We start from the raw sequence: 72,089 nt of genomic DNA on the forward strand, positions 1-72,089 counted from the left end.
TTCCCCAGCTGTCGATATTGGTGACACGTGACGCCCCGAGGAAGCTCCCGCCGCCTCCCCGCGGGGCGCGGGCGCGAACCCGCCTCCTCGGCGGCCTCGCGGGCCCTCGCGGCGCCGCCACCCCGCCCCGCCGCAGCCTCGCGGCGCTCCTGGGCCGCGCGCGCGGGCGCGCTCGCCCGCCCGCCCTCGCGAGACTCCTTATTCTCGCGACAGCGGGCCGCCGCCATCTTACTTGTTCGCTCGCTCGGTTGCTCGCTCGCCGTGTCGCTCGCTGCGGCTAAAGGGAGCGGGGGGGCGGCGCGCTTCGGGGCCCGCCGCTCGCGCTCTCCGCCTGCGCTCCCCGCCGCCGCCCTCCGCCCAGGCCGCGGGGCGGCCGCGCCGCCGCGAAGGAGCGGGGCCCGCAGGGAGCAGCCGCCGCTCGGCTGGTTCCGCCCCCTTCGTGGCGCTGGGCCTGCGGCCCCTGCCTGGCGGCCGCTGCCGCACCGGCACCGGGAGGCGACCTCGGGCTCCGCCTCGGGCTCGGGCCCGGCCTCAGGAGGCGCGGCGAGGCGCCGCGGTGCCGGCCGGCGGGGCGGGACGGACCCCGCCGCCGCTGCCGTTGTTGCTGCTGCTGGGGAGGCGGGGGGCACGGGCCGCTCTGGATGGTGGTTAAAATGATCATAGAAAACTTCGAGGCGCTGAAATCCTGGCTCAGCAAAACCTTGGAGCCCATGTGAGTAGCCGCGACCGCCCTCCCCCCCCCCCCCCCAAAAAAAAAAAAAAAAAAAAAAAAAAAAAAAAAAACCCAGTCCCATCGCTTTGAAAAGACGGGCGGGGGGGGGGGGGGCGCCTTGGGGAGAGCCCCGTGAGCGGGCCGCCCCCTTTGCGGTGCGCCCCGCCTCCCCGCCCGTCCCTCTCGCCGGGGGTCCCCGCGGGCGGTGCGCCGTGCCCCCCTGCTGCCGGCGCAGCGCTCCGTGGGGAGGTAGCGCCGTCGTTTTCATAAGGATGCAGCTTCCCCCCCTAGCGACCGCGAGCGTCGGCAGCGCCTCTGCTCTCCGCCTTTGTAGCTTGGAGGAAGCGGGAGGCAGTGTGTCTGCGTGTGCAGCCCCGAAGCTGCCGGGCCCTGCCCTCGCTCCCCGCCTAGGCCAGGTGAATAGCTGCTGCCTGCCAGCATGTACTGCGACCGCCTCTGAGAGAGGCCGTGGGTATTTGGGCCATTTCCCAGGACAGGCTCTTTGTGTTCAGGGATGTTCTCTTTAACGTTTTTTGTAGGCTCATAGTACTTCATTCTTAGTCTTTTTGAGTATTTGATACTGATGCGTTTCCCTCCCCCTAAATAAGATTTGCATCAGTTGTGTGGAGCTCTTGGGAGTAAAAGCCCCGTGGAATAATTTACCTGTGTGTGAATACCTGCTTGGCCTCTGTGCATAATATTCTTGTGAGTAATTAGGACTCTTCTGCTCACAGTCTATGTAATTATACATGTCTGCCTTCTCTGGATAATATTTTGGTAGAATCAAGATATGAACTTGATTTTAAAGGTTTCATCTTCCAGAAGTACAGTGTCTGTATAGACGCCTTGAACTAAGGCATGTGCTTGACGTGTCACCCAGAAACACCATTTTAACGTGTGTATTAATTTACTGGGGCTTGATTTGAGTCAATAGAGCGAGATCTTATATAAACTAATTCTTTTGTTCACTTCTGTGATATTGGGTGCCATTGACTATTAACACTGCTGAATGGAATAGAAGACTGTTTTAATGCTTATTCTTAAATAGTGCATGTGTATATACATGTACGATTTGCGTGACATGTTGAGATAACTTGAATAAGGCTCAAGAACTGAAACTGGAAAATTTTTAGGGGAACTTCACTTATGATAGTTTTTGAGTTTGTTCTTTTTGTCTTGAGGGCCTAATCTGAGCTTCACTGAAGTAGATGAGTCCTGAACTTAATTTCAGTGGGCTTTCTGTCAGGCCTGCAGAAATGTGGTGACATTTTTTATTAGCAATAAAATATGCCTTTTTGGTGAACTTTAAAGATGTAGTTGTGTGAAGGTGAATTCATTTTCCTTTTGAGTAACTGTGGGGAAAGAAGTGGTATTACAATAACAAAGCACTTTCTGTTCTGTGGTAGTAGATCCAGCTAGTCCTCTGATGCAGAAGGCTCTCTGTTAGTCTCTGGATGCATTCTTGCATGTATGTTCTGTTAATGGAAATCAGCAGTTTGATATCAATATTTAACATGTACTGTTTCAGAGAGTTGGGGCAGGTAATTTTTAACTTTGGAAGAAGTTACAGTTTCCAAAATCCACATTGGTAATTTGAAGTAGTAAATCCTGCACACTTACTTAGTTTTTAGCTTATCAGTAGCTGGAGATTGATATTTACGAGTACTGTCAAATTACGAGAAATCTAAAACTGGGAGTCTGCCAGTGACATTTTCAGTATGGTTTCAGTAGGCTTCAAAATCCCTCATTTCATTGAGGAAATCTGTTAGGTTCTTTTGATTTTTACAGATCTGATGCACAGTAAGAAGAAATAGATATAGGAGCTTAAGTTTGGCTTTACCAGTGTATTATAAAACAATTTCATATTGACTATCTAAAAATTATCAAATGTTTGCCAGATACTATTAAGGCAGAGGTCAGGATGATTCCTCACTCTTTCTCTTCAACCTCATACATCGGTGATGTATAATAGTAACTTCTTATCCTGGTAACAAACATAGGTTGTTTAGTGTTCCTTGATCTGTTTGAGTGTTAGTCTGCGATCTGCTAGTGCTATTCAGCAACTGAAGGGTGAAATTGGGATTTTTAGCTTTTGGAAACAGGGCGGGTTTTTTTGCTTTGTGACACTAAAATGGCCAACCTGTTGTTCTTAAGTTACATGTAGTGTGTGAGCAGTTCAAGTGTGGTTCTCATGCTGGAAAAGTAGGTCATGTGGAAGGGAATTGTTGACCTGGAGGGTACTGTAATTCTCTGCTCTGGGAGGAGACGAACCACCAGGAACTGTTAAAAGTCAACATGGGCCTGCCATTCAGTTTTTTGCAGTACCTTCCTATGTACCTTCATTCCTCCAATAAATGTTGAAGTTAGTGGAGGAGTATTATCACTACTGTTATAACTAAGGGCAGAAGCAGTTCTCTGAAATGTGTCTTATGGGTCCTGACTATATGAAAATTTCAGTATGTAGCTTGTAAAGTAAAGAAGAATAACTGCTATTAGTGTAATATTAGTACAATGAGGATCTAAGTGCTTGTCATCTGGAGGTGTCACCATAGCCTGAAAATACTTTTGTGCTTATCTTCTTTTAAAGAAACAAAAATGTGCCTACTATTTCATTTTATTGCTCTTTTAGAAACTTTTAGCTGTAGGATAGACACGAGAATTTTTTTTCTAACTAGGTTCAGGAAGACGTATTGGATCAATGTATTTGGATACACATGGAAGTGTTGCTTTTGTAGTTGTAAGGAAGGAAATACATTTAAGAAGGTATGTAAATACATTCTATATACACTTGTGTATAGGTCTAGATTTATGTACTAGATACCAGACTAGATACTTGGAATATGCTTGCTTTTTCCAGTTGCCTGTTTTTCAAAGTAGCTGGCAATTCTTAATGGAGATCATGGCAATTATTAACCATGACTTGTTTCAAAGGCCATAACATAAACATGTGCTTAGACCTAGAAAAAGAGTATCCATAAAGCTAGTTTGAAAATAAAACTTAATGATGAAATTAATCAAGAATATTAACTTTTCAACATAATGGAAAAAATGGTCTGGACATATATTGTCATACAATTGTATGGTCTGGACATCAGTTGGTTATTAGACTCTTTCTCATGGTATTTCTGGGAAATTCTAAATCCTATTCATAGGCAAGAGTGTTCGGATGGTAGGGATGTTACAGGGTTATTATTTTTTGGTACAGCAGTACACTGGTACTTTGGTGCTGCCTTTGGCAAAACCTCAGTAATCCTCCACACAAACACCCCTCTCTTGGTCCTATTACAGTAAGGCAGGAACCGTACAAATGCTACCATGCCATTTCTGCATTCCAGCTCTGGTAGAGTGATAGTGGTTCTCCAGCAGCTTTCTACAGTTCTTCAAGAGAACTGCTTTTGATGTTTTGGAAATAATTCACTGAGCTGCTCTATTCAGTGCACAGAGAATTACAAAATATGCACACCAAACTATTAAAGTTATATGTATGTGAATACAGCACCAGTGTAAACAAGGTAACATTTTTTTTCCCTCTGTGGCTTTGTTGTATTTGAGTAGAACTGTCTTGTATGTATAATTCAAGCCAGCTTTGTAAAGAAGACACCTGTCTTCTTCATTGATTACAGACTGCGGTATACTTAGTTTCTAGTGCTAATCCGTCATGTATCACCTGTGAGCAAAGTATTTGGAAGTAACGTTAAAGTTGGAATAAAACTTTCATTTCTGTCACCTCTTATTTCTATACTAGCAAAGTCCTCTCTGTGCTGTATCTAATGCAATGGATTTTTTTTTCCTTTAAGTCCATTCCAGATTCTGTATAAATTTAGTGTTTAATGCTTGCCAGAACATCAGAATTTGGCTTGGCAAAGTGCCATGTAGGTATGTTGTTTCCATTTATTTTCTTTGTTTGAGCCTCTATGTGTAGCAAAGTCTACTCTTCTGTACAAATGCTGCACTCTACATTTTACCTCATAAGTAATTGTAATATTTACGTGAGACTTCTGTCCCTCTTGCCCCAATTCTTTATGGTGGACATATAACTTGTTTTTAATTATTCTGTGTAAAATAAATTTAATTAAAATCTGCTGGCCCACTGACTTTTACTTGATTAAGGTTCCTACATCTAATTTTTTTCCACTTGTTAAGTTTTTTTTGGTTTACTATATCAGACTTGCAGGGAAGATGAAAAGGAAATAAAAAAACAACCAAAGCAATATTCATGCACTATTAAAGCATACCTCATTAAAATGGAGAGGAATTTTTTGCCTCAGTTAATTCTGTAAATGATTATGGTATTGTAACTGCTTATCACAGAAGGAATAGAATCCAAATTGTTTAAAGAATATTCTGAATATATTTGCGTATCATTGGAATATTTATGTCAAAGGTAGTCAGAATGCTTTGGTATTCAGTTGTGCCTTCCTAGTATTATTCTTGTTTACCTTATTTTTCCAACGTTTCTTAGTAAAAGCTCGTTGTCTTTGGATTTGCTCAATTGTTAACAGGTTAGTTATCTTCCCCCAGTTACTTAAGAAACCTAGTGAACAAGAAGGGCTTAAAAATGGTGTAAGTAATACTGTAATAACTTGAGATATTGAAGGAATAGAAATAAATTTAAAAATGTGGGTGTTCCTTTCCACATACATGTTACACATCATACTGCCACTAACACTTACCAGCTACCAAGACATTTCATATTAGTTTCCAAAAGAAGTCTAAAAGCAATATATGTTTATCTTCGTTTAACTTATTCTATTAACATTTTACATTAAACTGTTTATAACTAGTATAAATAAAGCACAAATACACCGTATTATACCTTACTCTCTTTCAACACTGGCAGTTACTCTTCTTTGATGTTGCAAGTAACTTGATACTTGGTTCATCTGACTTGGAGAGCTGCTGTATTTGAGAATGGGAGATTCAGTACTGATTCTGTTAAGCTTATTCAAAAAGGTACCATGACAGAATTAAAATAGTGTTATTATAAAGAAGTAGTGGTTGAATGCAGAAAACAGAGGAGAAAATTATTCCTGTTGTAGTAAAATTTTCTTCTTACTCTGAGCAGCTTCAGCAAAAGAGGAACCCTTTGGCTGCATCTCAGATCATAGACACAAAATTGATGGATTTTGCTCTCTGCATTGAATGGTATGTTGGAAAACCAGCAAGCCAACAGCTGTTGTGCCTCATGAAAGCTGTCTGAGTCTAGAGGTAGCATTTAAAGCTGTTGGTTACTAGTTGTAGCTGTATGAACACGTCAAATCTGGGTACCATTATAATTTAATAACTTCTATAGCTTCATTGCAGGGTGTTAAGTTCCTCAGTGAATTTCTATAATTTATCTACTTTTTTTAAAGATTTATTGAAAGTGAGCACTGCAAGAGTAGTGCTTCCCATCTACAATAGTGGCTCCAGGTAACAGCCATATCTTGCTGAATGAGTCTGTCATTCATTTTACTTACTGAACACTGTAGCTTTTCCTGGATTTTTGAATATAGACTCTAAATGGTAGCAACACAACCAAATGCCACCATTGCCTACTTTAGACTAGCTGTTCAGCCCAGTATGTGAGGTACTCTTTTCTGTATGCACTCAACACTGCAGACATATCCATGTCCACTTTGTTTTATGTCAAGGATTGAACAGTATTCTAGAGGAGTATAAATATTAATCTTCAGGCAACAAAACTAGACTCTGAAATTTAGGTTGTAAATTCTGTGGACGAGAGTGAGAGAAATTACATGCACCTACATGTTATTTTCTTTGTAAAAATACCATTCACTGTCTTTAGGACTTCAGACATGCTTTTGCGGTTTCAATTTATTGTGGTGGTTAAGATTTGTCAAGAAACTAGTTTTAGGACTTGCAGTACATTTTTGTTTGTTAATTTTTTTTAATGAACATATAGACCAAAAAACAGGTGTAGATTCTTTTACCGGTTTAAAAAAGTGGTGTGTGTGCACTAGCTGCTTCCAAAGTGAATTGTAGGTTCAAGTTCTCGATGTCAGTTTGAAATAAAGGTGATGAAATACTTTTGAAACATAAAAAATATGTTTTGTTTACAAGGGGATTTGTTGGATGCTTTTTTTTTTTTTCTCTCTCCTCATTTCTCCCCTTCCTCCCAAGTATATATATTCTTTTTTCCCCAAGTAATAGTGTTCATTTTGTGAGAACCATCAGATTACAATTTGACAGGTTCAGCTTGGGAAATACATTTTTCAGGTAGTAAAAAGGCCAAATGTCTTGTAGTCAAACGCTGCTTCTGTATAGCTCCCTTCAGGAATTTGTATGCAAAGGCCAAGCATTGTGACCAGAGGGTAGATTTTGGAATACTAGATTTTTTTTTAATAGAAAAAATGTGAAGAAAAGTGTGAATTAAATTATATTGCCAAAAAGCTTAAAATAAAAATAATTTTCTTGGACTTGCTGTCCAACTACCATAAAATTTAAGCAGCAGTCAGTTTGCTTTGCCATGCTAGTGAGGTTTTCAGCAAAATTAAGGGTTTGCCTCATGTTAAACTGAATTCTCTAGCATCTGTTACAGCACCGTAGTACCACATCTCCAAATCATGTGAATACTACTTCTAAAATATTTACCAGAAATGATTATTTATATTATTTGTTTCAAGCACCACTTAAGACTGGTTACTTTCTTTATGAATTACTGACTTAATTGAGGAACAGTAGCATGAGGAATTCTATAGACCTAGAGATATGTAGGGTGTTTTGTTTTGTTCCTGAGAGGAGGAAATCTGGTGATGAGAAACTGAATTTAGGCATTTCAGTCCTTTCCTCATCCTAATTACTTAGTACTTTGAAAGGCTTTGGCTTGGTATTTGTGCAAGATACCTATAATTGTATCTTTGCTTGCTCTGTGCTTTCAAAATTGGAAAACATTGTTTGAGGAAGTCAGATTAGAGCAGCACAGGCAACATTAATAAGCTGCTTAAATATGTTTTTTTTTTTCCCCAGGTAAACTTTCATTAACTTCACAACCCTCTTGATCATTCTTAAGTCTGCTTTCCATTCCTTGCATGTATTCCTTCTCCCCTTACCCCACTCCAGCTGATACTAGTATTGTAAGAGGAGTCTTTGTGGTATTATATTTAGTATTTGTTTGGTGGAAAGTTCGGTGCCTTGTGGGAGACAGATTCCCAAAGTTCTCAATTCATGGTGGGCTACTTAGTCCAAAAGGGAATTTCAGATATATTTTCCCTTCTGATACCTTTTACGTAAAAATATTCAAGTAAAGAGCATGCTTTGTGCTTCATTTTTAATATTTTTTTTATATTGATGCTTAAAAACATTTATAGGCACTAACCTAGCAAAATACGGCTTCCGTGTACCGTGTGTGTAGTTTATTGTTTATTCTGTCTTAGAACTTTGAAGGTATTTACTGTATGCTTCTATTCAGTATCTTTTAAAGTGGTTCTTAGACAATATTTGTGAATACAAAGATATTTTACTGGTTTAGGGTCTTTTTCCTTGTTGAATTAGTTTTAGTTATTCTGGCAGTTTTCTTTAATCAGTATAAGCTGTACTGCTAGTAAGAGGTTTTATGGGTATAGATAGCTACACCGGTAAGAATTTTTTGCGAACAATGTGCAAGTGCATTCCATATCTGCTGAATTTGTAGATTAAGGCTGTTGCCAGTAATTGCATGGTATTTATAAAAATCAAAGTTCATTCTTGGAATGTATTTAATGTTTTATATTTTGAAATATGTAAATCTGAGCCAGAGACAGATAGGTTGAGTGGTTTGTATATTAAATTAGTTGATATTTTCAATTAAAAATGCCTTCATTGAGAACTGAATCTAATTCAGCCAAATTACTTTTCCATGCCCAAACATACATTATTTAAAAACAAAAACACTACTTATGGCTTGTGTCTACATCTTCATCTTTACTCTTCTGCTTTATTTTATTTGTTTGAAATAATAATTTGGTGTCAGCACTACAAAACCTGAAGGGATTGGAAACAGATTGTTTTGAAGAAAAAGAAGAATATTGAACTTCTCTGTGAATTTAGTTGCAATTGCAAAATCTTGATCCTACAAGCTGTTGCTTCTCTCTTTGAAGCTTTTCTTCAGTGGATAGCAGTAGGAAGTATTCAGATATTCTTTAAAGAGTATGTAGAGCTCTAGTAAGAGAATGCTTACATGCCTATACATTAAATAATCTTTTCATAAAGCAAGATTTCCAGAGCCACCTTTCTTGTTTAATATAGAGCAGATAGGTACTATGTATTATCTGATATAATACAGACTCTGCAAAAGTAAAACCTTTAATTAGGATCATATAATCAGGAAGTATTTGCAAGAAAATGTGCTTGCTGTTTAATTCTCACCAGCATCAGGATTTGCTTGCTACCGTGGAAATCAGTTTAGATTACTTCTGCCAACTGTTCTTTTGTTTGTTAAAGAAGATATCATAAAAGAAAACAAAGGAGGATAAATTTATGATTGCTGATACTTAGGGATTTCCACAGCACGTGCCTACAAAAGTTAATGGGATGTAGAAGTGTGAATCAAAGTTGAGAAATACAAAATTATTTAAAATATATAGCTATATATATTTTATACTGTAGCTGTGTGTGTGTGTGGCTACAGTAACTTTCAACTGTAAACAAATACCAGGAAGATCCCCCCAAAAGCTTAGCATTTTCCTAATTACATACTCTCTTAACATAAATAGGCCCAGTTCTATCTTTGTTAAATTTGGTTTTTCTTATTATAAATAAATGGACAACAAGCTGGACATCTGAGTACCATGCGAACTTCTAAGATGTATACAAAACAAATCCCAACTTTTTAAAGTGTTCTGGAGTGTAGTCCTCTGTTATATAAAGGACTCAGATTATAATAAGAATGTGAATTTTAATAAGAATCTTTGGTGAACCAATTCACTTAATAAACTAGGAAGATTTCTTCAGACTGGGGAACCTGCAGGTATTATTTTACACATTTGAATGCATGAAGGTATTTTTTACTTTAAAAAAGTTTTACCATAAAATGGAGTTAAAGCTAAATTTCTGTCATATTTCTAACGCATATTCCATGTATGCTCTAGTTTGTGATATCCTGCACCTTATTCAAATCAAACTAAGGGTTCAAACTTGTATCTAACAGAATTGAAAATGTTTTTCAATAATTATATGGTTCACTGAATGATATAAGTTAACTGACATTTCAAAATTCAAAATAAATTTCTGTCTGAAACATGCATAAGTGGTATTTTCATGGCAGACTGCTACCTGTTTTTCTAAATATTCAGTTAAGGACCTTTGCCACTCTATTGATCTTACAATCTGCAAGAAAATGCTATGATATGCTTCTGCAAGGCAAAGTCCTTGTGCTACATAGTACATTTTGCTGCTATCGATGTGGGTGCCTTTCCTGTTTTCTCTAAGGTGGTGTCAGGAGGAGACCAATGAATGAAGTATTGTCAATTATAAGAGCACAAAAAAACAAGCCAGAAAGGCTTAAAAAAACTAATAAATGTGTTTAAAAATCCGTATGTGCGTAGCAAAGATACTACAAGTATATGGCACACTATTCATGCATGAAGCATCTCTAAAAGCTATTGCCAAACTACAGAAGGAAAGAAACTTGTTGGCTATGGGCAAAACCTGAACCCCTAAAATCAAATACAGGAATTTGTAATTAAACTGAAGAAAGGTGGAGAATTTGTATGCATTTTTCGAGGAGTTCTTTCCAAATGAAAAAGTAGAAAGAGGTTTTATTTACTTATTTATTTTTTTCAAAGCAACCTGCCTCACTCCTCCCCTAAAATTCCTTAAAGAAAATATTCAGAACTCCAGGAGTTATAAAGAGCATAAATCATCAGCCCTTCTGTATTCACTGCTCTGTAAAGGTCTTCCCTCCCGCCCCCAATTGGTGAGACTGGTTATTCCACTTTAATACCGCTTCCTGTTGTTAACAATTTAATTTTTCCAACATCTTAAGAAAACAGCATTTTACAAGAACCTGGAAACCAAGAGAGATCAGACTATGCCCTTGTCAAATAAGATATTAAAAAAAATCTATCTAAAATACTAGTTAGAGAAAGAAGCATTATCTTCAGCAGTGTGGAGAAAATAAATCAGCCAGGTTTTTGTTAGTTTTGAACAAGCTGCATAGGGGACTTCTGTTTCAAGTCAGTACTTCAAGAAGGAATTCAGCCTTTGCCTCCATGAAGATGATTTGGCATTTAGTTTTAAAAAGTGAAAAGAAATCACCTAAAATTATGCTCTCAGTTTGCAAAGGCATTTTTCTGTCTTGCTGTACAACAGAATACGTTATATCTAATACCGTTTAATAAGCATCAGTTTGAAGTAATTCTCCTGTGCTTATATCTTAAAAAAATAGTGTTTGTTGAATATCCAAAATAAATATATGTTCCTAACTTGAAAGCCTGTAAGCTCTTACTTTTCTGTGCACTGGAGCTTCTACAGTTACATGTTGAAGAATAATAGCTGAGTAAAATAACCTTTTCATTGTTCATATGTGACAGTATAGTGTATAGAATGATACATGCAAAGGCAGTGCCACAGGAGAAAGTGATTCGGTGTTCAAAAATTTAAAGTATGTTTGTATACCTTTTTATTATACTTATTTTCATTAGAGTACTTTGGGAGTTGACTGGATATTATGAAATTTGGAGGTGATTGTGGAATGGGCAATATTGCTAAAATTGGATATTTTTTTAAAAAAAATCAAGCTTTCCAAAATCATCAGTAGAAAAAAAAAAAGCACTAATGATTGTTTTTAAAAAGCATATGCTTTTTCTTATCTTTGACTTTGGAGTCTAAGTGATTTTCCGGACAAGACTTCCTGTTTTCTACTCTGCTTATGTGAGAGGAATTGCTTTAAACTGAATATCTGTAGTCACTACTGTAGGATTTGGAGAATTAAATAAAAAGAATTACAGTAGCTGGCAGCAAATTTTTTTTTTTTTTTTTTAAAAAAAAAAACTTTTAGTCTAACCATTTTAGACACGTGTGCAAGCATGTGTCATTCAGTGATGCTCAGCTTATCAGATGAAAACTGAATTTGTGAAGTCAAAATAAAAAATTCAGTCTCTAATGTTCTGTCTGATTTTTGAGGATAATAAAAATAGGCATTGTCTTGTGGAAAGATTCCTCTTCCAATTCTGCCCCCCCCGACTATTGATAATTTGGAAATAATAACATTAATTTTCTGAGGTATGATTCAGCTTGAAACTCTGAAGGGAGAGGAATGAAAATCTTCTGTAGCAACACTGAAGTTGTATTAAGGAACAATAATAATAATAAAAAAGCTTAGCAATTTCAAGCGTTCAGAAGTTAAGGAAGATTAGAATTAAAACCTCTTGGAGGCTGTGCTGAATGAGAACCTCACTGCAGCCTATGAAGAACAATCTGTTCGACATTTGGCTTCCAAATAATCTAGTTAGATGATGTGCTGAGGTGTCAAAACTCTGCAAGAGACCATGCGCTTTGACCTCTCTGTTACTGTACCAGCTTTGTGCTGTGTTCCTGTTTTGAGGATGACTTAGAATTTTCTTCTAGATAAAGAATTATTAAATCTGAACAGAGGCAAAATATATGTGGTAGTTGGAAGAAGACATTTTTGAAGGATTTTCAGCAACTGTATGGTCTCCTTTTTTGATTAACAGTATTTACATTTTGTCAGCTTCATTAGTATGGGTTCTTCTGGAGCTCAGACTGATCACGAACTCCTATCTCCTAAATCTATGAGCAATGCAAACTAATACAGAAAATTGTGGTATGTCTCCCTGGCATCTCAGATTGCTTTTACAGCATGATTTTTTTGCTGTTGCCTGCTTTCTAGAGGATGCTGAATTATGTTTTAAGTTTTGATCTTTAACTTCAGAGCACGGTGTATCCAGAGGAACTCTGCTAAAGGTGCGCAGATCTGCTTTCTTTGCTTGGTGGATCCCAGTGTACTGGGGATGAAATTTGCTGTGCAGGAGATGGTTTCTTTTGGGAAAGGAACAGGGTAGAGATGTATTGTGAAGGAATCGCTTCCTTCTGCCCGCAGTCTAAAAGTACATGCCAGTTATCAAGATTCAGACTTACAAGTAATCTTCAGTGTTAAAATTTCATTTGCCTTAAAATGTGGAAGAAATTGGTAACCCCTATTTAGTTGTTGTGACTAGTGGATTAGTACTGGCATTGAATGTTCACTGGAACAGTATTTGTATAATATTCGTATTCAGGGCTATTCCCTGATCACATTTATTTTTTTTTTTTTTAATTTCTCTGTTACCTTTGTTAGAGAGAATGTACAGTTAGGATGTATCAGTGCAGTGTTTTCCTCTTTAGTTTTTTAAAAGAACACTTAACTTTGATTATTGTCTGAACAAGGTAGTTTTCCTTGTGTGGCCTGTGTGTGTATTTAATCTTCCTTGGTTTGAGGGCCTGTGTCTTCCTTTGGCTTATGGTGAATAATGGGAAAAAATTGGTTAATAAAAATGTTGTTGTTCTGCCTAATAAACTAGTGCCTTGCAGTTTAGTTTAGTTACTAGATTGGAATTACAAAACAAGTAATGGTTTTCTACAGTATTCTCTCTTGCTTTGGTAGGTTTTAGTCTGTAACTCCATTTAAGAATTCATTGTAGATTCCTATTTCTGAAAAATAATATCAGTTATATTTTGCTTAATATTAATGTATAGCTTACTTGATTCTAGTATTCTTTGTTATGGGCACATTTGTTTTCTGCTCAGGCTTCTAAGTCTGGGAGGATTGTCCACTGGAGCTGTGAGACTTAGATATTTTATGATTGAGAGTTTAGTCTTAATGCTTTGAGATCTATTGCCAGTACACAAAGCTATAGCCATCTTGCTGGCTTTTTAGTCATGATTTTCTCAAATTGCCCAACTAACTTTTTTTGCCAAGCTGGCTTAGTGACTATTATGAGACTTCAGCACTCTGTGCTGTTATTCTTTGAGGTCTCTGTGTGATGTTTTCAGGGTGTGTAGTTAGCCTCAGTATGCCAATACTTTAAAATCTTGCTCTGTAGAAATACTATAGCTAAGAGTTTCAGTGAAACTCCAGCAGTCATCTTATCTAAAGTGATTTCCAACAGATGCAGGTGCATTAAACTAGGACAGCTGAGTGACTCTTGTCCCAGCTGCCTGCTCTCTACTCTCATTGGCCTCCACGCCTGGAAGGGGAGGCTGAACATCTCGTGTATGGCTGGTGTGCCTACCGTTAGGCATGTTGAAGAGAATAGGGAATTGCTTCACTGTGATGAGCTGGGCTGTAAAATAAAATTCAAGAGTTGCTTCTTGGTCATATTGACTGTGCTTTTTACCTCCTTGAGAATAGAAGCTACCGAAAGAAGCTTGGGGCAGGCATCTAAGACCTTTAATTTCTTCCATTTATGCAACATTAAGCTTTCTTTTTTGTAGCTGACATGAGGTTGGAACCACATAGCTTGGTCTATGAGATTAGTATTTCTAGTTGTCTGCTCGAATCCCAGTATTGAACAGCTGAGTCACTAGCTGTTTAGCTGCAGCAGTTTGCAATATAGGTATTTAAAATTAACTTAAAATAAAATCAGTGATCATTTGTTTTTAGCGCACAGTTTTTGTTGCGGTAGCTCAGCAGCCAGTTCAGATAGCTCACCTGTGCACATGTGAACAGAGGAGGCAGTGTGTCAGTCAGACTTCTCTCACAATACCACCAGCTTCTACACTTAAGTGCTCTAAGCTTAATTTTGGATTGATTTAGATAGCTAAAATCAGTAATGAGCCTCTAAGTTTCCCTCTGTCTTATGAAGATTTCTCTGATAATGTTGCAAGAACACTTTTTTCTTTAGGCTTTTGAGAAAATTTTCAGTTAATCTGCTTTTTATTATATTTGTATATAGCTAGCGATAAAATTCCTTTAAAACATCTTTGAGTGAGGGTATTTTTTTTTAATAGCCTAGAATACTTTTGCATCCCTGTATTCATTTGTAATTACATGAACTGTCTTTTCCCCATTCAGAGACTCTGAATGTTACAGGAGTATCTTCACTGATTTAATCACTGGAAAATTAGGAAGTGTTTGTTGTATTTTCAGTAAAGATGACTAAGCAGTTGAAGCTCTTTCACTGTAAGCAGTCATTTCTTTGTAGTTGGTATGAAGTGCTCTGTAAAATACAGTGTGGAAATCTCACTTTTAGGGAACCATTTCTCCTCTGGAGAAAAAGTGATACTTTTTGATCATATCTATCCTGACTCTGTCTTAAAAAAAGCACCTCTGGGCATTTTTCATTGCCTTTGATGGGAAAGGTGTTGTTCCTTGGTATCAGTTCAGATACTCACTTGTATATTTTATTTACTCCAATGTATTAATCTATTTGCAGATGTGATGCAGATCCATCTGCCCTAGCTAAATATGTTCTGGCTTTGGTAAAGAAGGATAAAAGTGAAAAAGAGCTGAAAGCATTGTGCGTTGATCAGCTGGATGTATTTCTTCAGAAAGGTATGGTCTTTGTCATAACTATTAAGCTTGAGTGAATTACTTTTCTTGTTTAATTAATGCAAACAATCTTTTAACTTAGAATCCAGCATTTATCTTTTTATAAGCTTTGTTACTTAGAATTATGTAATTCAATTTGCATGAAGTAATTTGTTTACAAAGATAGTTGTATAGCTTAATGTGTGTTATATTGTATTAGGTATATTTTTGCTGTTTATTGATACTGCTAAGAAAATTAGGGATGTTAGAAATGATTACCAGAGTAGAAATACTGAAGCTCTATATTCCAGCAATAATCTCCTAGATATTTTATTTAAAGTCATTAAGTAATTTCAAGGTTGAAAACCTTTATGAAACTTTATCATTATGGACATGTTTCTTAACTCTGTAAAAGTTCTTTTTTAAATACAAAAATTAGAAGAGATGCAGATTTTGCCGTTGTTCTAACCTTCCAATGAAGGTTGGATGTTTTTTTTTCCACCAGTGTTAACTGAAGTTGTGAATATTGGATATGTATTTTTATACATTCTTTTCTTCTAGAAACTCAGATCTTTGTGGAAAAGCTGTTTGATGCTGTGAATACAAAAAGCTATCTACCTCCACCAGAGCAGCCATCATCAGGAAGTCTGAAAGTAGAATTTTTTCAGCATCAAGAAAAAGAGACAAAAAAGGAAGAGGTAGGCATTCAAGGCTTTATTTTAAATATATGTCTTTTCCCCCTCATTCCTGTAGTTTGCTCATGTGGTTCAACTTCATCACGTTTATGTGTTCATCAGTGATGGTCACAAAACTTACAGAACCGCAGTATAATCTATTAGATTTGTGCCCGGTAGGTTGAGTACTGTTACACAGTTTTTCTTAACTTAGGAAACGGATCCTTTGTAGATAAACCAAATGGTTCTCACTAGCCAAAGATAAGCAATGTTACTGAACAGTGTAAGAGTTGTGGTACAACCTGTATCACTTCATTGCTCAGAATACTCTAGTAACTACTTATATATCCCTTCAATCCAGTATAAATCCACACCGGCATTCAAAATTACAATACTCCTTCCTCCAGCTGCATGATCCAGGCTTCATCCTTATAGTGGCATCTAGGGATGCAGTTCTGTCTTCCAGAAAAGAGGGAGAGGAAAACAAGGGAAGATTTGATATTACTGTTTTTAAACAGCAGCCTAGATTTGGCTGAATGAATGTGAAGAAGCTAAACTGCTGATAAGAAATAGACCACACTGTGTCAGTCGTCCTCCCAGACCATCCCAGCACTTCAGTATGGATTTGTCCACCTACATTCTAAATAGATTTATTTTCATTGCAGCACAGTCAGGATTGTTTATTTTACTTTCTTGTAAAAGCTAATATTTTCTTGCAACCAGTGCTTTGGATATTCCCAGAAATTACAATTCATTCATTATGAAGATTGTTTAATTGCCATAGAGGCAAAATACACTGTTAAGGTTAATGTTAAGGCTGACTTTGCTCGATATTTTGAGTTCTTCATTTTTCTTTAATTGTGCAGAAGTCTTTGTTATAGTATACACATGTTTTGATCTAATGTATACCGCTTAAAATTCAGATAGTTAAAGAGGAAGAGCGAGAGAAAAAGTTTTCCAGAAGATTAAATCATAGTCCTCCTCAGTCAAGTTCTCGGTACCGAGATACCAGGTAATAAATTTTGCTTAAGCACTTGCATTATTTCAACAATCAAATATATTTGATTTTTTTTCATAATGTTAAATATTTCATTTCTGTACAGTCACTTGATAAGACTTCTGTCGCATTTATGCCTATATAATTAAATTGTAAATATACTGAGTGATAGTTTAAACTGTCTTTAAGTTGTATATAAAGTGTCAGATTTCAGTTTGGTGATACAGATTGATGTTAAAGTTGAAATTTGTATTAAAACACCTACTCTCTTCTGTTTTGAAATGGAATAGCGCTAATTTTAATTTAGAGGCATTCTTTTTGATATTTCTGACTTGGGGAAGATGCATTTTTTTCAGAAGCAATATCTTATCTACATTTAAAAATCTTTTGGATACTAAAAATAAATTACATAATCCAACTAAAATATTTGTAAAAGTCTTTTCAGAAGAGAGAAAGGACCATAGTTAAATTTAATAATTTTTTTAGAGAACTGTACAAGGAGTGGACAGTCAGTGTAAGTAGAATATCAACCTCAGTATTTTTCTAGTGTTTTCTTGGAACCTAGCTTTTCTAATATTTATACTTGTTAATTTTAGGTTATTGAGCAGAACACTGCAGTGTTCCTTTTCATTTGTATGTATAATGTCTCAAAGCTTTTTCCATTGTCATTTTTCAAGATTTATAAGTTAAGATTTTCAATTATGGCTTCATAGTTCTTGTAATTTACAACCCACAAAATTGTATATTTAGAAGCCGCGATGAAAGGAAAAAAGATGAACGTTCTCGGAAGAGAGACTATGACCGAAATCCTCCCAGAAGGGATTCCTATAGAGATCGGTATAACAGGAGAAGAGGGCGAAGTAGGAGCTACAGCAGGAGTCGAAGTAGAAGTTGGAGCAAAGAGAGATTGCGGGACCGGGATCGGGACCGGAGCAGGAGCCGGAGCAGAACACGAAGCAGAGGTACCTGTAGTTGGTCTCTAATATATGGTGGATTTTGCCTATATTTTCAGATGCCAGACTTTAACACAGTCTTTAAGACACACTAAAATCTTTCCTGTGGAAATAAGACTTACACAATTAATTTCTCATTACTTGTCCTCTGTTTCTCCTCCTATTTTTCTCGTCTAATATTTTTGAATGTGTTCACCATTTTTAAACAGTTTTGAAAGAGAGATAGAGATATCAGAGCTGATTGCATCTCATTAATTTCTAGGAAACTTAGAATCTGATTTGAGAAGATAGAGAAATAATTACCTATTCACAGAAGTAGGACTAGCAGAGACTACTTTCTGTCTGGTAGGAAATGGCTGGTCAAGCAGATCAATACAGCTGATTTTTTTTTTTTTTTTTTTGTTGACCCTTCCCTAGTGTTATAGGAAGGGCCTGAAATTACTAATACGTGCACAGAAATTGCTAATATGTGCATACTAGCACACATATCTCTATGACTTTTAGATTTCAGTAGTTTTGGTCCTCAAGTTAAGCTGCTTGCAAAACAAAACTGCTTATTCAGCTGAAAAGAATGTTTTTCCTCCTATAGCTGTTGCTGAGAAATCGAAAGAGAGTACTGAATGTCATTTTATGTTATCTTTATCCTGACTTAAACAACACAGTGGTAAGAATAGTCTAGTTTAGATCTCCTATGTGGTATTCCTTCTGCAGTATTGACCTCACTATCGCAGCCTTAAAAGTAGGAATACAGTATTCCTGAAAATTGTGACTGGATATTTTGCTAACACCTTATGAATGAGCAAGTTAAATAGAATGCACCGACTTAACTAAAATATTACAGCGTCCATTAGGTTACATCTTAAGGCCTGCTCTACATACGCTACGCTGAGAATATCTTACAGTCTTGAAAAAACTCTATTTCTTTATTCAGGCACATAGTAAAGCCTATAATAAAACAGAATCCTATCCAGTACTCTCACAATATTTTACCTATACTCCTCTGCCTTTTATAAGACATTTTTGTTAATGTTTCTTTTATATGGGCTTGTTTGAGTCTACTAACTTTTCTCAGGATGGAACTCTTCTCTCTTAATGTAGGTGCTTACTGTTTAATTGATGGTAATGTTAGAAAATAAAGAGATTGTGACAGAAAGTTAAGATAATATTTTGTATGTATTCACAATAAGAGATCCTATCCTATTACTCCTGTACTGGATAGAGATCCTATTACTGCTGTATCTGGTTGGAAGTGTACCACACTTTAAAGATACAGAAATATCTGAAAGCTTTGCATTCGATTGAGTGTACTCAACTTGGATATAAATTAAGATAAATCAATACATGGATATAAATAGAGATAAAATAATAATGGTATATTAACATGAAACCTTTATACTGTTTTCAAATTAAGTTTGACTCTTGTTTCTGTTGTTTCTGTTAATTCTGTTAATTTCTGTTAATTCTGAATAACTTTTCAGATTATTATTTTTTTTTCTAATTAAAACTCTGGAATATGGAATCATTGACTAGGTGAGGTTGGAGGGGCCTATGAAGGTCGTCTAGTCTGACACCTCTACTCAAAGCAGGGTGAACTAGAATGGGATGTTCAGGATCTTGTCCAATTTGGTTTTAAATATCTCTAAGGGTGGAGAAACCAGAGTCATTCTGGGCAAATTGTGGGACATCTTAATTATCACTTTTGTAATTTGAGTTCAGTTCATTTGGAATAAAGATACTGGTACAGGTTAGTGATAAAAATATATAGAAGGGTCACACAATGTAACTGTTTTCTCTTACAGAAAGAGATTTGGGAAAGCCAAAATATGATATGGATAGAACAGATCCATTAGAGAACAATTATACTCCCGTTTCTTCTGTAACAAATATTTCATCTGGCCACTACCCTGTCCCTACACTGAGCAGCACGATTACTGTTATTGCTCCTGCTCATCATGGAAATAACACTACTGAAAGCTGGTCAGAGTTCCATGAAGAGCAGCTGGACCACAACTCCTATGGAAGACCTCCGCTGCCAAAGAAACGCTGTAGAGATTACGATGGTAAGTCCACGTTTTTAAAATTACTTCTTGCAGCTATGACTGGTCCCTTTCCGAAATGATCCAAGTCTTTCTCTTTTCTGTTCTCTAATATTGTGGTTTACTTGTTATACAACTTGCTGGTCTTTTAGGAAAATTCTTAAACATTTTCCCACTTCTTAATTATCTATCTTCTAAACAGCCTTTTGTGTTAGTACAGTGTAGCTTTTTAGTTATTAGAATTATGTAGATGAAATATACTATATAATTTTGTGTAAATATTAATGGGCTTTTACACAGTTTTTCTGTATTGTCTTGTTCAAGCAGAGTACAATATTTGATACATTCGATCATGACTAGCACCTTGCTGACCTCATCGTGTTTTACTTTTATTCTGTTCTTAGAGATGATAATTTTTAGCTAGAATGGCTGAGAACTTCAACTTCTTAGACTCTCTTCCGTTTTTGTCAAAGCCAGCATTTCTTAAAATTTAGTGTTTTTTAAGCCTGTCTGTATTTTGCACTATCATTTGGATTTTTTTTTTTACTACAGTCAACACAGGAGGCTGCAACAATTTGCAGTGATTTACCTCAGTTCAGCCACTAAACTTGTTAACTCAAAAGCATTTCAATTTCCCCCTAAAGTTTTTCTGAGTTTTTTTTGTTGTTGTATTTCATAAGGATCTTTTGAAAATCTAGAACAGTTTACATTCAGAATACTGATTAGAATAGTATTTTTTTTAAAGTAAAGAAAATGAAGAGACTTGGCTGCAAGTGTTGATGGAATTATAACAGCAAAATTATTCTTAATTAGCACAAGCGATACAGCAGTGCTGTGAAAGTGTAGTTGTATTTTGAGATCTTTTAATACAGGTGGAGTTGCAGAAAGTATTGTCATGGTCTCACATCTACAGATTTTTAAGAAAGAGACAATATATACTGTTACACATTTTGAAATAACAATCTTCAGGCGTAACGCTGGAACTTTGTAACTTTAATAGTCCCTCTTAGATAGCAGCTTATTACTTTCCAGTATTCCAAATATAAAACAAATGCTATTGCATTATAGTTGTCTCAAATCATTACTTTATTTTTTTTTTGTACATTTCTGACTGGTACTAAAATCTTTCCAGAGATGCCTCTTGCAGTTGCTTTTCCTGTAGCTATTTGTGTGTTCTGAATTCATGCACTCATCTTTCTCTTTAGTAGTTACCTTGTTCTAGCATACTGCTCTTCCTAGCTGCACTTTCACATTTTCTAGTTCATTCTCTCCTCAGAACTTAAATTTTTCATAATCTTTCAGTTTCTGTGCTCTGTAACTTTTCCTGAAGGTTAAATGAGGTAATATGTACTTTTTCCTTCTCATGTGTTCAGGAATTGGACACTCAACTTTCTTTCTATGTTACTGGAAAATGTTTCGAGCCTTTTTGGGGGGGCGGGGAGGGGGGCAGGGTTGAAGGGAAGGCAGATGCTGCTTAATAAGCAGCGTTTTACTTTGCAGGTAAGCAAAGGAAAGTTGATATGCTTACGATGTATTCAAAAAGGTGTATTTTTGATTATATGTGTATGTTGCACACATTTACGTATGTAAATAAACAATACATACATATAAATAAAAATACTGGTTTTTACTCTTACATGAGCACCATAAACTAAGACAAAATGTTTTATTTTTTTCCAAAATAATTGCAGAAGACAGAATGTAAAAGAACTGGAAGGAATTTTCTCATGTTGGAATTTTATAATACTAACTTCCAACTCTAGTAGAAATTTAATTGAGAAATCTCTACACTCTTTACTTAGAAACATTGAGTTTCTGATATTATAATGACATTCTGATTTCCTTCTTTGTTTTCATACAATTTGTTACAAATCAGCACAGAAATAATTTTTAGCAAAAAATCAAACTCTTATTTGATCTGATAGTGTGCCACTGCAATATCCTGTTGTACTAACTGTTGAACTAAAGCTGAACAGACAGCTTCATGTTCTGATGTAAATTTTTGTTGCTGTGCAAAGCTCTTAATTTACAGACTCCTGCATTACATACAGAATATCCAATATCTCCTCAAAAATCAAACTTCAATTGCCGAATACTAATAATGCTTCCTTTCTTCTTTGATATTTCAGAAAAAGGTTTCTGTATGAGAGGGGACATGTGCCCTTTTGATCATGGAAGTGATCCAGTAGTGGTAGAAGATGTGAATCTCCCTGGCATTCTGCCTTTTCCAGCACAACCCCCTGTTGTTGAAGGACCACCTCCTCCTGGACTTCCTCCCCCTCCACCAATTCTGAGTCCTCCTCCTGTTAACCTTAGACCTCCAGTACCACCACCAGGCCCGTTACCACCTAGCCTTCCACCTGTAACAGGTAATTTAAAAAAAGGTTAAAACCCATTTTGGAATAGAAAAAGCTTCATGTTACTTGGGTTGCATGCAGTACTAAAAGGTATTTTAATAATGTAAAGTATATTTTTAAAAGTTGTAATACGCTCTTAAAATCAGATTAGTATATCTTATCTCAAATTTACTGTTTTTATGGTAATCAATATAATGCTGGTGGTTATATTATTTGAATGCTTTGAGTTTTGTAGAAGTTTGAAGCCGACTATACATAGAGAAGATGGGAAAACCGTGGAAACAACGTGTGGTTGGCATTTCTCTAGTAGTAAAAAATTAAAGAGAGTTCCTGACCACATTAAACTTGCACCTAAAAATGTTTTGCCTGCAATTAATTGTGAAACCTAAAACAAAACGTTTTCTCCAGCTTGTTTACTCTTGCATTGGAACGTACTTTGGCTCACATATTAAAAGTTACTTGAAGACTTTTGTGCCTGGCTATGATTTATAAAATAGCAACTTAGTATTCAGATGCCTTATGCGGCTTAAAAGCCGCCTAGCATATTACTTTTTTGGGACTATTCTGTTTTGTTTTGTTTTGTTTTTTTAATAGGTGTCCCTCTTGGTTGAATTATTCAAGAAAAATTGTTACTTGATATTGTTTGAAAGTTTCTTAATCAATTTTCATTTCCAATTGATAGAATTTGTAAGAAAGAACTGAGTTTATATATTTCACTTGGTGCAGAGAATAACTATCTTGCTTGGCTGATCAAGTCTGCTTCACAGAGTATTTTTAGATATGCCTTAAATTGACTTTAAAGTAGGTGACATTATCTCTTCTTCAAAGAAATGTTTTTACTAACAATTATTTGAACGTCAGGCTTGACTGCTCAGCTTCAAAACTCTCGCAATACCTTTTCTGAAAAAAAAAATGTTTTAAGAAGGATCACTTTGACTTTCAACTGTAGGTGTGTTCTCAGGTGTTTGTAAAAATTACTTCAGCTAAGTTAATTATTTTCAGCATAGAATATTTTTGTTACTCTATCTAGGTAGAAAGCCACCTTTTTTTCCTTAAGGGGCTTTCTTCAGTCTTAAAGATTTTCATTTGGTGAAGGTAAATATTGGGTTAGCAATGAAAGTTTGTTTGTAGATATTTGGAAGACTGTTCAACTATTAAAATGCTTTTGTCTGTAATCTAAATTCTTTTTTTTTAATATATTTGAGGATGGTTTCATATGAATGAAGGTATAGCATCGTGTCTGTATAAAATAGCTATAAAAGCATTTCATATCAAATTCCTTATGAACTGTGTGACATAGATCTGGTGGATAGTGTAAGAATGTAGTATTTTCCTTTATTTTTGGCAGGACCACCTCCTCCACTTCCCCCATTACAGCCTGCTGGCATGGATGCTCCCCCAAATTCAGCAACTAGCTCAGTTCCTACTGTTGTTACAACGGGTATTCATCACCAGCCGCCTCCTGCTCCACCCTCTCTTTTTACAGCAGGTGTAGTACTGAGGCTTTGCCCACAAGGTTTGCTAAATAGAATAACGATTTATATTTTACTATTCTTTTTAGAGTTTGTAATTTTATTGTTTGGGAGAATAAGTTTTATCTTTTAGACTATGACAGTAACTTACCACTTCTTTTTTTTTTCTAAGTTAGGTGAGGACGGAAGTAAAATTTGCATGTAAAATGGGAATCTTGAATATGGAGTCATATTTTAATTATGTTTAAACAAAAACTTGTCATGGCAGTTTTTTTAGGATAGTAGTGTTATACAACAGACTGTTCCATTGTAATTGAATCTTGTAACTAAATGAAATACTATATTTACAAGTTGTTTTTTTAACTGCAATTTATTTTAATTAGACAATCTCTTTGTTACCAGAAACGTATGACACAGATGGCTATAATCCAGAAGCTCCAAGCATAACAAACACTTCAAGACCTATGTATAGACATAGAGTGCATGCTCAAAGACCAAATTTGATAGGACTCACATCAGGTGATATGGATCTACCACCCAGAGGTATGGTCTTAAAGTTATACTTACTTAGTTTAGCTGATTTCTTATGTTAACGCAGATTGAGGCAGCTATAAGAGAATGTGATGCTGGAAAACATTTCAATTTTGTGAATCATTTTGATTTAAGAGAAATATAATCGAACAGAGAATTATACTGATAAGTTGCTTTGCATATGCATTTTTACAAGTACAGTGAAAACTATTGGTAGAGTATCGCATGGATTACACGCTTCTTAGACTTAATAACCTGTCACTTTTTACACCTCTTCTATAGAAAAAAATCTTATGTTTTTGTAATATAATCTTAGGGTGTTTTCGTTGTTGTGGAGGCGACGGGGACACTTCAGTTTGTAGTTGACAGCTATGCCTAAGTAATCTTAACTTAGAGTCCTGAGAAAAAGAAGCAGCATGTGAAATGGGAAGGTGGATAAGAGTTCTCTTAATGTGGTTTTATTTATATCTTTTTTTTTGGTATTTATTGTTAAGTTTTCATTAATGTATTTTTAGAGAGGAATTTCTAAATTTGGTTCATGTTCTTCAGCAAGAGCCACTGCCTGCCCTGCCCTACCTTACTCCAGAGCTTGGTCCTAGATGTTGATGCTTGGAGCACCATACCTGGCATTAGCATTTTTCTAATATGTCATATAATCGTAGAATGGAATGTTAGAAGTAATGGCAGAGTATTTTGTGGGACATTAGGAGTGAGTGAAATCATTTTGTGGCAGATGTCTTCTGTCACATTTCTTTTTTTTTTTTTCCTTATGTATTACTGAGACAAAATTAAAGCTCTTAGCTGTTTTGATCTGTCACAGTATCTGTTAATGGTTAAGATTAAGAGGAAAAGTCTGTGACCAAAATTTAATCCAGTTTGAACAAGGATAAGAGTCATTTCAGAATAAACAGTTTGTTTTTCAATGCAGAGTCAGTGTGAAAGAAGAAATACTTTTTGCAATCAAATACCCAGAAAATAAAAAAATAATGTAAAATCTCTCATCTATTTACAGAAAAACCTTCTAATAAAAGTAGTATGAGAATAGTAGTAGATGCTGAGTCCAGGAAAAGAACAATTGGTGCAGGGGATGGTGGAGTTCCTACAAAGAAGACTTGGTTTGACAAGTGAGTAATCATTAACACAAAGTTACCTTAATAGTTGATATTCATTGGAGCTCTTTTCTGTAGTCTGAAACAAATATAAACCAGTACAATTTGCAATGATATTAACTCTGAATGAGCTGACTGTATTAAAATAAATCATACTATAGAGGGATCTATGTTTGACAATCTTCTCTCAAAGACAGTATAGAGATAACTGAAGTTGCTTTGGATGGTAATGAGATCTACTCCCTGAAAGCTGGAATGATCTAAGAAATAGAGAAGCTGCAGTGTCATTTCTGCAGAGAAAGACCTGGGAGTGCTGGTGGATGACAGATTGACCATGAGCCAGCAGTGTGCCCTTGTGGCCAAGAAGGCCAATGGTCTCTCCTGGGGTGCATCAGGAAGACTGTTGCCAGCAGGTGGAGGGTGGTGATCCTGCCTCTCTCCTCAGCCCTGGGGAGGCCACATCTCGTGTACTGTGTCCTGTTCTGTACTGGGCTCCCCAGTACAAGAGAGACATAGAGCTACTGGAGAGAGTGCAGCATGGGGCTACAAAGATGATCAGAGGGCTGGAGCACCTGCCCTGTGAGGAACGGCTGCGAGAGCTGGGCCTCTTCAGCCTGGGGAAGAGAAGACTAAGGGGGGATCTGATCAATGTGTATAAGTACCTGAAGGGAGGGTGTCAAGGGGATGGGGACAAACTCTTTTCAGTTGTCCCATGTGACAGGACAAGAGGCAAAGGGCAGAAATTGAAGCACAGGAAGTTCCGCCTGGGCGTAAGGGGGAATTTCTTCCCTGTGAGAGTGATGGGGCACTGGCCCAGGTTGCCCAGAGAGGTTGTGGAGTCTCCTTCTCTGGAGATCATCAAGGCCCACCTGGCTGCAACCCTGTCTACCATGCTCTAGGTGACCCTGCTTGAGGAGGGAGGTTGGGCTAGATGATCTCCAGAGGTCCCTTCCAACCTTACTGATTTTATGATTCTGTGATAGTCAGGCATTAGCAGTGACTGGTTTAGTTTTGAAATGTGAACTGGATCACTGCCAGTTTGGATTGAGTTTTGGAATATGTTACTACTATAAAATGTGGAATGCAGATTTACCTGAGGTGACAAAAAGATGGAAGGTGACAAAAGACAACTGGGACTGAGGAGAGCCTTTGAGTAATAGGAGATACTGGTGGGGGGATTCAGGGGATTTTGGAAAATAGTTTCTGGAGAGAGATACTGTGAAGGAGTTAGAAATTTACTGACATGGGAATATTATTGGGAATTATCTTGCAGATTTATGCACTAGAGTATGCTGTGAGTATGAGTAGGGGAAACTGCTGGTTTATGGGCCTGTGCACTTTACTCTTGTAAATAAAATCGTGGTGCAGATACCTCACCTACCCCATGCTCCTGTGTAGGTATATAAAACTTAACATTGTACTTGTTAGCTGTCTATGGGTTTCTGGCTTGATTTTTTTTTTTTTTTTTTTAATCACAGGCAAAATTTTAACAGAACAAATAGTCCAGGTTTCCAGAAGAAGGTACAGTTTGGCAATGAAAATACAAAACTTGAATTGAGGAAAGTTCCCCCAGAACTTAACAATATCAGCAAACTTAATGAGCACTTCAGTAAATTTGGAAACTTAGTCAACTTACAGGTAAGAGCCAACAGAAAAATGGCAGTGTACTTTGAGTTCATGCTAAAGGTAATCTGCTAAAAGGCAAATGTGAAGTGCTTTGTAACTACTTCCTTGAAAGTAGTTTCATTATTTTCCTAATGTGTTTTTTTAGACATAATTTTCTTGTTTTTAATAAAATTATCATTGAGGAACCAGAAGTGAAATGTTCAGTCTTTGAATTTTGAACAAAGATTTTCCTCACAGATCAGACTTTCAAGATTAAGTGTTTTTCCATCTTCCCTTTCCCCAGTCATTTATCTGATGTCTTAAACCTCCAGTATTTTTTGAGGTAAATCATAATTAGAGAAGACTTGAATTTTTCATCCAGAGAACAGTCCCATACTTGTGGTATTATCCATTATAGTTGCTTCTTGGTATATCCGAATGATCCACTTTATTTTATTTTTTTTTAAATAAGTGTTTATAAACAGAAATAAGGAGACAATTAGGGAAAGATAAAAAAGAGATGAAAAGAGCTGAAGCTTAGTTTATGTTAATGTTACATATGGCAGGCTGTATATATAATGTCAGCATTTTGTACCCAGCGTCTGTGCTGCTCACTGTGATCTTTCATCATGTTTCTTTATCAGCAATGATAAGCTTCAGATGCTGTGTACATGATGTTTTCGCGTACACTTGCTTGCGCTTTCTGAGAAGTTGGATGGAGAGGTGGTAATAGAATATTTATTGTGTGAACTGATACAGTATAGAATGAACCTCCTGCACCCATCTTAACACTGAGAGAATTGAAATCTCTCTTAATGGCTCCTAAATATTTCTTTAGCCATTCATTAGTGTACCTAAGAGTATGGGAGTATTAGCAAGCAGTATGAATCAGTAAGGCAGGTAAACATACATATATACAGAGAGAACAAGCTCTGCTCCTCTTCCCGAAGGTATAGTTTTTGTTCTTGGAAATCATCTAAAATGATATATCTAAAATGATATATATCAACATCAAAAGGAGGAAAGTGAAAATACTTTGTTATATAGCTGTGATGCTAGAAAAGGACATTTATTAACTGACTCCTCAGTTCATTATAATAATTATCTTTACTTGAGCATTGCTTCACCATCTGTCTTTCAGACAGATACTTATGTTCATGATTACGACATTCTGTTTGATTTTAGGTATTTTGCCTTTTTTTTTCCCTTTTTCTTCTTTTTCCTTTTTTTAAGCATTCTTAAAGTTTATTAGCTTAATCTCAGAGTTTCTTCTTTGACATCAAACTTTTCAAACTCAATCATGAGTAGGAAATATTCATCTACTGACCCATGCTGGGTTTAAATAGTAAGTTTCTGAACCTCTGAAACTATTGATTTTTTGATAATGTTGACACAGATAAAAATCCTACATGCAGTAAGTTTCATTCTTCTGTTTTAAATCTTAGGTTGCATATCAAGGTGATCCAGAAGGTGCCCTTATTCAGTTTGCCACACACGAGGAAGCAAAAAAAGCTATATCAAGTACAGAAGCAGTATTAAATAATCGTTTTATTAAAGTTTATTGGCATCGAGAAGGCAGTACACCACAAATGCAAGCTACTACACAGAAGGTAGAGGGCCTAAGTCTGTTCTATCTAGAATTTTATGTAAAATACATTCTTTTTAAACTATTAGGCTTTTAAAATGTTTTAGAAAGTAAACCAAGTACTCTTGAACTAATGAATAATTAAAGACATTTTTTAAGTTACACTTTAATTGTAGATACTTGGACCTCAGATACAGGGTACAGGATTTGACTAGCAAGATATGACTGAAGGTACTTAAAGCCGTTCTGTGACTTATGAAGAATTAGGGTGTTACTTGTCATGTTATGTGAAGTAAAATTTGATGCTGCTGTGTACCAAATAACTGCTATTTTATTTTTATTTGGCATAGATTTATTTTTCTTCTCGTAAGCATGAGAAAGACAGCAGATTTATATCTTTTCTGCAAAGATAATCTCTCTTTTCTTCCAAAAGTTGCAGTTTTTTTCAATTTCTTCCTTTTTCCTTTCTTATTGAGCACACACATTGCAGTAGAAAGGGGCAGTATAGTCTGTTTTATACAGAAGTACTCTGCACTGTAATCTCCACTGTAGGAGAGGAGAGCTACATTAGCCTAATTTCATGGGAACAGATTAGGGACATTTTCCATTTTTGAGCTGTCTGAGTTGCACAGTGGCGCATCTGCTTGTAATTTTCAGTTGCATAGTAGCATTGACAAGTTTTTAAGCATATGAAAGAGTAATTACTGTAGTGGAGCTTACTGGTGAGCTATGGACAAACCAAATCTGCTTTATTAGCAGGCCTTGTGGTTCTACTGAAACCTAAAGAGACCTCAGAAAAATCCAAGCTTGTGTAGCTTGCATCCAAGTTGTTGGATGGAAGTCTGTCAGTTACCTCCTGGCATTGCAAGTCCCTTTAAAAACTTGGGTATCCTGCTTTACTGAATTTGCTGTCAATGTGAAACACGTTCTATACTTAAAACATGAGATGGGCTTTGTAGCAGAAACATTCACATGTTTGTATACTCTACTATGATGAACAAGTTTTTTATTAGAGGATTGTTTCAGTGCTACTCTAACTTTGAATGCCTTCTTTCTCTTGATGGTGTATGTCATCTTTCAGAATCAATGACTTAGTTTTCTAAGAGCAATCCTGCTGTAGGCATTTCCTGTGTCTCCCTTTTTTGTGCCAAATATCCTGCCTTTTATCTACAAAAATGCAGTTTTAGTGACTCCAATTCAAACTTTCCCTAGTTATCATCCTTTGGATTTGATTTTGGATCCAAATTTATAAATATCCTTGATGGTTGGTCTCAAAATACAAGAGTGATTTTGCTAAGCTTGACTTGCATCTGATCAGCCAGAAGAGGGTGGTGAAGAATGTAGAATACATTAATATATACATTACTCCTCTTGAATAGGATAGCTTGAGTAGTTAGGCGTTGTTGCCATTGTCTTATTTGCTGATTACGCCATCCAACTTGGACTATTAACTGTATATTTCCAAACAGATACCTGTGTTAGGTATTTGTTATTTTACTAAACATCAGTTTTAAATACTCTTACGGTTTTTAGTCATGTTATCTCAACACATTTGACACATTAACCTCGATGGTTTGAGACTGAATTTCCGCTGGTACCAAGTAACAGTATTAAGGGTTCCTACGTCACAGAGAACAACCTTTCGTCATGTATCAGGAGACAAAAGTTTGAAATCTGTTGGGGTGGAGGAGGCACAAAAATTAGAACTCAAAATTAGAAATTATGAAGTACAATACCTTTGTCTTCCACCTACTCCAAAATGTAAGAATTATCAAATTGCTGGATGAGTAAACAGGTGTTTCTAATTCATAATCCTTTCATAACCATGAACAATTATCTCCCTTTTAACAGAAATTAGTATTTGATATTATATCCATAATTTCTATGGAATTATTCTCTTATAACTCTTCCATTTTTGTCAGGATTTCTGCTGTTTGTTCACCTGTGTGTATAGTGGTTTCTGGCCAGATTTTTTTCTTTTCTTTTCTTTTCTTTTTTTTTTCTTCTTTTTTTTTTTTATCTAGCATTGAAGACAGACTTTTGAATTTTTTTTCAAGACCAATTGTCTGTTCAGTAATATTTTGTCCCACACAATTTCTTGACCATTGTTGCTGCCTCAGCAGGATTGCTTTGGTTAGTGTTGGGCACCACAGTTTAGAAAGAGTCTGAAATCCTTAAAGGAGCAGATTACATAGTACAGACGGTGAGAGTCCCCGATAATAAAACATCAAATAAATAAAAGGCTTCTGCCAAGAAGTGAAAATAATTGTTCTGTATGTCTCTGGTAGATAAGACAAGAAGTATTTATCTTGAAGGGTAGCACAGAAGATTTAGATTAGATGTGAAAAAACATTTTCTAGTGCTGAAAGATAGTGAAAGAATTTTGCCTAAAGGTAATAGAGTCTTTTTCACTGGAAATCTTTCAGGAGCTAGATATCTGTCAGTAATGGCTTAGATATAGATAGCTGCCCTGGAGTGGAAGGATGAATTAGGTCCTCTGAGGGTCTCTTCATTTTTTTTTTTTAATTAAAATGACAGGAAGTGTGTTCAGAAGCATTTTTTTGGGGGGGGGGGTCTTAATATTTAATTGTAATGTTTTGGCAAAGAAAAAAGCGAAGGCGTTAGCTCCAGGTCATAGCTATAGCAGGCTGCAGGTTATGAAGGTGAGCTGCTCTGTATTCAGAAGCTCTTCAGTGCCACGTGTGCATGTCTGTGCCCCTCTTTCTGGCTTGTGCAGCTGAAACACAGCGGATGAAAGGTAACACATCAGCATAGAAAGTGAGGCGCTTGGGGTGTAAGCTCTGCTTTTCTGGAACTGAGCAGTTGATGAAGAAAGATTTGTGAAAGGAATCAGAAGATTGCTGGTTACTTTTTGTTCGGTTCTAAACAGATGGAAAGTAAGGCAGGCTAAGTAGACGTGATGAATGGATATAGACCAGAGTTTTGATCACTACTCTGAGCTGTGTATGCAACAATAAATGTTATTGCTGTGTGCACTACACAGCGCAACATCCTAAATCTCATAAACTGTTTATTTTTGCTGTCAGGCAAAAAAGCTTTTGAGTGGTAGAAAAGAAGAACTGTAAATCTGAATGTCATGATAGCAGTCTTACTGGGTATTTATTGAACTGTATATGTAGCAACCTTCTGTTGTTAATGTTATGATCTGTTTTTTGGGGGGATGGGGCTGTTATAGGTAATACAACCCTTAGTTCAGCAACCTGCTTTACCAGTAGTGAAGCAATCAGTCAAGGAGCGATTAGGTCCAGTACCTGCAAGTAATATTGAACCTGCAGAAGCACAGAGTGCCAATACGGAAGTCGCTCAGGTATGTACATTCAGTCAAAGAAATGAAAACTTTTTTTCTATAATGGGGTTCTATAGTGTATAAATGTATGCCAAGAAATATGTTCTTCACAGTTACTCATATGTTATAAATAGGCATTTACCATACTAAAGTGCATCTAGTTTGGTTGTGAATGTTTTTTATATAAAAAATGTTTTCTCTAAATGCCATGAAATTTGGCTTTTGCATCCAAGAGCAATATTGTTTTTAGTGTCCTAGCTTTTATTTTGCTTAAAAAACAAAAAACTTGAAATATTTCATGACTTTTTTTAAGTTGCATTTCTCAGATTTTGAAATAAAGTGAAAATTATCCTTTGTGTTATCTAAAAGATATATTGCCACATATTGATTTACAAGATTCCAGCATAGCTGATTTTAAAGGCCAATTTAGATACTAAAATACCTAGGGGTTTTTTTCCTCTCTCTGTGTTGCCTTGCTGGTAAGTGTTAAGTCGTATGAGCATGAATCACCGGTTTTTCTAACCTTTTGCTAATCTCTAACCACATAATTAAAAACAGTACTTGACAAGCTTGCTCCCTTCTGCATTTTATAGGAGATTTTTTTAATCAAAACTAAAGAAAAAAACAGTTCTCTTTATACTATAAAGACTTTATCTTTCTAATTCCCACATTATACCCAAACCATTAGTGATTTTTTTATAAGAAATGTTGTATTCAAACTTCTGAACTGTCTAATGCATCACAAGTTAATGAATGTGCCTGCTTATGGAAACATTATATCAGTATATGCTATTGCTGGCAACTAAAATGACTCCAATAATTGTTTATTAAATCAACTAATTACCAAAAAAGCTGCAATAACTAAACTCCTCAGAAGTCAACAGTTCCATTAGTTAGCATCTGTTAAGCAACTAAAACCATTGGAGACTAATGGTCAGCATCTAGAGGTGTTTTCGGTATTTGTACATCACTCTTAAAACAAGGAAAAACGTGACTATAGTATCACGACATAATCTGGCATGTTACTCTCAATTTGATACAGATGTTAAATTTTGATTATATTAGAAGTACCTGATTATTAGCACTGTACCACTACTCGCATTTTTCTTCTGAAAAGGAGGAAAGCCACATTTTATGACATAATTGTTTCATAAATTCAAACTGCAACATCCTGCCATTGATGCCTGCAAATTACAGTTTATAAAATGCAGTAACTGGAGTTTAAAGATGTGTTTAAAAGAGCCTATACTGATAATCCTCTGCCTTTTAACATGTCATAGGCTTCTTCCAGAAAAATATCTAGTCTGGTCTGTAATTACACATTTGGCTTTATCCTTGTTTGTGCCAAGATTTACAAGACACAGGTGCATACTATCAGTAAAATTAGATATCTAAAATATATTCTCTAAGATGCTATAATAGTATTTTTCTTGTATTGTTTCCCAAATGTCTGTTATCTTACTAATTTTTTAAAATTCTGCTTTTGCTAAATTATTAACATTTAGAACTATACAGGAAACAGCAAATTATTATATTTGTAAAGTTAAACTTACTTGGAGGATAATTTTGCTTTGTTTTTTTAGAATGTGACTAAATTGTCTGTGAAGGATAGACTGGGTTTTGTGTCAAAACCTGTTACTCCAACAACTGAAAAGGTAAGTGATTGTGTCATATTCTCCTCCTCTCACATTTAATTTTAGGCAGAATATATTTTGTTGCAAAATTATTTGTATCAATATTCAGTTTGTTTCATAAGAATGAGTAAAATTACTTGCTAATACTATGATATATAGAAACTCAGTTTAGTGAATGTCTAAATGATAACAATAAGACTAAAGCATGATAGGATGGAAGCTGCTGTTCTATGTTTTTTTGCTTTAATGCAATAGAGCTCATGTTCAATCATGAAAATGGCTAGGAATGACCAGGATCTTGAGTTGTTGGCAGAAAGTAGAAGTAAATTTTAAATAAAAATTGATTTTGATACTACGTATGAATTTATAGAAAGCTTTTCTATAGAAACATTTTTGGGGTTTTATGTCCCTTGAAAGGGGATGCTGTGAACGTTTACTGGCTTACTTGGTTGGTCTTAAAATAAGATGGTAAAAGTTAATACACAAAAGAGAGAGGTAGGTGGGAAAGGCATCTGAATGGTGATTATGAGTTATATATTTTGCCCAATGGTTGCAATTTTCAGAACATGGACTTGATGATGAGTTTACCTTTAGTAGTAAGGAATTTTTAAAATCCGTATTTAAAATCCGTATTTTTTTAAAAAAATCCGTATTTATAGCATCAATTTAAGAAGATTTTTGGTAGAAAGGCAGCAAGTTTTTTCCAGTAACAAGATTTCTCTGCCTGGGTATGTATCTTTTCTGTTCTGAATTGGCTTGACCTGACGTGAGTCAATTATCCTCTGCATTTCATTATTATTACTCTTTTTTTTTTTCCCTGGTAATGTATCAGTTAATGCATTTAGTGGAATGTAATAAGTACAATTCACTCTGTAAATACAATGCTGTACTTACTTTGCACACAAAGATAGCAGTCTTTAGTGTTGAGTTATAAATGTGAAGGATGTCTCTTTGACTCGTTTCAAGTCAAGCCAAGCAGTACACTTGCATACGCTGATTTTGGTTTCTTGCCTGTGTTCAGTTTTGAGTTAATTAGTTGCATTCTTGTGGCCAAAAATCAGTTGCAGATACGTGTCTTAAGTATATTCCTGAACTACGGTCTACATTTATACCGTATACTTACTTTAATAATAATGTCTGTTTAAGTAGGAATAGTTTCTTCTCTTTCTGTAAGAGCTGAATTATCCTGAAACACCAGAGCAAAATCACGCTAAAATGATCCTCTGCTGTGTTGCCTTATAGGGGAGACTGACTGGGATAAAGAGCTGCTGGGCTCTTTAATGGATTGATTATGAAGTAGCATTTGCCTTGGCATGTTTAGTAGGATTCTAAAACTTACTTTGACCTGTTTTTGTCTATATTTTCCTTTCACAAGGAAATGCCCTGCTTATTTTGCAGTGACTCTGGTCTGTGATGATTAGAAATGAGCATATTGACAGCTGTCAGAAATTACAGAGCTCAAGTTATAGATGTTTCTCTGCTTCTAAGTGCAGAGAATTGCAGCAACTTTCTAGTGAGAAGGTAGCTAGCTTTAGCTGACTCTGCCTCTCATGGAGCAGAAAGAAAGGAAGATGAAACAGTCATGATGAGGCCTTTTAAGATCTGTATAGAAACTGTTCTTCCAATTCATGAACTCATGAAGTGATTCACAGTATTCTTTGTAATGAATACTATTAAGACATTTGCAAGATGTTGATACTTTGCTTCTTGCTCTACTGTATTACTGAAAGGAGGTACATCTGCTGTGGCATCCCCCTTTCTTAAAATGGAAGGGATAATGAGTAAGATTGGTTCACTGTGCTGTGCAGAAAGTGCATAAAGGAGTGTGTCAATATTTTTGTTTTTTACTTGGTCCTCTGCTTGTTTGTGATGTGGCCTGTCCTAAAGCTACTTTGTAAAGCAGCTTGATGGTTAGGATGTGTTTTAAAAAAGATTTTAAAAGATTTTAAAAAATTACTTTATCTCTTTTTGCCTTAAGCTTAAGGTCATTGGCCCTTAAGCAGGTCCAATGACCTGCTTAAAGGACTTTATATTACCTTTTCTAATACCCCGTAACATGCTTTGCCTGTCTGCACTGTCTACTCTAGAAAATACTGTTGGACAAATTAGTATCAAAAGCACAATGAAGTGCAAAGGTTTTGTATGAAGTATTCCTGTTGTAAATTCCTCTGATCTCTAAATCTTTTCCATCTTTCTAATGTTTCTTGGCTGTCCCTTTTTTCTCCTGTTATTGGACATTGTTAACGTTTTTATGGAGTTCATAGTGACCAACACTCTGCAGCTTTTCAGTTTATGCATGAAGTTTTTAAACTCCTAAAATTTGGTATCAATTGGATAATTACTGTGATATGCTTAGATGGCAGACAAGATTGAGCCAGTACCATCTGCAGCAGTCAACCGTGGATTTTTTCAATGCTGATATAGCCAAAATGGCCTTTAAGGAAATTGATAAGAAACAGAGAATGCCAGATCCTCAAGTATTGTAGAGATATACAAAGCATATTTAAAGAGACTGTAAAGCAGAAACAACTGTGCTGTCCATAAGCTAGAGATAAATTTTCCATAAGTGTAGGAAAGAGAACAGAGAGACATAAGAGTCTCTTCCTTTGCTGTATGGTGTTAAAGACTTCTCTGTATTGAAGTAATTCTTCTTGGCTGTGCAAGATCTACTTGCACAAACTTGCATATGAAAAGGAACTTTTGTATCTTCTTTGGGCCGTGGTCTCTAAAATTATGTTGAAATTTTGCTTAGAAAATTCACACAGCCATGAAAATGGCATTTTAAACTTAATATAGTAAAATCAACTATGCTTGGGCAAATCTGTTTCCTGTTTCCTTAATTTTACTCAATTACTTAAGTTTTTACTTATTTTAAACTTTGAAGGACATATGAAACCTCAATATAAAGGATTCATAATCTGATCATAATTCTTATATATTTGATGTCTTACCTTTTAAAAAAAATTAACTTCAACTACTCCAAACATTTGTTGCACCACATTTTAAATATTCTGTATTATCAAAACAGCCAAAAGAAAAGACATTTATATATTTTTAAGCACTCATGTTTTTTTAAAAAAAAATTGAAATTCACTGGCAAAAAATAAAATGATTTCCTTCTATAGGTTTTATCCACTTCTACTGGCTTGACAAAAACTGTGTACAACCCTGCTGCTTTGAAGGCAGCACAGAAATCTTTGCCTGTTGTTTCCACTTCCGTGCTAGACTCTAATGAAGCACAGAAGAAAAAACAGGTAAATTAAATACACTTCTTTACAAAATGGACCTAGATTGCGAATTTGTGACCACTAGAGATAGTGCACTGTGTATATTCATCTTAAGAGCATAGATGGAACTAGTTAATAAGACTAAATTTTGCTATTATGTTTTTTTTTCCAAAGTACAAGAAAATTCACCATTGGTTATGTTGGGGTTTTTTTAAGTTTTTTTTTTTTTTTTTTTTTTTGATGATGGTATAAGCATGTTTACAGTTATCTTAGAATGCAGAGTATGAAACAGTTTTTCCTGGAAACAGAATCTCCATGTTGAGGCATGAATTGTCTGTTATGAGTAAGAAGGAAGTATAGTGTAATTACTGTCCTTCTCTCTTAAGCCCTTCTGAAACTGGCCTTTATTCTCATTATATTTTGAATTTGTAGTGACCAAAATTCTTTCTTTGCTTTAGAAAACTGTATAGCTCTCCGGTTTATCATTTCCAAACTGCATTTCTTTGCCTTGCATTTTTATTACTGCATAGGACTAGATTTTCTCCTTAATTTTTATATTAGAGAGGAAATAAAACAAAATATGTATTTGATTTTCTTTGAATAGGTCATTTAGTTGTAGTTTAGCTTAACTAGATTTTTTCAGAAGAGCCCAGTTAAGCTTCTTTTTAAGATTTCTTGGGAAATTTCTTTGGTTTCTTACAATGTAGAAAAATTAAATATAGGACAATGTTTATCTTACTGGTTTCAAGTTACCAAACAAGAGTTGAATACATCAGCTGTGCCTCACACAGAAGCATTGAGAGCAATATAACGATTAAACAAAAAAATTAACTCATTAGTAAACTTCTGTAGCTAATATCTAATTTAATTTGAAATAGCAGTTTGTAGCTTCATGTCAGTTGTGGCATTGGGTGAGACTTTCAAGAAACCATTTCTAAATTTGAAATTTAATTTCACGTTTATTCCCTAAAACATGTTTTTCAGAAATAGAGCCTTTCAAGTTAAGAAACTAAAAGCTTTTAAGATGGTAAAAAAGCTTGAAGTAAAGTTATTGACTCATCAGTACAGCTATGGAGGTTTTTTTTTGGAGAGGACATGCTGAAGGCTTACTATGTCACTGGTTGTTTTTTGTCTTGCGGCTTTTACAGTCTTTAAAGATTTCCATTATAATATACTAGTACTTGTGGAAAATCTTGGTTTTGTGGGACTCATTCTCTTCTTTGCTGTTCTCTCTAGTTTTTCTTAGCATTCATCCCATTGTTTTATCTTCCCTTTCCCTTCAGAAAAAAATGATTGCACACTATATTGCAAAACTAACATTCCATGCAGCAGAATTTTTCGGTATTTGGGAGGACACATGCACAAGCATTATTGCTATTTCTTTTTATGGCTATCGGGTATTTACATTCCTTATGTAAAGCATTTACACTGATCCCAGGTGAACAGTGATCTAGAAGTGCAAAATCGTCTTCTGTCTTTCCTGTTTTATCCTATCAAATTTGTTGATATCAAAACTGTTGTTTTCTGCAAGTATCTTGGTATCTAAGATCTTTTTCATTCTGTATCCAAGAGCAAGAAGCAATTGCTTTCTCCCAAGCAGCATTAGTAGGAGCTGAGCACAGCAGCTGTCATCTGCTTCCCCTTTTGAGTGCATAATTTGTCAGTTTTGATTTATTTCTGTTTACCAGTTACAACGTCATATTTCTGTTTTTAGCAGTTGGAGGTTGGAGGGATAGTACTTGTCAGTTCCAAGTTAAACTAGTCAGATGCAAAAGAGATTATTTTCTGTTAGTAACTTTTTTTTGGGGGGGGGCTAGGATTTTACTGTTGATTGTGTTTAATTAATGGGCTTGATGTACAGTTGCTTTCAAGATAGTATCCTTGCATGTTTGAACTCTTACGTGATTAGCCTGCTTGTAGCTCTTATGATAGTATATTTTGCCTTTCAAGTTTACTGGATTGTATAAGGGATTACTGTGTACATAAGTAATATTGAGGTTTAGCATTTCCGAGCACAGATGCAGCTAAGACCGATCATTACATTTGTCATTAATTTGGTGTTGCTTTGTTTTCCTAAGTGTAATTTTAAATATTCCCTATTTGTACTTTGAGTTTCTGATACTGAGCGGTTTTTTACTGTTGCCAGAAAAATCATAGTGACTGCTGTGTAGTTCTGAGGTATAGTATATTATTCTTCAGACATTATTTTCAAAATCCAGAAGCTTTCTCTAATGTTTTTGTACTTCTAGGAAGCATTACGACTACAACAAGATGTGAGAAAAAAGAAACAAGAAATCTTAGAGAAGCACATTGAAACACAAAAGGTAAAATGTTAACATTAAAGAAAATGGGCAATTTAGTTGTAAAATCTCCATTCACATTATTAACATCTTTCAGAACTTGTAAGCATGAGTTATTATAATCTGACCTATAAAATAATCCTGTTTTCTTTTGAAATGGTATTATCATACTGTTTTCAAATTAGAGTTCTAATCTAACTTATCTTGCTAGTTCACTTCAAAACTACAGACTTCTGCAATTTAGATACAATTTTAGATGAGATTGCCTAATTTGAGTGCAAAATGTGTATTTTTTTGGGGGGAGGAGTGAAATCCAGACTGTCCTACTTCACAGCAGAAAGTGAGATTGTTGTAGAAAAAGTATGCATGAGTGTGCTCAGACTTAGGAGGGGAAAAAGGCCAAAATGTGATTAAGATTTGAATACAAATTTTGAAATACTTCAGGTATGCTGAGCAACCACTGGTCAATTAAAATTGAAATATCAGATATTTATTAGCAATTTAATCGGAGAATAAATAAAAATCTTTATTTGACTACACACTATTAAAAGCCCTCTGTATTGAATTTGAAAATCTGGGTTAAAAGAAATGCAGTATTCTGTTTTTCCATTAGTTGTAATGAGTACTGGATAACAGATCCAAAAACATGTATTGTTGTAGTTGTAAATTAAAAAGAAACTGTTTTAAATTGGACAGATGCTCATTTCAAAGCTGGAGAAGAATAAAACCATGAAGTCAGAAGACAAAGCAGAAATCATGAAAACACTGGAAATTTTGACTAATAGCATTACCAAGTTAAAAGATGAATTAAAAGGCGTATCACCAGGAGGAGCACCCCCCCTAAAAAGCATGAAAACCAAGGTTCAGGTACTCAAGTTTTAGTCAGCTTTTTGATAAGATTAATTTATATGCTTCTGTCAGTTGAATGAAAAATGAAAATATACAACCACTTTAGAAGTCTTCAGAACCATGCTGTTTTAAGTTTGAAGTCTTCTTTCTTGGCCCTTTAAAGGAATGTTGTTAATTGAATAACTGTGATGTCATCTGAAAGGTTATGCACTGTTACATAAGAGTTATGATACCTGGAAGATGCTATTTTTTTTCTTTATCCATTTTTTTTTACGTGGTCTGTTGCTTACTTAAATATTTAATAGAAGTCAGGAAATCAGTATTTCTAATGCAAAAAGATTAGCATTTCTCAGCACAGATATCGCTGGTTAGGTTCAGTATATGAAACAAACCTTTACTGCTTTACAATATTAGTTGGCTACTGTAGTGGTACAGAATTTTTCTTATGTCAGTAAAATTTTTCAATTATCTAAACTTTTAAAGTTGACAATCATACCGGTTAGTTTTTCTTCGATTTATCTACCCATATTTAGCTGTATCCTTGATCATCTGTGTCAGAAAGTTGTCATCAGTGCACTCCAGAAACTTCCTGGATTGCTTATGTGCTGCCTCTCTAGCAGATAATCAGGGTGGTTGAAGTCCCTCAAGAGGACCAGGGTCTTCAAATCTGAGCCTTCTTTCAGTTGTCTGAAGAAGGCCTTATCTACCTGATCTGTAGCAGACACCAACCGCTATGTTGCTGATTTTGGTCTTCCCTCTAATTCTGACTCGTAAGCTCTCAGCTGGCTTATTAGCCATCCCTAGGCAGAGCTCCATGCATTCCCGCTGCTTTCTTGCATGAAGCGTGACTCCCCTGCTCCTCACCATTCTGGCCTGTCCTTCTTAAAATCCCTGTATCCATCCACTGCAGCACTCCAGTCATGTGAGCTATCCCACCATGTCTCTGAAATCCCAGTGAGATCACAGCCCTGCAACTGTGCACAGAGTTCTAACTCATATGGTTTGTTTCTCAAGTTGTGAGTGTTAGCAGACAGGCTTTTCAGAGAGGCACCTGCTCACACTGATTTCTGAGAAAAGGTATTAGAGCTTCCCCCTTGATACTGTTCTGTGGGCACCTGTTGGTACCCTAGATGTGCATTTGCTTGAGGTGGTCCCTTTTCAGGCCCATTTCTGTTGATCACGGGGTCTCTCCGACTCCTGTCACCCTTTACTTGTCACTTCCTTGCTTGATAGTTGTTCATACTTGATAAAGAAAGATGGTTTGCTTTGAATTACAATTTTGATACAATTCCTGAACTGGTTTTCCATTTTGTCCTGAAATATGGAAAGGGCAGAAACATTTTAAGGAAACGCGTTTCCTAATTTTCTGCCCTTCATGGGGAAAAAAAAAAAAAAAAAAATCCATATAGAAGAATTGATTTTACAGAGATGCCTAGAAATGTCTGTCAGTTAGCGTTCCTCTCAGGCAAGTTGTGCATCTATGAGCACTGGTTTGTTAACATTTGAAAGAGACAGGGAAAAGAATCTGTCCCATCTGACCTTTGTGCAAGAGAGGAATTACAGATCCTTCAATTAAAATTTACCACTTTGACAACTTTCTGAAAGATTTTGCTCATGCATTTTCCTAGCTTTAAAAATCCTGGGCAGCTCACAAGTCCCTGCAAACTTACAGCATTAGTTACGTAGGGCCCGTGTGACTGTGCCTTTGCCTTTACCTATTTTTGTCTTGTTGCAGTTCATGCAGATTACAAAATACTGTTCTCTCTGAGTATAGAAATCTTTGCTACCTCCTGGTATATCTTGAAGGAGGCATTTTCTTCTTGAGACTTGCACAGGTCTGTAAAAGGAAAGTCTTCACTAAGAGCACCAGAAATAAACCTCACAAAATCTAGATGCTTTATAACACCAGAGTCCCTGGCTGATTTGTGAGTTCTGATTACTGGTCATTATTAAATTTCAAAAGTGATTGTTTTGCCATGTCATTGATGCATTGCAGCACAGTGGGATTTGACAGAAACACTGTTTCTCAATTTTGAAGACTTTGGAAAATAATTACAGGAAAGGATGATGTTTTCTGTGGTTGCTGTAGATAACTAGAAATGGGATTGAAATGGGCTCAAATTGAAGTTACCAGTTGAATAATCCAGCTTTTTTTCTTTTAAAGCTTCCAGGGGAAAAAACAAAGAAACAAAAAACCCCTTCTCTATCATTCATTGGTGATACTTGGTTTCCAACTGTCACAACTGCGAAACCTTCATCTCTTGACAACCAGCCCTTGAATACATTACATGCTGTGGTTTTGAATCAACGGGTGTAAATGTAAAACTGTGTTTCACAATCATCTATAATTTTCTTCTTCATTTGTGATACCATTTGAACATTTGGCTGCTGCTCTTTTCATTTTTTTTAAAAAAAAGTTTCCAAGTTGGAAGAAAGTTTCAAGTAAAATTTTCATGGTCCCGCTAAGCTCTTTCCTGCACCAGCATCTGCACCTCAGTTTTTACAAAGAACATGTCTAAATTTAGATTCAGGGACAATTTTCAGTTTTGTATATGTTTTTGCACTTTTTTTTTGAGGGTATTGTGTGCTGGAAGGCAATTCTAGGTGCATCAGAGACCAGCCTTTTGTTAGCAGAGGTCTAGTTACTGTACTACACAGTTTGTTCCACTGTGGTCTGGATAGAATTACCATTTGTGCTTTTTGCACACATGATAATCTTAGGAGTTATTTACTATTACTAAGTGTAGACTATGTATTTATCCATAATTGTGCTGCATTTTTCTTTTTGTAGAATCCCTTTTTATCTCATCATCGCTACCATATAATTCTGCATTTTCTATTTTGTGTATCTCTAGCTCAGAGCAAATTCCTTGGCTTTGGCTTTGTGTGGTAGACTAAAAGCTTTAACATCTCCAATCTCAGAAGCATGCTATTACACCTAGAGATTTTGTCTTGCCAAGAAGGCTTCTAAGCTTGTGCTTGATTTGTTTTTGAAGGTGGAAACCTAGCATAGTAAGTAGTACACCTACAAAGTCACTACTGCGATTTGAATTAATAAGGTACAATTTAGCTAAGTTTAAAATTTCAGTCCATCTTCTAGTTTTCAAGTACCCTTTCAGTGTTTCTAGGAATTTGTTTTCCAGGCAGAAGTGCTGTGACACACTTCTACCTTATGTGGAGACCAGCAGTAGACATTGCTTAAGTCTCTACATTTTTTTCTGTGATAGTCTCCTGATAAGAGTATAGCAATAGATTATTGGGTTTTATCAGAAAACTATGTCCTCACTAGAGAGTGTGAACTGTATAACTAATAATTTATCATAACAATTTCTTAGATGCAGAAAGAGTTACTAGATACTGAACTGGATTTATACAAGAAGATGCAAGCTGGGGAGGAAGTTACTGAATTAAGACGAAAATACACAGAATTGCAGTTGGAAGTATGTTTGTCTCTTATTTTGTAACACTTTTAATCACACATTTTCACATAATTTTTATTAGCTTGTGTAATAGATTGTGAGCTGTTTCTTTTTTTTTCAGAATACAATGTTAAGTTGCATACAGATGGAGGCATTTAGCAAACATATTTTGCAATACTAGTTTCTGGATTCCTCTTATGTAGAGAAATAGTAATGTCTTAATTTTGAATATTAATCATTTTGAATTCTGTAATTGTTTACATGAAATGGTATTTTATAGATTTGTGGTGGTAGTACTTTCTTGAGAGTATTGTTAAATTTTTGCCTATAGATGGTGCTGTGTTTGATACAAAACACTACCTAATTGTTCTCGTTTTTAGGTGTCAACATCCTCTTACTATAACCAAAATAGTCAAAGTCCTCAAAGGTAGTATTATTATAGAATTAGTTTCAAGAGAAGATAGACTGAAAACATGCAAACATGTTGTCCTAAGAAGTATTCAATGTATAGAACCAATGCTTTCCGGTAAAGAATTTGTTTGAAAAAATCAGAAGGTTGTGTAAGATTTTTCAAATATGTCTTACTGTAATCAATTCTGAATGATATTGGGAGTTATTCCATGTTTTGTTAAACTTTTTTTGCCTATATGATTGTGCAAATCCACTTAATTACATGATATTCTGTCTTTTTTCGCTCTTAACCGGACTGCTTTGTTGCTTAAATTCCTCTTGTCCTAAGGAAGTTTGGTCATGTCTTCTAGCTTTTCAGATCGACAGTAATAATTGATAGTCTTTAGCCAACTTTTACCTTGAAATAGGGGAGATAAATATTCTCTGTAGAATAGAGACTATAGAGAAAATATATAAAGGATATTTGTTTGAGTGCATATGAGTACAGTGCACATACATATGGTAGATTACATCATGCTTAAAAACTGCAGTTGTTAGGTAGCATTGGTAATTGTTAAAATATCTTTGTTAATAAGCCACAGCAGTTGAATAGAGATGACACAAAAGCGTACATTAACAATATGTATTCTAAGTAGTGAATAAGTATTTCACAGATGCACTAAAACATTTTTAAAACATCTACTTTGATCTGGACTATAGAAGTACTTCTATAATCACATAGTTGTAGAAGATGTTAGTTGGACATACTAATCCTATTCCATCTCTTACTGAGTCTGTACTGCTTATGAAAAGAATTAATTTAGCTGTTTCATAAAAATATTTTTTGCTAATAAAAATTAATATTCTGAGGCCTTTTAGCTAGTATTGATCATAGCAGATGCAGAAAAATTAAAATTATAAATAAAGCATGCCAGTATGTTTCAAGGAATAACATGAAATGTATTCCTTTTATGATTTATATGAGCATGTTTTTTTTTTTTTTTTTTTTTTTTTTTTTTAATTTGACACCTATTTGAATCAATTGTGGGAATTGAAAGGAGTGGCTATATAGGGCAGAATTTTTAGAGAATACTTTGTCCTTATAGGTGCCCTTTGTAGCCTCAGATTTACTACTTTCAGTTCTGTAGTCAAAAGCTACTATGCTGCTTCTGTCCTTGTTAGATTAAAAATCCTGGTAGAGCATTAGGAGAAAAATTGAGTAGTTACTGCAACAAAAATAATTTGTTAATGAAGTTTAGATGTTGAACTGCAGTTGCAGTGCCCTGTGAGGAATTGTTCTCATGAATAAGGACTCTTTTGACGTCTGATTTTTCTACTTTGTTCTTCTTTCCTTGCTCATTCTATTTTTGATCCGTTAAAAAATAACAAAGACTGTTAAACTATTACTGTTATTAACATGTTCATATTTTGTCATTTTAAGATATGTAAGTTGGTATTTTGAGGCTTTCTTGTTTTTTTAAGGAAACAGAGAATATATGTCTGTATTAATTTTGACTAAATATTTAGCTTATGAAATGTAATATATCAATATGTTATGTATAAACATCATAGGCTGCCAAACGAGGGATTCTTTCTTCAGTTCGCGGTAGAGGGGTTCATGCAAGAGGTCGGGGTGCATCACGTAGCAGAGGCAGAGGAATACGCGGCCGGGGTAGAGGCAGAGGAGTTCCTGTGCACGCAGTGGTGGATCATCGACCTAGGGCATTAGAAATCTCCGCATTTACAGAGAGTGATAGAGAAGATCTTCTTCCCCATTTTGCGGTATGTGGTATTTTCACTTTTTCTGTTCTTTGGATAACATTCTTCAGTGCTAAATGAATGATTCTAATCAATGACTTGTTTTTTCTTGATTCAGTTTATCTGATAATATTATCTAGAAATGAATCTATATCATGATATTTCTGTTCATGAAAGAGGCTGCATCAGAAAAAATGAAAAAGTACAACCAATAGTTGTACTATTGGTACAACTGGTTATAGTAGCAATCATGTACCATCTACAAACCCTGGGTTTTGGGGGTTTTGTTTATTTGATTTTTTTTTCTAATTATTTTTTAAAAGTGGGGAAAATTTGGGGTATAAATAATGACTTCTAATATTCAGTTATTCAGAACAAGATATATATAAAAATTAATAGCAAGTGTTTAGGCATAAAAAGATGAAATAACTGAGGGGATGGTGTGAACAAAGATCGATTTGGGATTCAGCCTTCATTGCCTGGTAGTCCATTTATCTTTCATGAAATATATTAACAAGTACTTACAAACATAATTATTCATGATTCTGTGTATTCATGCTACTTTTTTCAATGATAGCTATAATCCTTTAAATACCTTTTGCATTTGTTATGATATCAAGTTGATCTGCAAATCTTCTGTGTTTTTGCCTAACCTTTTGAGTATAAAACTAAAGGTGAGAACTGTGCAATTGGTAGACCTTTCCAGCAAGGGCACAAATTTTTGTCCCTTCATCTATATAAACTTGAGAATTCAGAGTCCATTCTACAATCTTTTTCTATTTTTTATTATAAAAAAGTTCAAAATTTGAAGTAGATAATTTTTAGCAATTTTTTTAATGTGCACATGTAATAAAGTGAGAATTGAATAGAAGGGGAAAAAAAATCTTTGTCCTCTCAAAAGCCTATGATAAAAAGGAAATTTGTTTATGTTAAATGAATGTTGAGAATATCACTGATTGACATAAATCATGGGTGAGGTTTTTTCCCTTCCTTTTTTTTTTTTTTTTCTCAATATTTAATTGCAGTGATCCTTTCTGAAGGTAGACGTTGAAGAGCCAGTAAGTAAAGTAAATTCTGCTCCAGTCACTGTACTTAGTATTTCCAGTCTGGCAGCCGTGCAAACAGCTTATCAGAAAGATCAAGAGTAAACAAAAGAACTGACTGTATTGAAAAATACAGATGCTATTTTAGGTTTTTTTAAGGAGTCATGTTTCCAGTAACAGATTCTGTGTGTGTGTGTGTGTGTGTGTGTGTGTATACACACATAGATACACGTAGATGAAAAAATCAGATGTGCTAAAGGGAAGCAAACTGCTTTTTATAGAGATGAATGATAGACTGAACATTTAAGCATTAACTTTAAAAATTTTTGGTATAAAGACTAGGGACTTTTAATATGAAAATGTAGTAATACAATTTCTTTGGTCAACTGTAGGATGACCAAGCTAGTTTGCTAGTTAAGCTAGTTTAAATAATGAGTAAAAGACCAAAAAAACCCTCTTCTTTTTAATCCAGAACTTTGTTGTGATTTAATCTGCCATGTGAATACTGCTAAACTAAATTTTGCTAATCACACTTCGTATTTTGCATTTCACTGTGCAGTATTCTCTTACTGATGGTGAAGAATGTAAAAATCCTCTGAAGAACAAGAATCTGTCATTGCTAGAAACTTGCTATGTGGCATCAGGTTATGGTCATAATTTTGCTCAGAATGTGGTGTTTTCTTATACTGAGGTGGTTTTATTGCAAGCAGTATTAAATTTACTGACTTTAATAATCTTAAATAAAAAAAAATTTTAGTAGCTTCAATGAATGTAATTGTATTGATAGTTGTACTCTATTAACACTGAGAAAAGTTTGTTAGTGGTTTCATTTTGAAAGCTGAGGATTTGCTGGTTTTTTTAAATGTACTCCAAATTCTGTGGAAATGCATTGAGATACACTTCTGTTTTGCAAAGCTCTATAGCGGGTGTTATGATATCACGTGTCTGCACTTCAGGAGTGCACTCCACCTGTGTGATTATTGGGCATTGCAGCTGATGGCAGCAGAAAGATAGCAGCACCATAGAGGCTGTTACAGAATTGGAACAGAGTCTTTAGATGCTGAAATCAGGTTCTTGGAAACTTGCCTCATTTTGCCATATCTGATACATCTGTTCATGGAAGCAGCTCGTGATCGATGAAATCCTCTCAGGATCCATTCTTTTTGATCAGAACAGAAGTACTGAAGCAGAACATCCTCTTTATCTGTCAAAACTATATTTCATATCTGTATATTTACAACCAGGAGGCCCAAAGGCACTTTGTGTTTTGGCAGTGCATGTAAAAATAATAGTATTCCTCGCAAAGCAAAGCGTTCTGATTGGCATTAAGGCTGTGAAAGGGTGTGCTGGTCTAATTTTATGTGATTTTTAGGGCATTCTGTTTAGGACAACATTTGTAGGGGTGGGAGAGAACTATTTCACTAAGCTTATTTTTTTCTTATTAAAAGCAATATGGTGAAATTGAAGATTGCCAGATAGATGACTCTTCTCTCCATGCGGTGATTACCTTTAAGACAAGAGCAGAAGCTGAAGCTGTGAGTATAATCTTTGCTAAAATATATATATATATATATATATGTATATATGTATATATGTATTGTTTTTACATAATTGCCTGGAGTAAATTCAATCAAATGCGGTAATTTACTGTAATTACAAAGTAACTGAATGCTACTGAGTAGTTTCAAACAAGTCTAACACAGGTTTATTTCTAGATTAAGCAGTGTAGAACAAATTTGTCGAACTAGGATATTACTGAAATTCTTAGTAAATGACAAAGTTTATAACAAAGCAGACAAGTACAGAATATAAAAAGAAAAATCAAGAAGAATATGTAGGAATTCATGGCTTGATGTCTTGCTTTATCTTTATGTAATTGCTGGTTGTTTTTATGTGAAGACTTCGTACCTCATCATCTTCCTCAAGTTTTAACTAACATCCTACAGAGTGATCCTGTATATTTTGTGATGAATCAGAGTTAAATTTGCTTGAAAATCTTGATAGTGTATATGTAATTTCACATGATGAGATTTTTCTTTTTTAGCATATTTCTTGAAAGCTTAGGAAATCACAGAAGTACCTTTTAGAGACTAAAATGAATTGTTTTGTAGGTAATTCAAGAATTTAGGTATGTTGTAATTCACCATCCTTACATATGGATCATTAGGACTTTCATATTTTTTTTTATATATAGTTTTATATATAGGTTACATATAATTATATACACACACATGCATACACAGATATATCTACATATTATATATATATATTTATTTATTTACACACAAATATGTAAATATTTGGCCCAGTGGGATGTCTGCCTTATTCAGTCCATAGTCCAGGCAATGATTTACCTAGGCATAGTTGTTCTGCAAAATATTCTGTTTTCTGTGAAATTCCTGCATCACCATTGGAAAGGAATATTCTGAAAGTAATTGGGTCTCCAGAAGGAAGAAAAAATGGATTCATGGACATAGTATGATTGTATAGAAAGATTTCATTGTATGTTTATATTTTGCAGAACGTTGTTCTTGTAGAAGTTACTCAAACTTCTACATAGAATTTTCATATCTGTCCAAAATTTGCTCTTTTTTATGTTTTATGTTGAGATAAAGGGACCTGGATTTATAGAAATACTGATATTTACAATGCAAGTCGATGGGAGCTGTGGTTTGAACGTGTACAGTATCAATAGAATGGTTACATATTTTGTGAAATAATTTGAGACATCTCCCAAAGATGAATTAAAAAGGCACAGAAACGCTATGAAATTCATAGATGTGGTAGTGATGAGCACTAAGTATATCAAGATTGTAATTATTCTGTAAAAATAGAAGTATATTTAGTGATGTGTAGTATATACGTGTTCTCCCTGAATGATGAAGGGAAAAAGCAGAATTGTAACTACTGTCTATTGAAGGAATGTGATTTGGCAGTGAACAGATGAGTTCTATGGAGAATGAGAAATAACCTGATCACAGGTAGAAGTGGTCATAATTAATATATACAGAAGCAGACTGAATTAAACTTGAATTTTGGCACTTCCTAACTTTGAATACTAGGTTTCGCAACTTCCTGGTTGTTGCTTTTAATAAGAAATATATTAAGTATTGAGAGGAAATTATTTACGCTGCCTCTTAAAAAAACTAGGAGACCTGGAACAATAATTTTCTCTCATGGAGCATCCAAATACAGTCTTAACTGATGCTAGATTGAGTGTGATTCACAATTGACCAGATATTTGCTATGAACAGAAATTCTTCTTGAGATAACTTTATCAGCGAAGTACGGTTTTTGTTGTTGCAACTTTTTTTGTTGTTGTTAAAAATTGGTATGGAGAATCACTTCAGATCAGCACTACAGAGCTAAATTTATGTATCCAATAAAGCAGGGAACAGGAGTACTTTGCAAGTAAACATGGAAGCCTAGAGATGTGAAGCACCTGAAAAAGAGACGGGTTAATGCAGGGCATGCAGAAAGGTATTGGCGGGGGAAAGGGAGACGTGTTTGGGGGAGAAGGGGAAGTCAACGTTGTGTTCATTTTCTTTGGTGATGTGTTTTCACTCCATATGAACAACAGTGTGTTTTGCTTCAATTGTTATCAGATAGAATAGAAAGAGTTGCCAAGCTATATCAAGGAGAATTTTTGAACACACGCTTTGGAAAGAAATTTAAGCAGGGTCGGAATTCCTCATCGATGTGTGATGTGTTCACCTTCCAGTTAAAAGCAATATTAAAAATTTTCATTTTCGTATGAGTTTGTGCCTAATTGCACTGTTATTTTTAGGTTAAACTTTTGTGAAAAATGTGGTTGATCAAATACAATAAACTTCTATATTTTTCCTAAGATATTCTAATATATTAAATATATTTGTCTGGAAGTTATATGTTCTAGTAAAGCAGACTTTAAGACTGGCAATTGGAGAAGTTATTGAATTAGAATATAATAATGAAAAATGATTCTGAAGCTGATTGTGAAGTAAATGTAGCTAGTATTTTACCTTCTTAAATTAAAAAAGGCTTAACATACATGTTTTAGCCTGGAAGGAAGAAGAAGACTCCCTACTGTAAAATGTTGCATTTTTATGTAGTAGTAATTTCTTCCAAAGATTACAGATTGTTTCTAAACCTAAATGTCATGTAGAAGTACTTTTAAAAATTCTAGTTATGTGACATTGTGATGAGACCATGGACAAAAGCTCTTGAGCTGCATTTTAATAGGCATAGAATCTTTTAAATTTATCATAAATTTATATGTACAGATTTAAAATTTATACCTGGGGACTTTAATATCACACAACTCATGTTCAGATGTCATTGAACATGTAATTGTTTCTACATTTCACATTATGCTGTACTTTCAGGTTGTACTATAAATCTTCTGTGACTGTGACGGTTATTTCGTAATGTTGCTAACACTGATTTATGTTAGTTCATGTTACTTTAATTTGAACATACTATATCCAAAGCAGCCACTTAATGCATCTGGTACTTAGAAAGGCATGAATATCCCATAAGTTAAAAAATTTTACATTTCAATTACAAAAGCTTTACAGGAAGTGGAACATTTTCCAGTAGATTAAGTTGTAATCATAAAGTTTTTGTTTTTTCTTTTTCTTAACATCAAATCATTTTTATTGTGGGATGCTTTATTTTTTCCAGTAAGTAATGCATTAATTGTTTGTTCATCTTTTGTGTCAGGCTTTGAAAGGTGAAGAACCCACAAAGACAGTGTTAAAAAGCAGTAAGATGTTATGTTCAAAATGCTATCCACATCACCAAATGATTTATGATTTTCAAAGCTTATTTTCCTTATGGTTATATTTTTGTCATTTTTCTGAAAGGATATATGAATTCTCTGTAGTTAATAAATATGTTCAAATCTAACAGTAGTTCAAGAAGAGTTTATGAACTTACTAAAACTCAGATTTTCCTCAAAAAAAAGAAAAGACTGTTGGTTTATTTCTGACTTTGAAACATTACTGAAAATTATATTCCTCCATTAAGAAACATTTAACTAAAAAATTTAAATTTATTTTAGGCTGCAATTCATGGATCTCGGTTTAAAGGACAGGAGTTAAAGTTGGCATGGAACAAACCAGTTGCTAACATGTCGGCTGTTGAAACGGAAGAAGCTGAACCTGATGAAGAAGAAGTAAGCTTGTTTGGTTTTTTTATTATTATTTAAGGTGAAATAATGTCTCTCTTTTTTTTCTTTTCTGAAATGATCCATGGTTTCATACTTGTGTTCCTGAATTTGACTCTCATTTTTTGATAACAGTAAATAGATTTATCAGTAAATATATTACAGTCCAGATATTTTACTTTCCTTTGCTGGAATGTTTCATCTTTTATACAACAAAAAGTTCTAGAGGGTTTATTTAGAAAATTGGAAGCATGGATGTGAACCTGGCTGAAAAAATTGAGGATTTTGTCCAAAACTGGTTATTTGTCCAATTTACTTTAGGCATGAATTAGATTCTGAACTTCAGTCCTCTAAGAAGTTATCCTTTATAGACAGATACAGGTTGAAGGATACAGCAAGTGAAGGAATAATTTTAAAGCTTTTGCTAACATCATTCAGACAGCTAAGTACCCTTTCTGAGTGGCAGTCTTCATCATAGTACATGAAGGATTCACAATGGAAGTGGATTCAACACAGATTTTTTTTCAAAAAAAAAAAAAAAAAAAAGGATGCTTTTTTGTGATCTTGAGCTGAAAGATACTAAGTCTTTGACCAAACAACTTTACTGGATTAAATTAGAAAAGTTGAGAAAGATCTCATAATGTGATTAGTTCCTTATGTTCAAAATACCTGTAGCTGTAAACTGTGAAAAATAAATGCCGCTTGTTAAGCAGTTTTCCTTTTAATTCATTTATTGCGAGTTAACTGCATCTACGTGATAGCTGTAGGGTAGCTGAAGTAATAGAAGTACACCTTGACTGACTTTATGATAATGTTTTGCATGAGTATTTGCTCTTACGATGTTTTGGCATACCTACCAAAGAAGCTGTTTCACAAGGTTAAATTTCGATATGACCAAGTTCAGTCAGTCTTTTTGCACTTTGAGATGTTCAGTTTTTAGTAAGATATGAGTGAGCAAGAGGCTATGTTGGGGAATCTGTAGAGGATTTTAGGTATTCTGTCACTTCTCCTTCAGGGATATATTGCTTCTGAAGATCGACAGCAATGTTTGTTTTTAGGAGGAGTCTGCTTTATTAGAGGTCTCATTGAGAAGCTGCTTTACTGAGACATCTATGTTTTAGTTAATGAAGGAAAGGGCATACAAGGATATACAAACACTTCAACAGAGTAAAGAAAGTAAAATACAAATTGATTGGTAGGTGAGATACCATGAGATCTATCTTTTAACCCCACCTGGAGATACTGAACATAAGGGAACTTTTTGGTTGTGGTAGGAAGTGGGGGAAGGGGGAAAAGACAGTAACAAGCTATGGGCCAGGATAGATTAACGTGCTTCTGAAAAGACCTGAGGCCTTAGAGATTTGACAACTCTTGTCTGTTGAAAAACAGTTTTGGTAGTGAGATGCATCTATTTTAGATGCATCTCTTTAGAATTACTTTCCTGAACAAGACTCATCAAGTAGGGAAATAAAACTTGTGGAAAAGACTTGTGTAGGACTGTTTTCTGTAATTCATGAATTGTTGGACCTGTCTAAAACCTTATGTAATTTCATGGTTTGGATGTTGACCTTCATGGTAGATCCTTATTATTATTTATTATCTAGTGATTTTTTTCTAATATTTTTCTTGAAATATATTTTTTTCTTAATTTAACTGTTTTCATTGGTTCTCTTAGGATTATTTCTCAATTAGCCCTTGGCTAGTGATTTTTGTGGAAAATGTGTATGAATTGATCTTGGATCAAAACCCTAAATGTTCACGTCCTTTGTTTGTTTCCTGATTTCTTTGCAATACTGAATATCTAATATAAAAATACTATTTTACATATATTTTTGTCAGCTGTATTCCTGGAGTCTTTCTTGGGCCAGTGTTTACAGATTTCTCATTTAATATGATTAATATATCTAAGTACTTAACTCAGGCCATAACAGTCCAGATATATATCACTTGTTTGTCTTGTTTACTTAACAGGATTTTACCTTATTTTAATTCTGTCCAACTGAATTAGTCCCTCCAACCTTCATTAAATTTCTATAATAATGGCTTTTTACTTAGTGGTCATTGGGAAATGTTACGCTTCTTTCTCCTTTGCAAAGTGACCTTTGCATTCCTTCTAGCATGTGGTTAAGTTAGTATTTGAAGTGTGATATTATGATTGCAGGGTCCTGGATGAACTAGTTTAAAGAGCATATCAAGTTTATTTGCTGAAGTTCAACCAGTTGCAACAAAGATACTCTATAGTCCTATTGTTTAATTTTGTTTACTTATGTAGGATTTGAGCAGGGTGTTTTTTCCTATAGTCTGTGACCTGAATTTCAATCATGCATTCTTTAAATGTGTAAAATGACTTGAGTTTCTGTGGACTTGCAGTTCATCATGCTACTTATAAAACTTTGTTTTACAATAGCTATTATACACCCACATGAAAAAGCTTTTCTTTGTTTTTTCCATGTCTAAACTCTGCCATTTTAGTTCATCTAAGGAATAGTAAGATAAATAGGGTCGGTAGGCTTAAGACCTGACTAAAACTAAGAAATACTTTGCAATTAAAGAAAATAAGCTAAATCATTCAGCAGAATGACATTCTTGAACAGTCTGCTTATGAAAATTTGAAGCAAGGCTTTTTTTATACTTGGATGCTGTAGAGTCTAAACTGCAGCCCAGAAAATCTCTGGTGAGCAGCCACTTAATTATGAAAGCACCTAAACTGGCTACATGTCTTTCTTGCTAATCCTGGGTGCCTCACTTAAGTCAGCAGCAGATTCCTGGGATAAAGGAGACCCAATTGTAGAGATGCTCTTCTAATCCTAAGTAGTTTGCGGTTCAAGGACCTCTTGAGTGAATGATGGTGTCTCCATAGTTGAAAGCTTGTTATAGATACCTATTCCATGAATTAGATGGGCTTCTTTGGAACTTGAATAAACTTAGCATCTGTAATGTCCTGCGACAAGGATTGTTGCTGTTTAACTATGCATACCAAACATATTGGACTTGCCATCTTCACATTTAATTTTGATAGTCTCTTACTCTTGTATCAAAAAACCCCAATAATCATTCTTTCTTCACGTTAGTTCTAAGACACTTAATATTTTATAGACTTCTGTCATACTTCCCCCAAGTTACTTTTTTTTCCAGGCCAGAGATTCCTGGTCTGTTTAGTAATTTCTCTGTATGGTGGTGATTCCATGCTTGTGAACATCCTTGATGCCTCCTTCTCTTGGGCATCTTTGAGTTCTGCATTGTGCACTAGCCCAGAACTCTTTTTTTGACAGTGCCGAGTGGTTCCTTGTCCCCTGTATTTTAGCTTGCTGGGCATCTAGACAAATGGGGAGGAGACTAAATCTTCAGAAGGCTACTACGTGTTAGGTTGGCCCAGAGTATCCCTGGTGTACTTTGGTAGGATCAGACACTGTGTCAGCAGAGCTGCTTTTTAAAATGAACTTTACATAAGCAAAGGTAAAGAAGATAGTAGTTTCTCCCTCTTGTAGAACAACCTACTGGAAAGAGGGAGGGCTTAGTTGCAGGCTTTTCTTGGCCTAGAGCCTTGCATTTATCTGGAAGGTTTCCTAACTTCACTCTTCAGCCTTCCTCTTGTGAGTCTTGGAAAGGCTACAGTCCGTGGGACAGGAGGAACAGGCAAGGAAGAGCATAACTGTAATCTAATAGTTAGGAGACTTTGCTAGGAAGCACATCCTGATGTTTTCGTACTTTTGTTGTAGTTAATGCATAAATTGGTGCAAAGTGTGTAATTTTAAAGCATTTCTGAGACAGTGGATAGTTCATATATACACCCTGTGTCTAATAAATAGATGAACAGGGAGTCATGTTTCTATTTTTTTTTTATTTTGCCTTTCTGAAATCCATAACTCTTAACAGTGAGCCAAAGATGTATTTGTGTAGTCTATAGATATGTTTTATTGTTACTGAAAGCCAGTATAGAAGTTGAAAATCTATTAATCTATTTTGTCTAGATTTCTGTAAAGCGTCTTTTTCTTCTGATATTATAAAGATTAGGAAGATCATTTTTGAGATGGATTAAGCTGTCAAAATCAAAATGACTCTGAGTCAAAGTTTGTGCTATTGAGGCACAGGTAGGTTAAGAGCTTTGGGGTGAAACAAGGCAAAGTTATTACGAACATGGGAAAGCTAATGTTATTTTTCAGTATAGCATCCTAAAATTCCTGGCAACATAACAGCTCAAGCGTGGATAATATATTGAAGAGTCAGAAAGGTACATATCTTCTGGATATTTTGAAGTCCACTTAAAACAACAAAACCAAATTGTATTTGCTATCTGTTTAAAAAATGTATATTTTTAAATATATTTATGTGTGTATACACAACATACTTTCTTGACAGCATTACTGTTTTTACCTTTTAAAAATGAGTACATAGTTTCTTTATTAAATATCAGGAGTCAGAAGTTTGTATATTGCCTTTTGATGTTTTACATAATTTGACTTAACATAGCGACGATTGTGTTTTTCTCTTGAAGTTTCAGGAGGAATCACTGGTGGATGACTCACTGCTTCAAGATGATGATGAAGAGGAGGAGGATAATGAATCTCGTTCATGGAGAAGATGATTCAACTGATCACTGATAATGCTAGAACTGCACCTGCATTGCATTAGTATTACCTAATGTACTTCTGCATCTTTGTAATAAGAAGGGTTTTGGTAAATGTGGTGAAGTTGGATTCAGATATAGACTAAAAAGCAACTGATCAGTTATATGTTTTGAGAGATTGATGTTTGAGTTACATTTCAGTAAATGATTGCTAAAGACATCATACTAGGAACATATGCAATGTTTTTATTACATAGTTCTACAGAAAGTTACAGAATTCTTTGGGTTCTTTGTAATTTACCGAATTGGTCAAACACAAATGGCCAAAAGTTGTTATAACATAGATAATTTTTGTTTTATTCCAGATACGGAATGAAAATTTGCATTTAAAATCTTTGTGAATGTTTTCAGAAATGAATAGATAACAGTACTAAACTGAAGTCTCTAAAGTTATGTATTCATAATATTGCATAGTAGTATGCTTAGGCTTTACTATGTACTAGCCTTTTGTTGGATTTGTGTACGTATTTTACCTATGGGTTTTAATGATAAAGTGTATGACTGCTTTGCATATAAGTCCTTATGACTTTAAGATGTTAAAAAAAATAAAGAAATGGAATGGTCTTCAGAAAAAAAAAAAAAAAAAAAAAAAAAAAAAAAAAAAGCAATAACCAAAAAAGCTAAGGCAATGGTCCTTCATAATGAAAAAAGAAAAAAGAAAAAAAAGAAAAAAGAAAAAAGACCATTCCAAATGGCAACCCCCACCCCCATGTTCACAAAAGGAGCTCTAATCACTGTCTCTTACATTAACGTAGTATTGACTATAAAAAATAAAACTTGAAGTAGAGAAGTTTCCTTTCAGTTGCACACAGACATACTTTACTGCCATATAAAACTTTTGCATGTCTTCAGAATTTTAATACTGATTTAATCAAGCTCTAAATAGAATAATGTTTCAACAACAGGGAATTCATTCAGGATACCTACACTGAGCAGCTGTAGAAGAAGGCTCAATTGCACAATGATATATGCACTACTGAAATGTAGTCTAAAAATCCATTAAGAGAAGTGGACTATTTGTTAGATATTAGTCTAAAAACTTGAAGCCTACACACACCAATATATCTTTTCTATTCTTGTGTGTCTGTAATTACTTTTTTCCATTTCAAAAGTAGTATGTGGCAGATACTCAATTCATGCTATATTGTGTATATTCATTTTTTAGTGTACACATGTGGAATATTGTTACAGTTCTGACTCCACATAGTTACTTACTTGGCGGTGCTTTTTAAGAGGACAGTGTTATGTGAGGTGTGAAGTTTGTCTTTTGCTTACAAAGAGGAACTCCCTAGTCCTTTGCCGTAAAGCAGCTCTCTCATCTCAAAGAGCTTTTTTCTCTTTCCCTGAACCGGCATTCTGCTGCTGCTTTTTTTTACAAGCAAGGCCACCTATTAGGTATTAGAGTTCCTCTTTTTTTCCATCAACTCATTAATTAATGAGTACAATACAAAGCCACTATCTCATTTACCAAATAGATATCAAGAACAGTACTTCAGTTAATAGTAAATTTTTGTTAGGCATTGTTCTTTTCCTTTTGGGGGTGGGAGGACAGGGAGTGCTAGACTTTAAACATGTTTGGTTTTTAAAATTTTTTCCCCCCACTTTTTTATTCCAAAACAGAAATGATGGGATGTAGCTTTATCCCAGAGATAGGACTTCCCTCGTAGACTTTTTCTTTGTTCTGTGCTTTTTAGTTGTTCAAAGGTTTTTGGAGGCCTGGATCCTGTGTCTTTTTTTTTTTGTTTTCATGTCCCTGTGTGTACGCATATCTTGTTGCACACGATGCACTTAAAAATTTTTGTATAAGTTTCACATTGAAATTTCACAATCGACTGCCATGCTTGTTACAGTAAGTTCTAAATCTTGCCGTAAGGAGTTGTATTTGGGAAAATGATTTCCTTTTTACACTGAATTTCGGGCAAAATAAAATATTTTAAGAACCCTTATATCCAGTGCTCTGAATTAGCTATTCTAGTTCACTAGGTTAAATACAAGATTTCTTTTTTCTTTGATAAATTAGTACACCTGAAGGGTGCCAGATAGTCCAGGAGGTGGAGGGAGTCTTTTATATGTTTCATATGTTATCTTACAGAACACGTACAGCAGAGGGGAGGAGTGTGCATGCTGCCTTAAGGTCGTTGCTCAACATGCTTTGCTGCTCAAACCTGCCTCTTCACAGACCATCGACCATAATCCAAGCTAATGATAAATACTAGTGTGTAATGATTTATTTTAATCTTTCTTTACTTTAGGGATTTCACACTTTAAAATGGTCATTTCTCGTTTGCTTGCTTGTTTTGAATTCAAATTGGTAAGACATCCACACAAGATTCATTTCTTAACTGTCTGAATCCTGATCTACATGTAAGGGGAGTAAATCCTTTAAAGTTCTTTCTACACCCATACCTCCACCAAAAAAAAAGAGAGGGAATTCCTGCTCATGTGTATTTCATCCCCTGCTGTTTTCTTACAAAACTCTGAATTATTGAAAACCACTAGGATCAGAATGGTTTGGTTTACTCTTACTTTAAGAAACAAACTCAGGTGTTTAGTTTTCAATCAAAAACAGTCTGTGATTGGATACTTTCCCTATCACAGTCTAAATTGATAATGTATTTCTACCCATATCAGATTACTTGATTTGAATTTTTTTTTGGCTTGCTCTGTTCTTGTGATCTTTGCCTAGCTGTGTTCTCTGTTATTTGCTGCTACCTTAACCATGTTTGTTGTTGCAATTCAGTCAGAGCCTTAACTAAGATTGCCTTCAATGCAATCTCTGTCATCTGGAGCAGTATCCTCCCCTGTCTGAACCGACCAAGCATCCTGCTGATCTTCATTCGCTTCTTAGTTGATCCCACTGAATGTATTCCTCAAGTATGTCTCCACTATGATCAGCTAAATCATTGTGCGTGTGTAGCTTTTATTTTTTTTTTATTTTTTTAACAGTTCTGCAAATGGATTTTGATAATGTGAAATACTGAGAATGTGTTAACTTCCCCCCCCCCCCCCGAATATTTTCCAAATTTCCATGGAGAAAACAATGTTTAAGAAGGTATTTTCTTTTATGGGTAGATGATAAAGGACTTGAATAAGATGTGATCTGATATGTACTGCAATGACAATATTGCAGTAAACCATACTGGCTAAACTACATACAATGTTAAGTAACAGAAGTCAGTCATTGCAACTACATTACAATCTGTCTATAAAACAGTAAAATAACAGGCATACCACTTACAAGCAGTACTGACAGCTAGTGTTGTTAATATTTTTTCTTCTAGTCTTACTACTTTTTTCTTCTCTTAAAACTCACTTAAATCACAAAACCTAGAGATGAAACACGAGTTATTCATTAGTGAAGCAAAACAAGGTACATGACTTTATTTTACAAGTAAGACTGTTTCTTAAATATGAAAAACATCCATTGGAAAGTATTTATGTAACTTCAGACAGTTAAATTTTGCTGCTGTTCTGAAGCACTGTCTAAAAACAACATCTATCCCTTGATTAGACAAGGAATCTAAAAGTATCCAGGTAACTTAGGTACCTGAGAAGAGCCCAACATGAATACATATAAGCAGACCTGATGTAAAACATTCAGTTCTATTGAGCATCTACTCAGAAGAGGTCCCCAAACTAGTAAAGTATACTATAATTGTCAGCCCTTGGGTAACTTTTAATAACTGTATATTTATTCTTGGGTGGAGTTGACACAGTTGTAATACTAAATTGACTGGACAATATCATTTGTATTTGTATGTAGCCTTTGCTGCTGGCCCCCTCCACTCCCCCAAACAATTATTTTTTGAGGGAAAACTGCCTAATCCTTTTACTTCTAGATTTCTCTCTGACCTCAGTTTTTACGAAAGAAATTGCCTTAATAAGGATTTACCTGTTTGGTGGAGGTGGAGAGGCTTAATGCTCTATATTTCGTTAAAATGTAGAATTTGAGAGATGTTCATGTATTCTAACATTATTGAAAAAGGAGATGTATCTTCAGGTAAGAGGTAAATTAGTGTAGATACTAATAATGCATTTTTTTGTATCTTTTCCAAGAGGAAAAAGCGTTTCTTTGGTTTTCTGGTTTTCAGTTGTCTAACGAGCATAGAACACCAAAAGATGTGCAGGAATTTCTTTTTGACTCAAAGAAGTGATTTTTATTAGAAATTTCTTAAGTCCCCTGTCTTTCTTTTATTAAATTCCTGAACTAGTAGGTCCCACTAAATATGCTTGGGATGGAAGGAGCTGGAGGGGGATCTTCAGTCTGGCATACACAACTGCTGTTCCAATGCACAAAATAACAAGAGGCATAGACTTCCAAAGACATACTCGATTTATTGTATTCAGCAAGTCAGACAAACTAGATATTTCTTAAATTTCTTGATCAAGATTTCAAAAATTATATTTTCCTTTGAAGAATTACAGAATGGTTGAGGTTGGAAGGGACCTCTGGAGATCATCTAGTCCAGCCCTCCCCCCCCCCCCCCCCCCCCACTCAAGCAGGGTGCCTAGAGCATCTTAAACAGAGTTATATCCAGGCAGGTTTTGGAGTCTCCTTTTCTGGAGATGTTCACAACCTCTGTGGTCAACCTGTTCCAGGGCTCTGTCACTCTCACAGGAAAGAAATTCCTCCTTGTATTCAGGCAGAAAAAAGGAAAAAACTGTTAATTGATTCTTGGTGAAAATGAGCTCTATATTTTCGGGGACCAACGTACATTGCTTGTCATACAGTTGCCTAAATACTGTTTTTTTGCTAAAAGTTATTTTCAGTTTTTACCTTAATATTTCTTGGTATATTTCTTTTCATTCTGAACAATGTTTTGAATCTCTAGATATCAAAAATGCCTATAACAAAAATAATCTTTGCTGATTTCAATATTTTAATTCTCTATAGACCTAGTTGGATCACTAATGAGAGAGGTTTCAAGAATATCTTGTGCAAGGAATTTTTCTCCTAGTGGATCATTACTTTTAAATTCTTTCTGTGTGTATTATTGTTAAATCTTGAATGCTGATGCTTTTTACTTTATCCAGGTGAGTGAAGGTTTCTTTTCTTCTTCTTGTTACAGGAAGCTTTTAATGCTGCGACCAGTTGATGTCTTTGATGTCATCTCATCTGACCGTATGGTATTTTACATGTTTTTGACAATTTTGATGGATTCTTGATTTCCAGGATCCTGCTTGCTTTGTTAGCACAACAGACTAATTCAGTGTCTTATCTTTCTCTGACAAAGATTATAAAATTAGATTCAGCAAATCTGTTTATGCTAGTTGATGAACTGGATTTTAATATTTCCTGCCTAGCAACTGGAGGAAAAAAAAAATAATGGTACACTTTTCCAAAACTCACTTCTCTGAGAAACATCTGCAATAGACATGCTTGTTTATTTTGGTTTTTTTTGGATACAGAAAGGGTAAAATCTTTAAAGTTAGCAGTACCTAATCACTTAATATAGTTAAGCTTTTTTAAAAAAAATTATATGTATACAATACCTTGCTCTTCTATGTTGCAGTTTCACATAAGATTTTGAATAATAATTTGATGGTAAATGGTTTTTTTTTTTTTTAGAAAGCAGATTTATGTCACCTAGCATATATTTTTAATTTATTTATTTAAAGTTCTTCCTGAAAAGCTGCAGAGATTTTATGTAATCTTATTTACGGCCCTCAAAACTGGAAGAACTCAAATGACTATTTTTCAGTTAACAAAGAATGACTTTGGCTTCTTAGGTTTAGTGTTCTTTTAACTGCAACGGTAAAAAGAAACACTAACTTATCCAAGAAGTTTTGCTAATGATTTGCAACTAAATAGAAGATTTCTCTGCTCTAAGGCATACTGCACTGCCTCTTTATACAATAATTTGTTCTCTAGGGAAATAAGAAAAGTTTCCTAGATTTTGAAGGTCATAATTTGTTCTTTATCCTGCACAGAGTTTTGTGTAATACGGATACTTGAGTCAAAATGTTTCCTGCTGGGAAAGAAAACAAAGACTTGACAAATATGTATGTTGACCTGTGCATGTAAAAATCCATGTCCCTGTGCCAAAAATAATGTGCATGTTGCTAATGCATATGTGGTTTAGGTGAGATCTCCAGAAGAACAGAAATGCCTTTAGCGTACAGGAACTCTCATTTTACACAACTCCTCGGCTCTTCAAGATGCTGCTCTGTAAAAGCTGCGAAAAGTGCCCTTTCCATTAAAGCAACTTGTTTTTAACATGAAGAAATGTTCTTTCTCACATTTGCAAACTGTCCTTTCTCTGTGTAAAAAAGGCAGTTCTGAGTGCGAGTTTTTAACTTGAGCTGAAGCCCTGTATTTTCTCTTTTGAATGCTAGAGGGCACTGTGGCTACACAAGTGAACCTGACAGTAATGGGAAATAATTTGCTCCCATTTCAACATTTCTGTGATATTTTCCTGTTTCAGTTCTCGTACTAATATTTGCATTTCTTGCAGAAACCTGTATACATCTCTAGCATGTCAGCAGAAATTCTATTTTTTGTGTACTCATATAAGTTATCTCTCTTTGGAATTAGGTACCAATGATAAAACGTAACTCCAAGTGTTTAAATCTGGATAAAATAGAGGAACGTTTCTGTGTTGCAAGAGACACATACCCATCTCCTTTTCTGTTCTGGGAGTTGGATTATTTTTTCATGGATTACAGCTGAGGTAACAGAAAAATTTGGGCAGCTACATCCTGTTTGTCAAAGCTTTTTGTAAACATACGCTTAAAATACTGATTTTTATGCTCTAGAATAGAGTATATGTAGTGAACAGAAAACCAACTCCCAGTTGGAAAATGTGTGTGGCAGAGGATGCTATGTATTTTTATAAACTACAGAAGAAATCACTAGGTTATCATGGTGTGAAGAAATTTCACAACCATAGCCAGTTATCTTTGTTTTACGGTAGCTTCATGTTAAATACATCAAAGAATTAACTTCTGTAACTATACCAGCTGGTGCTGTGTAACTACATGAAATAATTTTTGAACCACAACATGTTATACTTGTTCGTAGCAATATTTCTGACAGTATTATATTATCTGTAACTGTCCTGCCTGCATGTGTTCAGAAAGCTACTTGAAACCCATGAATCTTTACATTTGGAATTCTAAATATGCAACATCCATGTAAACAATTCCTTTTTAGGCCAGCAACACAAAGGATGTCCATTTGACTCTTGTTGTTTTCTTACCTCTTTTACATGAATTTAATATCAGAAGGTGCTGCAATATCACTAATTTTGTTAACTGAATTTGTGGATCAAGAGAAGTATATGTGAAGATTATTATACACTTTTCTTTTTAATAATCACCTATAGATTGACATCACGGAGTTCTATAAAACCAAAAAGTTAGTATCTTTGAATCCACATAGGAACGGAATCCTTACTATACCAACAGGTCTGTGGGAGAAAAAATATTTGAAAATTCTTATTGAAAAAAATTCATTAAATTTATTTATCCATAGTCATCTAACTGTATCGAGATCTGATAAATGCTTAACATTTTCCTACTGCGTTTCTCAAGGAGGTAGTAGATAACGTTTAAAATAATATATCCCTGTATGCTATTTCTACCATTTTGATAGCAAATCAAAGAGATATACTGTGCTCATACATATTTTAATACATTTTTTGATGATGTTTTACATTGTCCACAGAGAATATTTTACCCTAGAGACCAGAGGAAAATGATGGAATACTATTTATTTGTTTACATAGTTCTACAATTTTAATTTTTCTCATTACTGTTGTTATTTTCAACCCACCCCAGCAATGCCACTTTTTCATATATAAGGCAAAAAAGTTTTGTCAAGAACAGAAAATCAGAGGTAGACAAATAAACTGCAAATGAACAAGTTAAGGTAACTCCGCTGTGGTGTAGAACTGCACAGTATCAAAAAAGGTGGACTTCCCATGTGTCAATAGTTGGACTTGTTGCTGTCTTCCAAATAAACTGTTGGAGCGAAGGGAAAATTTATCTGTTCATACTTGAAAACTTTGCTTCCATGTGCTCCCCCCCCCCCCAGTAATTGGCTTGGATATGGAGCCTCTAATTGGTTATGTGCAAAAACTCCTTCAAAATCAGTTACTCTTTTTATATACAGAGAGGAAAACTTGTTTTGCAGCAATATCCAGAAATGTTTATTCAATATCTTTCAGAAAAAAAAATTATCTACTTTTAAAATGCTAAGAGAGTAACTGGTGAATATTTGTTTCCAGTATTCAGGGATCTGAACGCTGGGGTTCCTACAAGCTACTTCTGTTGCTTTTTTTCCTGTGCTAGAATTTTATCTGTCATTTTGCAAAACTATCTAATGGAAGCCAAGAAAGACATTTGTTCTTGTTTTGGAGTTTGAATTTTTTTTTGCTGTTTTCAGAACCAATATTCTGTACATTATGTATTTAGATGCATTGTTGTGATGTTGCCAAATGTAAGTGGGAGTATTCTGTTACTGAAAAATGTGAGATTAAAGAACTAGAAGCAATAGAAGTACCTCTGTCTTTTATGGTGAAAAGAGCTGAGAGCTGGGCCTTGTGCTTGTCACAGATTTATTTCCTGACCTGAATTACAAAATAACTTTTGCGTAAGAATTGTGTAAGGCAATATAACAGAATGAAGCTGAACACTTTTTTTCTGACAGTATGTAATGTGAAACTGTGGAACCATTACGGTTTGTTAACTTGTAACAGGTCGATATTGTCTGTATTTGCAATTTTGTATTGATGAATGACCCACAATACTATTTGTATTCCTTCACTAAATATATATTTTGATAACTTTAAAAACATTTTGAATGCATTAATGTTTCTTCTTTTTCTGTACTGAACTATATCTAAGCATCTTTTAAAGTGATTCTGTGTAAATGCTGTTTCTTTTTCCATCCTCATTTAATGTAACATTTCCTGATGCATTTGCTGTTGTCCTGGGCCATACGTGCAAATTTATTATGTATTGAATTTTTTGAAGACTACTTGCTCATTTTAGGAAAGGAAGACACTGGAGAATTAGCTTTGCATTACAGAAATAAGTTGCAAAACTAGAATCTGAAAAAAATAAAAAGAATAACCAGTAACATTTCATTATACTACCATTTTTAAGATGGCAGTATATCATGCTTTATAGTACTATCTGTAGATAAGCTTTTGTTAAACTTTTAAAGTAATTTCAGTAGGTAATTACTAGTATTTTAGTAGTCTAAGCCAGAATTGATGGTAGCTTGATTGGCTGTAGCAGTTACTAAAGTTCACATTTTATGACCTCCTTAAAAATATTAATTTAGAAGCTTATGAATTACTCTCTGGAGTCACTCTGAATTAACAAATACTAAGCTATCTTTTAGCTTTGGAAATTTAAGTAATTTCTACCTACTACTGAAGTTCACAGTGTTTTCAAGAACTCATTTTCTGGATAGTGCAGGAGGTAACTCTTTCATGACCAGGTCTAAGTTGCACAAAATGTTCTCATAAATAGTTGTGTTCTGTGCCACCACTAAAAAGAGAGCCCAGATGGTCACGCCTGCCCCTCCTGTGTACTTGGCACACACGTATTTATGTGATCACTTAGTGATTTCAGTTGAGGAGCTGAGGCATGCTTTTAAAAATGAGATAGTCTAAACTGAACCAGTTTCCTAATCTTCACCATGTGGCTGGAAAATACATTTGTAGCTGAGAATACAGAAGCAGATGCAAGCAGCTGGGATCAGTAGAGTTGTTCCTACAGTCTGATTCAACTTTCTTACCTGAGCTACTTCCAGTTGCAAAACTGGCATCACTGTGCAGTTCTTGCTTACTTGCGTTTGGCTTCAACTTTTTTTTTTTTTTTTTTTTTTTTTTTTCCTCTTCTGTTTACCTGATTTTACAGGATCCAGGACAAAACATTTAACAAAGCATTTAGTAAGCAGAACTGGAAGCTGAATAGCTTTAACAGAAGGTCAGAAGAGTAATTGCTGAGAACAGAAGCATTGCACTTGCACAGGTTCCTCAGACACGTGAGGTGTACTATGGTTCAAAAATAACCTTCTAAATTGAAAGCTGCATTTCTCTGCTTTTGAGTTGGCCTTCTGTGCCCGTTTGGGAATCAGTAAAAAGGTAGTCTTGATTGATAACCTTAGAGACAGGGAGTTCTGTTGTGGAAGCTCTGGCTTCTTTCGCTGTATTCAGTGGTTCAAAAGGGGGCAGTGGCAGACTCTGACATGGGGTAAGGGAAGAGCCCCCAAAGGAGGTGTGAGAAGCCTTGGGAGAATTTTATCAGACCCTTTGGATCTTCATTCTGCCTGTCATGAGAAGAGCAGTTTTGTGTCAAAAACTGTGACTCGTGTGCCAGGACTTCCCTAATGCAGTAGCAGCAAGCTACTTACGAGCTGCTTCCTCCTCCAAATCACTCTGTTTCTGTGGGAAGCTAAGCTGAAGGAATGGGCCACAATGCTTGCACTTTCACTTCCTAGGAGAACACAGACTTACCAGCTGGCTAAAACAGCCCTGAGGCTAGGCTGCAGCAGGAGGAGGTAATTTCCCCTAATGGATCTGTGTAGACAAGCTAAACCCTTGGAAGGGAACACAGATAATTCTGATGGCATCTAGTGCATAGGGACTTTTGCCAGTCAGGGAACCAAGCATGTTGGAGGAGAGCTGAATATATTATGTAGAGAGATGTACCATGAGGTACAGGACTTGGAGATGATAAAGTGTTAGGCCTGGTTTTGCTGAAACTTGTTGAGTGCAGGTGAAATAAACTACCAACACTAAATTGGAAGAATAGAGCGTGGTGCTAATGCTAAGGTCACAGGTTCAATCCCTGTATGGGCCTCTCGCTTGAGGGTTGGAATGAATGCACAGAGGCAGATGGAAGCTGGTGTTTCAAGCCAAACAATTACTTTTATGCATGTTTTCTTTCACATAATGCCCACTGTCTGTCATACTGTGGGGCAGTCCAATTTGTTGCAGAAGAGAGAACTTGCTATTGGAAAATACTGCCAAATTCACAAAATAGGCCAAGGTAATACAGGTTATTGTGTTCTGATTTCACAGAAGCTTTCAGCTGGAGCTTTAAAATAGTATCCAAGATACCTAACAGTCTAGATAAATCTTGATTTGATGTTTCCTTCTGAATGGCTTAGGAATCTCGATTCAGTGTTAAACTGAGTGTTGCTTATTGTGAATCCCTATGGAGAATGCTGTTGTCAGAGACAGTTGCTATTAAGAAAGATTAGTGTCCTCTCCCAATCTAATAGTGTTTGTATGATCACACCTGTTTGTCAGAGCAAGATAGGTTAGTTTAAACAGGTCAAATAATACATCTTTGCTGTTATTAAGCTGTTTAACCCTGTTGACTGAGTGAACAAATAAGCAGTTACATGAGCAGTATGACTAGCAGGTCATAATTTCATATTGGAAAATGAATGGCAACAAGCTACTGTAAAATCAGAGTAGGGGAAACTCTTTGATGATCCTTGCTGTAGCAAGGATGGAAGAAAGTGTGAGTCTAAACTCTTATGATTATTTTAACAGGTATGTATGTCAATCGAACCATTAGAACTGGGCACTTCAGTAATACAAAGCATTTCCATGGCTAATGGGCTCGTTTTGCATAGAGGGATAGTGCAGTGGTTATCACATCTGCTTTACGTGCTGAAGGTCCTAGGTTCAAGCCCCAATGGAACCGGCATCAGGAAATCTTTGAGAGGTTGGACTAGATGATCTCCAGAGGTCCCTTCCAACCTTAACAATTCTGTGATCCTAACTCCTTTCAAACATTTCTCCAGTTAGCTGAAGAACCGATGGCCCTGTCTGGCCCTTCCTTCTCTGAAAAGATTGGGAACTGACCTGAGCACTTGGAGTGTTAGGAGCCATACGAAGTACTGTCTTTGAGAGAAGTTATATTTTCTTGAGTGCTTTCTAAAATCAGATAACTTTAAAAAACATTCAAAATGAAATATAATGAAAATATTAATATGAAAGGGAAGGTGGAGTAAAATCTTGCATCTTCATTGGAATTCAAAAATCCCAACAAGTAATTTTCTACTTTTTTATCTCCATGAATCCACTGTTCAATTTACAGAGATTTCAAAGCTTATAGTGAAACGTAAATCTCTAAAGTGTATCTAAATGCCATAATCAAATATAATGTATATGGTTCTCTGCAAAAATAATCATTGCATTTTGGAGAACTGAGTAGTCTCTTTCCTTTCAAAAGTCCAAACAAAAAATAGGTAGTCTTCTCTATTACTAGTTATGAGACTCTATTAGGATTCCTCAGTATAAATTCTGTAATTGTGTTTACAAAGATGCTAATTGAATTTTTAAATCATGTAGGAATCTCAAGTCCTTCTAAATTTTATACCAAATGTCTAGAGGACAAAGGACAAATAATTGCTTACAACTTGCATTTCTACCCCAACAATCAAATGAGAGAATCAGGTAAAGAAAAAAAAAATCAGCGGTCTTACAACACAAACTGCTCCTGCCTGCTGCAGCACCTTGATTTTGCAAGGTGGTAGACTGTGGTGACTTCTGAATGCCTTGATGTCATATAGTCATGCTGTGGTTTAGTCTGCTGCCTATCCTGCACTATCACATTTCAGCATGTCCTTGTAGCTTTTGCTTTTAGCAAAACTCACTGGAGACATAGGTTATTTCAGTGTCTTGTTCCCTGTCTGAATGTTGGTACTCAGCCTCTTAGTCTACATCAATACTAGTAAATTAAACATAGCTGGGACTACAATGTTCTCTGATGCTGAAGCCAACTGGCATGGAACAACTCTCATACACACTATTAAGCTTCAAAACAGGGCAACCACATCCACGTTCCCTACTGGGAGTGGTCTCTGGCTTGGGATGGCTGATCCAGGTCTCAACTGTGCTCGGGCCTTACGGGTTAACAGTATTGGCAATGAAGTTTCAGTGCTCAGGAATATATGCTGGACCTCCTTATTTTACTAATAGAGATTGCTTCAGTTGCAAGCCAAGCACTGTCCAGCAGTAGCAGGCAACGTGTTCTAGTTCTGTAAGTAGACTGAGGCCTTGAGGAAAGTCTGTTCGGTGGAAAGGCAGGGACAACAGGCAATGCTAGTCTGGACGAAATCCGTACTCTCTAGCAATGAATGAAGCACTGCCACTGGCTAAAAGAGAGAAAAAAAATACCTTTTTTTTTTTTTTTTTTTTTTTTTTTTTTTTTAATACTTGGTGGTTTTGCTAACACACAAATGGCAATTAGCTACCAAAAAAAAATATAAAGCATAGAAATGTGGTAGCTATTGGATTTAATGAGAAGGGTAAAATATTTGATGGTATCATGAGTATAGGGTTAGAAGAACCCTCATTAAAGAAACTGAATAAAAACCTTAAAGTTGAAACTGTATTGAATACAATTTATTGTATTCAAAATTTCCCATCATTGGGGGCCTCTTGAACTATCCTCTAAGTATTATCTGCTGTCTTCAAAATTAACCTAGCATGAATGTAACACTGTAATCAATGGTGCCCCATTGTTGCTGTGATATTTTTCTTGTAAACCTGCCAGTAATATTGCAGTTTCCTATGAACTGACAAAGGGGAGGGGGGGCTTATACACAGAAAATTCGTCCTTTATCTCTTCTAGTATGCTTTCTAGTACAATTTATCACCTTAATTATTATACTCTCATAGAATTCATTGACCAGATATTTTTTGTTGTCAAATTACTTGCACGTACATGGTGAAAATATTATCTGTGTCTGTACATATATTTCATCAGCCGCATTCCCATCTGTCAAAGCAGTGTGAATACTTTAATTGCTTGATGAGCTTTCTGGGTCTCCCATGCAGGCAGGAAAACACTGAAGTGGATATGGCTACACAGACTTTCATAAGAAATTATTAGAGGTACTTTTCCTAACTTTTGTATTCTAATAGGCAATCTTAGGTTCAGTGAGATTAATAAACACTGTTCCTTGCTGGCAGAAGCTGATGTTTTTCTCTCTATTTTTACATTTGAGGATAAAGTATAATTTATGGTTGGGCATCCTCTCCTCGAAGTTTTAAATCACTTCATGAGGCTTTCAGTGTGGCTTGTGTCATTTATCCATCAGCGCTCAGTCCATTTAATCCAGGCCTCTCAGCTGTACAGACCTAGCCCCTGTTGTGAGTGATCGGCCTGCTTGAGTGCTCCCAGCTTCTCCTGTCACATCACATTTGCATAAAAGAGGACAGATAACCAAATTTGAGCACACAAATGAAAATGCTAAGCGCTGAACCTGTCACAGTTGTTGTTCAACTAATTGTGAAAAATTTGATTTGCTGGCTTTTCACTGTTTATCATGTGGACCCCCTTCTCAAATTTGCGTTGGCTTCTGCTTCTGTACATGTAGCTTTTAAACTCTCTGCACAAGCAGCCCACCCTGGGGATTACTTACCTCTCCTACCAGCTTTTAATGTTGGCTCATCTACTTGACTAAATTAGGCCACCATGGCAAACAAACACATAATTAAAAACCTGAGAAAGACAACTGCAGTTGCACTTCTTAAATTGATTTTGCAGTCTATTACTGGGATATGCCTTTGCATTTTGCCATTTTTTGTTGTCTTTGTATAAAGCCTTAAAATACCTTTGCTTTTCATTATGCATAGAAGCAATGTATAATATTTAAAAATGAAGACTTAAGATTTTTTTTCAGAAGGGAATAGTAAATAAAAACATTCTTATTTATGGATAGTTTGTAGCAGCGCATTACATAGCTACTTTATTTATTTGAAATTAATAACCGTTTCTGAATTGGTGTAAAAGCTCATGGATGAAGCTGTTTGAATTATAGCGATTTTTCAAAATTCAGGTTTTCGACTTAACTTTCCAGATGCACTTTTAACTGCTGTCATGCGTGCTTCTATTTCAAAGCACCTTCTTGTAACTTATTTGTATAATTTACGTGTCACTTCTCATAAACGTACACCAAAATGACAGCAATTAAGAGTCGAACATTTATTTTTTTTTGGGGGGGGTCAGGTGCAGTTTAGTGATAATAGCAGTAGTCAGGTGGCACAATTCCTTTCATAGCACGATCAAGGCCTATCTTAAAACTGTATATTTTCCTCTGTTTCTCTGGTAAAATTGTACAAACATTATACATCCTTTTTTGACAGTTAGGATCTCTATAATTTGTAGCCTAAATTCATTTAATTCATTTAAATCTAGGTTAACTGGCCTTTGTTTTAAATAGCTGTGTGATGTTTACTTCCTTGGTATGTTCATAAGCAGCAGTCATACATCTTCTTAGTCTTCATTTTACTAATGAGTAAAATCATTTGTTTTACTTTGTTTTACTTAAAGGGCTTTGATACATAAGGTCTGATGTTTTTAACTGCAGCAGTTTGAGATGTTAACATTCACAGCTCTGCATGCTAGAGATTGCTTTCCCCTACCTCTTATTAGGTTTTGCCCTTTTCTTCGTTTTTACCACCAAATTCTACCGTCATTAAAATGCAGCTAGAGAAATAATGCTTACTCAGTATATTTTGCGTGCCTGCTATCACTTTCCTTTTCACAGCTTTATTTCACATCGTATTATTTTATCTATTTCCTCATGCATAGCATTCAAGAGCTGACCTCCTTTCCTATCCTGTTTCTTGAGCTTACCAGTGAATTGTATTAATTGCACAAATTATATTTGCAAAATAAAGTATTTGGAAAACAGAGATATTGAAATGTTTTGAAGAGACTATTCATGACTTTGTTGAGTCTAGACCATCAAACTGAGGAGCAAAGGAAACTCAAGAAATGATTTAGCTAACAGAAAGCTTCATTCTCTACGTAACAAACTGGAACTACTTTGCCAACAGATTTGATTCTGAAAAGCTGTGAAGTAGCATCTCTTGTAAGCAATATAGGAAAGCCTAGACCAAAAAGGTGGCTTGCAGATGCCCTGAACAC

At 35.4% G+C, this 72,089-nt stretch overlaps 1 protein-coding gene across 3 annotated transcripts; it reads left to right on the forward strand.

The window, feature by feature from the left end:
- Nucleotides 1–349: 349 nt before the first annotated feature.
- Nucleotides 350–58,111, forward strand: RBM26 (RNA binding motif protein 26). 3 transcript variants are annotated; one of them, XM_062566851.1, is made up of 22 exons: nucleotides 350–712; nucleotides 15,067–15,185; nucleotides 15,723–15,859; nucleotides 16,759–16,847; nucleotides 17,583–17,794; nucleotides 19,585–19,845; nucleotides 21,951–22,190; nucleotides 23,527–23,694; nucleotides 24,053–24,193; nucleotides 25,194–25,305; nucleotides 26,769–26,928; nucleotides 28,341–28,505; nucleotides 31,677–31,808; nucleotides 33,371–33,442; nucleotides 36,547–36,675; nucleotides 38,898–38,972; nucleotides 39,645–39,815; nucleotides 43,133–43,237; nucleotides 45,179–45,388; nucleotides 47,856–47,942; nucleotides 51,449–51,562; nucleotides 56,049–58,111. In XM_062566851.1, exons 1-22 carry the CDS (start codon nucleotides 642–644, stop codon nucleotides 56,136–56,138), a joined length of 3,060 nt encoding a protein of 1,019 aa, XP_062422835.1. In that variant the 5' UTR covers nucleotides 350–641; the 3' UTR covers nucleotides 56,139–58,111. The 3 variants fall into 3 exon arrangements, with proteins under 3 accessions (XP_062422835.1, XP_062422836.1, XP_062422837.1); XM_062566852.1 differs by having other exon boundaries at nucleotides 23,527–23,667; XM_062566853.1 differs by lacking the exon at nucleotides 36,547–36,675.
- Nucleotides 58,112–72,089: the final 13,978 nt, after the last annotated feature.

Source organism: Rhea pennata, chromosome 1 (genome assembly GCF_028389875.1).
Source record: "Rhea pennata isolate bPtePen1 chromosome 1, bPtePen1.pri, whole genome shotgun sequence".
Taxonomy (NCBI): Eukaryota; Metazoa; Chordata; class Aves; order Rheiformes; family Rheidae; genus Rhea; species Rhea pennata.

Bases quoted from the DNA above. Each gene is read 5' to 3' on its own strand.
- RBM26 (XM_062566851.1), top strand. From the start codon at position 642: ATGGTGGTTAAAATGATCATAGAAAACTTCGAGGCGCTGAAATCCTGG. The intron at 15,186-15,722 runs GTATGGTCTTTG...CTTTTCTTCTAG, and splicing joins GGATGTATTTCTTCAGAAAG to AAACTCAGATCTTTGTGGAA. The intron at 43,238-45,178 runs GTATGTTTGTCT...TAAACATCATAG, and splicing joins ACACAGAATTGCAGTTGGAA to GCTGCCAAACGAGGGATTCT.